Below are 72,089 nucleotides of genomic sequence, written 5' to 3' on the forward strand. Positions count from 1 at the left end.
GTTTAGCAACTGTACTAAAGAGAAACCAGAATTATTCTTGTTCTCTTCTATTAATGATTAGAAATAAGCTGTTCTGGCTAAGTGTCTTTTTATACAACAGTAAACTATCTTTCCAGATTAAGTAGGAATCCTCTAGGTGTGTAGAGCGCCATTTTCTCTCCAATTTTCTAACATTATGCTTTAAAGTACGCAGCTCTGAATTAAACCAGGGAGCCAGACTCCTATGAATAATTACCTTCTTTTTCAAGGGGGCTGGATTGTCTAATGCACCACGCAATGATGAAGTAACACTATCAACAAGAGAATCAATTTGTGAAGGGGAAGAAACAGTATTATTGCCCTCTACTGTGTTTTTCTGTGATAATAAGGAAATTAAAAGTGGAACAGATTCTTTAAAGGTTGTTACAGCATTGTCTGATAATGACCTACTATAATGAAATGTTCTTTCAGGTGTGGAGTACTCGGTTAAATTAAACTCAAAGGTTTTAAAAAAACTGTCAGACAGGACAGGATTATGAGAAAATATTGTTATGTCTTTACACTCAATGCCATATGTCAGCACAAGGTCCAGAGAATGAAGACAAAGGTGGGTAGGTTTGTTAATGTTTTGAGCAAAGCCAATTGAGTCTAAGATAGCATTAAATGCTATATTTAGGCTATCACTTTCAGTGTCAACATGAATGTTAAAATCCCCCACTAATATACCTTGTCTGTATTTAACACTAAATCAATAAAAGGTCGGAAAACTGATCTAAAAATGAGAGTTTAGGGCCTGGTGGACGGTACAAAACAACAAACAGAAGTGGTTTTAGTGCTTTGCCATTTGGATGAGGAAAACTAAGGATTAAATATTCAAGAGTTGTAGCTATTGATTGGTCTGGGACTAATCAATAAATTGGACTGAAAGATAGTTGCTACTCCTTTTCGCCCTGTATTTTGAGGAAGGTAAAAATTTTTATAATTAGTAGGGGTTGACTCATTTATAGTATCATAATCCTCTTGCTGCAGCCAGGTTTCTGTGAGGCAAAATAAATCAATCTGATTGTCACAAATCAGGTCACTAACAAGCAAAGACTTTGAAGAGATAGATCTTATGTTCTGTAAGCACATTAATTGTTTTATTTTTATTTTCAGTCTGAGTTGTGTTAATTTTTATGAGATTTTCCTGATTTCCTCCTTTTTGATTATTTTATTTATTTATTCAATTTTGGCCGTGGGCAAGACACTGTCTTAATAGGGTAATGGGTGGGTAGCAGTACAGAAGCTGCAGAGAGGAGTATTAAACTACGACCCTGCTTCCTGTCTGAACCCTGGGTTGTCAGAGTTTTGGAGAACTAATAAATTCGGCCAGATTCCTAGAAAGAAGAGCTGCTCCATCCAAAGTATCGCTGAGCGGGGAAAATCTGTTGGAAACGCAGATGGGTTGGTGGTGACCTGTGGGCTGGGATCTAGGACTATGCTTTCTACGTACCGTCACCCAGTCGACCCGAGGCCCCGGCTGCGCGGGCTCTGCTGAAGGACTGCTACGGGGAGCTACTCTCAGTGGCCGGTCCTCCAATTCCGACTCCCTCGCCTCCAAAGCTAAAAAAATGCTACATTTATTACACGTACCACTATCACTAAAGGAGGCAGAGGAGTAACTGAACATCTGACACACAGAGCAGGAGAGTTGATGAGACTCAGAGAGAGAAACAGCAGGACGGGTAGTCATGGTGGAGTTAAAGCTAACGCTAAGCTAGCGACCCCTTACCACTACTAGAAAAACCGTGTAAAACACGGAGAGTCCCCAATCGTTAAATGCAGCAACAGAAAGTATGTGTTTTAACGTCCTTATGTATTATAACAAGTAAGTGATATCACAGTAGAGAGAAATCAGATCAAACGAGAGCCTTCACACAACAAACAATCCACCGAGTGCAACAGTAAAAACAGGAAGTGACAAGTACGCCTTACCACGCCTTCACAGTAAAACCATCCAGCTCAGATTGAGGAGATGTGGACAGTACAGTTTGGCTGTTACTCGTTGAAGACAGATGGACAGGTGTTCTGCAGCAGGGATACAGTGCCTGTAGTCGGTGTCCCGGAGGCTGATTCATCCCCCAACATGGGACAGCAGGTCCTCAAACTGGGTCCTAGATAGACGGAAGTATACCTAAAAGTGACTGTCATTCAGATGCAGCTCCTGGAGTAGGTGGTGGTACTCTCCAAACTCGTTCCATCTCTGGAGAATCTGGTGAACCCAGGGACATCGATGCCAGCGTGGATGTTTGGCTTTCTATAAATAAAGCAGCGTCACTCGCACCATGTTGAGTTGAAATTGACAAGCAGTAGATAGAAGCTCCTCCTATTTGATGAAGCAGTGAAGCGGGTGGAGCGTTGTAGCGCACATTGCTGGCGAAATGTCAGGCGAGCGACAACATGTGAATAAGGCGAAAGATTTGCTGGAATCGAGTTCGGTGTGAACGCACCTTTAATCTCAAAAAGGGTCCCAACAATCGAGGGCCCTATAAAAAAAAAAAACATATATGGAAGATTATGGAACTGCACTCCTTTATCCCCAATCATTGGGCGCCCTGTAACCGGTGGGTTGCCGGTTCGAATCCCCGCTCTGTCTGTCTCAGTCGTTGTTGTGTCCTTGGGCAAGACACTTCACCCACCTTGCCTCCTGATGGTGGTCAGAGCCCGTTGGTGCTGATGTATGGCATTCTGACAGCCTCCCCCAGGCTGTAGTGTAAAGAACTTTGGGGTATTTGGGTCATTTACCATCATGGAGATTTTTATTGCTCTACTTAATTTATAGTAAAAGATCGGGCAATGGAAAGAAAGTTTGCTACTGATGGATTCCTGCTCAAAGTGTCACTAGGCATGTTTACCTGGATATAAGTATTCGAAATAAAAATGTGTCATGTAATCGCACCAGTCAGAATGCCAGTCAGAATATTGAAATAGGCTTGATCCGAATGAAATTGTATCCTAAATTAGAGAGGTGTTTTATTCCAATTGTCAATCAGTGTAAACACTTGTTTGTTTGGATTGTACCATTGTAAATAAGACAAACTGACCTGACTTCTATTGCTTCTATTCTGAATATTATGTGGTGCATGTCAACACAAGTCATGATCAGATTATTCACTTTTGCGCACATATAAACAGTATATTTAGATCTATTTATTTGAATCCGATCTTGAAATTTTGTGCATGTAAAAATAGCTACTGAAAATACTGAGCCTATAAACTGGCCAAAAATGGTGACAATAGAGTGAAATTTGTGGCTGTGAGTTAAAAATTAGCTTCACTATAAAAGAACAATGTCCTTTACTCCACTTTAGCTGTTGCTTTTTCCAGCAAGGTTTGTGGCGATTAAATGTTGAACAACCATAGCATGTAGCAAACGTAACAAGAGTCAGGCTATGTCAGGCTGAGTCACGCCACTGAGGGTCTCGGCGATGCCTCAGCTCCTGCTCACGCCACTGAGTGTCTCGGCGACGCCTCAGCTCCTATGCACGCCACTGAGGGTCTCGGCAATGCCTCAGCTCCTGCTCACGCCACTGGGGGTCTCGGCGACGCCTGTTATGGAAATTTTAGTGCCTTGCTTGATTTGCTCCTTGATACTCTACAGGAACTGACAAAAGTATTAGAACCCCTCTGTGTTGTTCTATTTTTCTTTGTTCAGTCTTAGAGTAATGGTTTCTCGGGCTTCTGCTTGCAGCTGTGTGAGATAATATGTATGCCACACTGTTAAGATTATGTCTAGGGCAACAGGTCTCATGAGAGTCACCTTGAAAACTGTTGTAGCTTATAGGAGAACTTTTACTTTGTCTGGTCAGAATGTTTTGGCAGCACTACTGAGCACATCTGCAATGCTGTAAAATCCTTCTCTCTTGCAAGATTAAAATAAAGCTGATCCTGAGTGACAACCATCAGTTTCTGGATGCAAATTTTTCTACAACAATTTGGCATCACGAACAGGATTCCTTGACTAATTTACTCTGGGGACATCGACGAAGAAGTGCCAGGTGCCAGCCTTGGAAGAGATTCCTTGCCTTTACCCCGCTTAGTGTTACAGGGACGGAGGACTTCTGCGTCGAGGTTCCTGGGAGACTCAGCACTGGAATCCAGAAAGAACCTAATTTTTTTTTTTCCCAGAGTGGAGACGTCTGCAGGTTTTAAAGGAATATTCCCCCATTTACCAGTAAGTAAAGAGTGTGGCAAGGCTGTCAGTATGGGACAGCGGTTTAGTTCTAAGGGATTATCTCCTCCTCCCCAGGGAGAAACGTTCGATTTTATGGTAAAAAAATATGGTCCACAAAGGACTGAGTGCATAAATAAATGGGTCAAAGAATTTAACTTTCCTGCAGGGGGTTCATACAATCTTACAGTTTTACAGAGGGTTGAAGAAGCTATAAAAGAAAAGGAGGAAAAATTAGACGGACAAAAGAAAATAGATCAAAAAGATTACCAGGATATGAAAAAATATAAAGCATGCTTAAAATGTTGGAAAATTGAAGCTGATAAGATGTTATCTTACTGTCAAAACCTGTCGACTGTGCTTTCTCAAGTTTCACAGATGGTGATAGCGACACTACCTGAGACAGCCACATCTCCCCTCCATTCTTTGGTGCCAGGCGACTGGGTTCTGGTCAGAGAGTTTAGGAGGAAACACTGGAAGTCCAGGCGCTGGAGAGGACCATTTCAGATCCTGCTGGTCACCCACACTGCTGTGAAGGTGGCAGAGCGAATCCGTGGATACCCGCATCGCATTGCAAAAAGATTCCAGCTCCTCAGGATCCCCAGGATCCAAAGAATCTTTTACCTGGATCATCTCCTGCTTAACATGTGAGGACAAGTTGAAACTGGATTTTCTGATAAAAACATCTGGTTAGAATGGATTACATTTACTGCTAAAACCAATATGTCCACTATTATGTCCACTATAATATACAGCGCTTAGCAAACATTACCAGAGATGTAATAGTTTTACCACTTTGCACAATTTGTTTTTATATGTTGTTTCTTATTAACAGCCTGTGGCTCCTCTCTATGCCCAAGTACTATCTAACCAAACAGCTTACTTTGCAATGAAAAGATTGCTCAAACTCAAAGGGGAAGGAGTGTGAGATTAGAATATAGCAAATATATTTGAAATCTATTGTTTTGGTTATGAGGTGTTGGTGTGTGTGTGTGTGGGGGGGGGGGGGTAACATTAGAATTACTAAAACTGACTAAGTCTACATGTTGAAGGGAGTGATCGCATATTTTAAATCCATAAGTGGGCAGAAACAAAAGTTGTACTTGCTGTATTGTATTCTGACACTATGCACATGTAGGTTGAATAGTGATATTTATAATTGACCAAACAATTCATAATTACTTTTAAAGTATCCTAAATGGTGACACTTTTGTTCTAAGGTTAAAAAAAAAAAAAGCAGTAGTAACATTTCTTAATTTTTAACTTGAATACAACTATTTTCAAACGTTAACATTTGTAACAGTTATGAGTGTGAATGTAGGTTCCTTAAAGTAGCAATGATACCATAAACCTCTTTTTTGAGGTGATAAATAAATTATTTTTGCAAGAAAATATTTGCATTCAGTTTTCTACCAACGTTTCTCATCAAGCACGGTTGAAGAGAACAAAATTATCCCGTTCCAAGAAGTGCCAGGAGGTTATGGGTCCATGCTGAGAGGGATGGGAAACATTTGGAGACACGCCTCTCTTTTGTCATATTATTTAACTATCCCACCCCTCCTCCTCTTTAGAATGCATGCGTGTCTTTTCTACACATAGTGCGTAATGGTAGAACGGAGAATGAACTCCCTTGTAAAATGGGCGCTCATCATTTTTGGACTCATCTCTGTCATTCTGAACATCGTACTGATCGGCATTCACTCAGGCAGGGTGCCCAAATGTTCGGCTCTGCGTGTCCACCCACTGAAGAGTGAACACGATGAACGCAGCCTCGTGTTTGCTGATCTCACTCAAGAGGAGTACTTGCAAGTCCAGCAGTACATGCTCAAACAGAGGGATCTGGATATCTCCACCAGTCAAACCACTAAGCCATCGGATAACTTTTTATTTCTAATTGATCTCTCACTACCAAAGAAATCGGAGGCTGTGGCTTACTTAGATGGGAAAGGTCAAAAGCCAATAAGAGAAGCAACAGTGGTGGTCTTCTATGGCTCGAAGAGCTTCATTAAGGAGTATGTGGTAGGGCCTCTTCCCAACCCGACATACCGCAGAGATGTGACTAAGGAGAGATACAACATGGATTTACCGATCAATAAGCGCCTGGTTACCATTGGGGAGTACAATCTGATGTTTAAATTTTTTGAGACAGAGGTATTTTCTAAGTTAGCGAAACTCCTTAAAGAGAGCTTTGGTGTGGATAATGAAAAACGCTTGACGGCTTTCGAGCAAATGCCCCGGGGCCTTCGGTCAGGGGACAGAAAAACTTGGGTTTCTTTCTTTAGGGACATGAGCGGCATGTACATTCACCCAGTGGGCTTCGAGGTGCTGCTGAACCACGAAAGCGTAAACGCATCTCAGTGGAAAGTGGAGAAGCTGCTTTATAACGGCAAATATTTTAACACGGTGGAAGAACTTAAGATGGAATATAATAATGGAAAAGTGAAAAAAATTGTCTACAAGGAATCTCCTGATTACGGTTCTCTTAAACCTAGAAAAAAGCCGCTGCAGCTCCCACCCCAGCAATTTTATTCAGAAGGGAAGCGTTACAGCATCGGGTACAACCACGTCCTCTACCTGGACTGGAGCTTTGCTTTTGGACTCAGTTCCCTCACAGGTATGAGAGTGTTTGATGTGAGGTTCAATGGTGAAAGAATTGCCTATGAAATAAGCGTGCAGGAGGCAATGTCGGTGTATGGATCAGTGACACCAGGGATGATTCTCACTAAGTTTTTGGATTCAAGTATTGGAATCGGTCGCTTCGCACATGAGCTAGTTCGTGGTGTAGATTGTCCCTATAACGCCGACTATGTTGACACATACCGTTACATCGATGTCTCGGTCCCAGTCAGGTTTAGGAACTCAATATGCATATTTGAGCACAACATGGGTCAGCCCCTAAGAAGACACTTCGCCGATTTTTTCCACAACAGCTATGGAGGGATGGTAAACAGCGCTTTAATCTTCAGAACGATCACAGCTATAGGGAATTATGACTACATGTGGGATTTCATCTTTTATCAAAGTGGATCGGTTGAAGCCAAAGTGCACGCCACTGGCTACATCTCATCTTCTTACCTGGTAGACGGCAATCTGAAGTACGGACACCAAGTGGCAGAAAATGTCCTCGGCAATATTCATACGCACTTCATCAACTTCAAGGTGGACCTAGATGTGGCAGGTAAGAAGCAGCATAGTATTACATTATTTGGTAAATGTCTGTCTGATACTGAGTACATATGGGGTGCTGTTTGTAAAGTTACACCGTCACAAATTGACAGCAATATTGTGAGTTATTTAGCTCCAAACTAAATAAATATTTAGTGTTTAAACTAAATATTTAGCTCCGGGCCTAAACATTTAGCTTCCTAATATAATTTTATTTTAGAGCAAAATATTTATTTTGTTAATTAAATATTTCATTTGTTAATTAAATATTTAGTTTGGAATGGTGGCATTTATAAATGTATAAATGGCATAGTGAAAAAATGACTATGAAAAATGAACTCCCATTTCTTTCTGTTGACCCAAAATATTGCTGTCAGCTTTTGAATGGGTAACTTTACAAACGACACCCCATAAGTAGATATAGGATCATCTAAGTGCCCTCTGGTAATGAATGCTCCGTTATCCTTTTTTATGTTTAAATATGCGCAAAACATGACAGCTGAAATATCTCTGCTCATAAATCAAATTGTCTAAGACAATTTATCTCTCAGGTAGGAAAAATACATTTTCTAAACTGTTTTGTCCAGATCCGGCTCGTCTGGCAGCAAATCTAAAAACATTAAACATGTACTCTGGTAGTTATTATTTAGATATTTTTTCTTCTATTTTTAGAAGAAAAATTTTAAATACCTCCTCAAAATTCTCTTAATGAAAAAACTGTATTCTGTCTAGATTCTGTTGATTAGGGTGTATTACAGGTGAACTGGTTTTCCCTGTGTCCAAAAGTCATTTTGACTGGTTTTGGAGATAATATATTATTAATGTCACATTTTAGGATTCAATGACCACAGAGGGTAAAATTAAGAATTTTCCAGGTTTATAAATATAGTTGTCTATAAATGACGAATTATCTGTTTTAGGCACTACAACAGATAAAAGTCAGCAAATTCACATAAAAAACACTCCTGGACAATACAGAACAAAGAAAGTAAGCACTAAGCACTCAGAAAAAAGAAACTTTCCCCCGACATGTCTGTGCGCTTCACTGAACACTGGAGAAAACTAAAGTTCCTTTTAACCCATGAGAAAAGAATTGGGAAATTAATTTAAATAATTGTTTTTCTACATTTCTAATAAAATACAAAACTGTTTTACATGTATGAAGCAATACCCAAAAAGATAAACACTTATATTGGTCTATTATACTGACAGGGTTACATCCAGGTTTAGCTACACACGCACAACTATGGGCACACTAAAGTTTGTTACATGGAATGTGCATGGAGCCAGCACCAGAGAGAAAAACTTAAAGATTTTTAACCAACTTAAAAGACCACAGGCAGTCGTCCTATTACAAGAGATTCATAAATTTGCCACAGCTGCAAATTATCCTAATTTCCTAATTTGTTTTCTGGGGGAGTAGCAATTTTAATTCACCAAAATGTTAACTTTACATCATTAGACAATTACAGATCCAGAGGGTAGATTTATCATAATAAAAACATCTATACATAACCAAAAGTTATGTATTGTCAGTGTATATGCCCCAAATGTTGATAACCCCCATTTTCCCATACTTTTATTTCTGCACTGTCTGAAAACTTGGATTGCTCACTTCTTCTTGGAGGCAACCTCAGCTATAGTCTAAATGAAGAAATAGACTGGTTGAATACAAGAAGATAAATATAGTTAAACAACACATGAGTGATTACGGACTTTGTGATGCATCTTTGAGATCTCTTCACCCTAACCGTCAACAATATACTTTCTTCTCACATGTCCATCACTTTTACTCTCATCTGGAATATTTCTTAGTCAGCAGTATGTATGGGGAGTGGGAGTGTGTGTACCATTGTTGACTGACATTTTAGACAATGAGATACACCCTATAGCTGTCAGAGATCTTGCTCCTGCCTCTTTAACTGCCTCTTTAAGTAAATAAAAAGCAAAAGCTAAAGGTTTAATACATCTTTGCGTAAGGATAAAGATTTTATCAAATATTTTAAAGAACAGTGGACTTCATATTTGGAGTATGATGGCCTGCCCATTCGTTCTCTGGGAGGCCAGGAAAGCAGTGATCAGAAGTAAAATAATCTAATTCTCATTACATAGGAAGACAAATAAAAAAAAAACACACATTAGATGACAAAATAAGATGGCACCATTAAATTGTTAGAAGCTTCTCAAGAAAAGAAAAGGCTGGGGAAAACGTGTAAAGTAAAACTAATTAAGTTAAATAATTGACAAAAAAAAAAAAAAATTCTTAGTACGAAGACTTCAAATAGAAAACTTTGAACATGGCAATAAATCAGGTAACTTTTTAGCTAACCAGCTAACAGCTAGTGCTGTTAAAGACTCGATACAGACAGATACTGACACTGATTTCTGGATAAAGTAACACTTGCTAAATTATCAGATAGTCAAGCGATGACCCTGGATTCTCCAATGACATCAGCTGAAATCTAGGAAGCCCTCAAAAGCTTAACAAATAAAAAGGCTCGAGCCCCAGATGGATTTCCAGCAGAGTTCTACAAAGAATTCTGGAATATTATGGCATCAACAGTCCACAGAATGTTGCAGGAAACCTAAGAAAATGGCTGACTTCCACCAAATATAAATTCTGCCAACATTACTCTTCTGTTAAAACCAGGCAAAAACACTATACTTCCTACCAGCTATCATCCCATATCCCTTTTTAACGATCTTAAAATATTCTGTAAAGCCTGGAAATAAAGACTAGAAAAGGTAACTCCTCTCATAATACATCCTGACCAAACTGATTTATAAAAGGGAGGTAATCATCCACAAATTCAAGCAGATTAGTTCATTTAATAGATAATAACTGCATGAATATCAAACATAAAATCAGTCTCTATGCCGATGATGTATTACTTTTTCTCCAGCACTCACAAACCTTACCTCTTCTAGGTAATTGGACTAATTAATTCTTAAGAGTTTCAGATTATACAATAAATAAATTGGTTAAAATCTACAGTTCTTCCAATTAATTGTTCTTTCCACAATTACATTAATACACAACTATAGTCAGGGAAAATTACATATTTGGGTATCAATGTTTCTCCTGTATTGGATAATTTAACAAAACTAAACCTCATCCTGCTTTTACAAAAAGTGGAAATTGAACTTTACACACTGGAGTTGTAAAGGAATTAAATACCTGGAACATATACTTGAAAGAATTCGTTTCATCCCGTTTAACAGATTAGAATCAGAATCAGAATCAGAAAAGCTTTATTGCCAAGTACGTTTTTGGACATACAAGGAATTTGTTTTGGCATAGTCGGTGCAATACAGTACAAATTAAACAGTACAAACATATCTACAATATAATATAAATATAAGTGCACAGTTTTAAGTGAGTGAGAGTAAATATAGAGCAGTATAAGATGCAAGAGCAATACAACAGTGCAGATGATCATTGTGCAAGTAAAGCAGTGCAAGTAAGCAGGAGTCCAAGCTGAGCGTTAATGTAACGCATAGAGTTACAGGTTACAGGTGTCCTGTCAGCAAAAAAGGGGGGTGTGGGTGAAAGGGAGAGTGTCAGTGTGGTTTCCGGGCTTTGTTAACCAGGCTGGTGGCAGATGGGAAAAAACTGTTCTTGTGGCGTGAGGTTTTGGTCCGGATGGACCGCAGCCTCCTGCCAGAGGGGAGAGTCTCAAAGAGTCTGTGACCGGGGTGGGAGGGATCAGCCAGAATCTTCCCTGCCCGCTTCAGGGTCCTGGAGGTGTACAGTTCCTGGAGCGACAGTAGACTGCAGCCAATCACCTTCTCAGCAGACCGAATGACACGCTGCAGCCTGCCCTTATCCTTGGCTGTAGCAGCGGCGTACCAGATGGTGATGGAGGAGGTGAGGATGGACTCAATGATGGCTGTGTAGAAGTGCACCATCATAGTCTTTGGCAGGTTGAATTTCTTCAGCTGCCGCAGGAAGAACATCCTCTGCTGGGCTTTCTTGATGAGGGAGCTGATGTTTGGCTCCCACTTGAGATCCTGGGAGATGATGGTTCCCAGGAAGCGGAAAGATTCCACAGTGTCAATTGTGGAGTCACAGAGGGTGATGGGGGCAGGTGGGGCTGGGTTCTGCCTGAAGTTCACAACCATCTCCACTGTCTTTAGAGCGTTGAGCTCAAGGCTGTTCTGGCTGCACCAGTCCAACAGATGGTCCACCTCCCATCTGTATGCGGACTCGTCACCATCAGAGATGAGTCCGATCAGGGTGGTGTCGTCCGCAAACTTCAGAAGCTTGACAGACTGGTGACTGGAGGTGCAGCTGTTGGTGTAAAGGGAGAAGAGCAGAGGAGAGAGAACACAGCCTTGGGGGGAACCGGTGCTGATGGTCAGGGAGTCAGAGACGTGCTTCCCCAGCCTCCCGCGCTGCTTCCTGTCAGACAGGAAGTCAGTGATCCACCTGCAGGTGGAGTCGGGCACACTCAGCTGGGAGAGCTTCTCCTGTAGCAGAACTGGGACGATGGTGTTGAAGGCAGAGCTGAAATCCACAAACAGGATCCTGGCATAGGTTCCTGTGGAGTCCAGGTGCCGGAGGATGAAGTGAAGGGCTAGGTTGACTGCATCATCTACAGACCTGTTGGCTCTGTAGGCAAACTGCAGGGGGTCCAGGAGGGGGTCGGTGATGTCTTTTAGGTGTGAGAGCACAAGGCGCTCAAAGGACTTCATCACCACAGAGGTCAGGGCAACGGGTCTGAAGTCATTAAGCCCTGTGGTCCTTGGCTTCTTGGGAACAGGGACGATGGTGGAGGATTAACCAATATTATACTATATGTGATGGAACAGAATAAATTTTTAAAATATCAGCAAATTAAATCAAAATGAATAAACATGTCACGGTTCTGTCACGGTTTACTTGGAATTGGACCCCACAATGCAGACGAGCAGGCAGCGTGATGGTAAGTGAAGAAAAGGTTTAATTACAAAAACTCACACTCAGCAGGAGGCAGGAACAAAACAAACGGGCAGGAAAGACAGGCATGGCATGATCAAAAAAAAAGACAAGACTTGGTTAGAGAGCTAGACATGAGAATGAGAGTGAAAGATGTTTCCGCAAAGACTAACAGAACAGGTGTGAATATATGGTGTGAAAACCAGGTGGAGTAAGGAGACAGATTAACTTGAAGCAGGTGAACTGAACAAACTTAATTAACAGAACAAAACATGACTGGAGCTAAACAGAGACTCTTGAACACAAACTAGAAAAACATGAAGCAAAAGCATAACCAGATCCGTAAATCAAACTTGACAAAACATGAACAAGACGACAAAACAAAAGCATGACCAGGAAAATAAACAGAAACATGATTCAAAACTTGAACAGTGAAAAACATAAGGAAAAACCCTGAAACCAAAAATCAAACAACCCTACATCATGACAGAACCCCCTCCTTAAGGGCGGATACCAGACGCCCACAACAGTCCAAACAAAAAGAGTTCAGGCGGGCGACCAGGAGGTTGTCCCGAGCACGCACAGAGTTCAGGCGGGCGACCAGGAGGTTGTCCCGAGCGGGCACAGAGTTCAGGCGGGCGACCAGGAGGTCGTCCCGAGCAGGCACAGAGCCCGGCGAACCCTCAGAGGCTGAAGCAGAGCCTGGCGAACCCTCAGCTTTGGGTTCAAAAGCCAGAACGAGGACAAAACGTTCCTTAAACTCCTGCAGACTAGGAACAGGAGCTGAGGCGTCGACAGGACCCTCCGTGACGTGAGCAGGAGCTGAGGCGTCGACCGGACCCTCCATGACGTGAGCAGGAGCTGAGGTGTCGACCGGACCCTCAGTGACGTGAGCAGGAGCTGAGGCGTCGGCGAGACCCTCAGTGACGTGAGCAGGAGCTGAGGTGTCGACCGGACCCTCAGTGACGTGAGCAGGAGCTGAGGCGTCGGCCGGACCCTCAGTGACGTGAGCAGGAGCTGAGGCGTCGGTGAGACCCTCAGTGACGTGAGCAGGAGCTGAGGCATCGGCCGGACCCTCAGTGACGTGAGCAGGAGCTGAGGCGTCGACCGGACCCTCAGTGACGTGAGCAGGAGCTGAGGCGTCGACCGGATTCTCAGTGACGTGGGCAGGAGCTGAGGCATCACCCTCAGTGGCGTGAGCAGGGGCTGAGGCGTCACCGAGACCCTCAGTGGCGTGAGCAGAGGCGTCGCCGGGGCCCCCGTTGACTTGAGCCGGGGCGTCCCTCTTACGACGTCTTCTGCGCCGTGTGGAGGGGGTTGAGGCTGACTTAGGGTCAGGCTGTGGTGTGTCTGGCCTGGAGTCAGGCTGAGGCTGTGGTGTGTCTGGCCTGGAGTCAGGCTGAGGCTGTGGTGTGTCTGGCCTGGAGTCAGGCTGAGGCTGTGGTGTGTCTGGCCTGGAGTCAGGCTGAGGCTGTGGTGTGTCTGGCCTGGAGTCAGGCTGAGGCTGTGGTGTGTCTGGCCTGGAGTCAGGCTGTGGTGTGTCTGGCCTGGAGTCAGGCTGTGGTGTGTCTGGCCTGGAGTCAGGCTGTGGTGTGTCTGGCCTGGAGTCAGGCTGTGGTGTGTCAGGCTGTGGACCTGACGTGGGCTGCTCTGCAGCAGCAGCAGCTCCCTGGAGTCCCGACGTGGGCTGCTATGCAGCAGCAGCAGCTCCCTGGAGTCCTGACGTGGGCTGCTCTGCAGCAGCAGCAGCAGCTCCCTGGAGTCCTGACGTGGGCTGCTCTGCAGCAGCAGCAGCTCCCTGGAGTCTTGACGTGGGCTGCTCTGCAGCAGCAGCAGCTCCCTGGAGTCTTGACGTGGGCTGCTCTGCAGCAGCGCCCTGGAGACTTGACGTGGGTTGCTCTGCAGCAGCGCCTTGGAGACTTGACGTGGGCTGCTCTGCAGCAGCGCCCTGGAGACTTGACGTGGGCTGCTCTGCAGCAGCGCCCTGGAGACTTGACGTGGGTGATGGAGGATGGCAGTAAAACAGCCTTACTGCCGCTTCATACTCCATCTCGATCTGCTTTATCCTCTCAATCAGCTCAGTAGAAGAATACAGAAGACCTGTCGTCCTCAGGATCTTGATTTGGCGTGCAGAGTCCAAAACAAAAATAACTCCCAATAAGCAAAACAACAAAACCAAAGTCCATAATCTCCAGGGGCGCATAACAAAATCCAGGAGGCCGATGATCCGGAGACCTGCGACGAAGTAGCCAGAGAAGTGGTTGATGATCCGGAGGCCGGCAGTGACGAAGTAGCCATCGAAGTGGTTGATGATCCGGAGGCCGGCAGTGACGAAGTAGCCATCGAAGTGGTTGTTGATCCGGAGGCCGGCAGTGACGAAGTAGCCAGCGATGAAGGAGCAGATGTCTCGGAGGTCTGCGGCGAGGATGCAGGCGCCTCGGAGGTCTGCGGCGAGGATGCAGGCGCCTCGGAGGTCTGCGGCGAGGATGCAGGCGCCTCGGAGGTCTGCGGCGAGGATGCAGGCGCCTCGGAGGTCTGCGGCGAGGATGCAGGCGCCTTGGAGGTCTGCGGCGAGGATGCAGGCTTCCTGGAGTCCGACAGCGGCGATGCCAGGCAAACCCACGAAGCGAAGAGTCAAGCAGTGTATGAAGTGGCGAGATCCTCAGAGACTTGGCCCTGGCGTCCAACTTGGACCCAGGCAGAAACCCTGAAGACTTGGCCCTGGCGTCCGGTTCGGTGTCAGGCAAAGAGTCAGGCAAAGAGTCAGGTAAAGAGTCAATCAAAGTCAAAAAGTCAGTCCGTATCTCCAGTAACACCCCCCAGAGGAAACTGAGCAGGTGCTCAGGACCAGGTCTTGGAGACAGCCCATCCATGGGCTCCACCGAAGCATGGTGTGGGAATGGAGGCAGCCCGCCCACGGGCTCCTCCGTGTCATGACGAGGCTCTGTAGACCCGGCGACGGCCGGCTGAGGCTCCGTAGATCCGGCGACGGCCGGCTGAGTCTCTGTAGATCCGGCGGCGGCCGGCTGAGGCTCTGTAGATCCGGTGACGGCCGGCTGAGGCTCTGTAGATCCGGCGGCGGCCGGCTGAGGCTCTGTAGGCTTAGCTGCATGCTGTGAGTCCAGAGGCATGGCTGCCTTAACGGCCACGAGAAGAGGATTGAAGGGACCTCGAGCGGAGAGTGGAGCTGGAGCGTCTAGCCATCCCTCTGCAAGAAAGTCATCTAGTAAGATAGTGTGCACGTCAACCAGATCCTGAGGATTGCTAATCAAGTGAGGAACACACTCTAGGCAACGTGACTTCATAAGTTCCTTCTTGATCTCCTGCAACCCGGCCTGAACCCAGGCGGTCGCACCGACGACCGGAGACCAGCAGAGGGCATGACGAGCTCAGGTGCTGCTACTGCTGCTGCTACTGCTGCGGACGTGGCAAGCTCAGGCGCTGCTGTTGCTGCAGCTGTGGACGTGACGAGCTCAGGCGTTGCTGCTGCTGCGGACGTGACGAGCTCAGGCGTTGCTGCTGCTGCAGCTGCTACTGCGGACGTGAATAGCTCAGGCGCTACTGTTGCTGCAGCAGTGGACGTGACGAGCTCAGGCGTTGCTGCTGCTGCGGACTGCTTGCGGCGCCGGCGACATCTCCGACGAGATGGGGCGGGCTCCGAACTGGGAGAGTGCGCTGCAGGCAACTCTGGCTCCAAAAACGAGGAGGAAAAGTAGACTGGATCTAGTGACTTACTCCGGGGATGAGGAGAGGGTCTGTGACGCAGCGGACCAGTACCCAGAAGAGGCCTAGCCAGTCTTGTGCCCCAAAACGGTGACCGCTGCTCTCTCTCCTCCTGATCCTGACGTGCGCTCTTCTCCGCGGCACGTCGGAAATACTCAAACAAGGTAATCATCTCTGGTTCTGCTTGGTCCTTCTTTTGGCTGGTTCCTAAATGTCGGGGAAGGACTGTGGGTCGGACCAAAACGCAGAACAGAGCTCGGTAGCCGCATCATAATTTATTCCACACTCCAGGTAGTATGGCAAAACGAAGCATGAACAAAACATAGTCATGGTACACGTAGCATAAACGAAGCATAGACAAAGCATAGACATAGAAACGTAGCGTAGCATAAACGAAGCATAGACATCACCGACATAGAAACAAGGAACCAGCGAGGAACTAAACAAACAGAACAACTAATATACACAGAGCACAGAGAGGGGAACAAAAGGCAGGTAATCAAAGAAACAGGGAACATGTGTGACAAGGAACAGGTGAAACAAATACAAAGGCTGAGGATGGGTGAAAGGACTAAAACAGAAAACACAAACTAAGCAAGAGAATAAATCAGAGGAGGAAATAAAGAACTAGAATAACTATGAACTAAAGTAAACAGAGAAACTAGAGGGGAACATAGAAACAATAACTTAAGAAATAAACAAAGAGCCATAAGGAGAATCAAAATTACAAAATAAACCAACAAGTCCAAAATGTCACTCCATGACAGCCACCCTGGATCCTTCATAAGCCGACTGCGGCACTGACAGCCCCGCAGAACGGCGCAACGACTTCTCCGCCTCCCGAGACAGGAAGGCAAAGAGGCCAATGGAGCCAGACCGATGCTCATCCGCGAGGTCCGTGTTTGGCGGAAACATACTGTCACGGTTTATTTGGAATTGGACCCCACAATGCAGACGAGCAGGCATGATGGTGATGGTAAGTGAAGAAAAGTTTTAATTACAAAAACTCACACTCAGCAGGAGGCAGGAACAAAACAAATGGGCAGGCAAGACAGGCATGGCATGATCAAAAAAAAAAGACAAGACTTGGTTAGAGAGCTAGACATGAGCATATGAGAGTGAAAGATGTTTCCGCGAAGACTAACAGAACAGGTGTGAATATATGGCGTGAAAACCAGGTGGAGTAAGGAGACAGATTAACTTGAAGCAGGTGAACTGAATAAACTTAATTAACAGAACAAAACGTGACTGGAGCAAAACAGAGACTCTTGAACACAAACTAGAAAAACATGAAGCAAAAGCATAACCAGATCCGAAAACCAAACTTGACAAAACATGATCAAGACGACAAAACAAAAGCATGACCAGGAAAATAAACAGAAACATGATTCAAAACTTGAACAGTGAAAAACATAAGGAAAAACCCCGAAACCAAAAACCAAACAACCCTACATCATGACAAAACAAAATAAATTTAGGCTCAATAATGTTGGGTTACAAACTTCATCAAGTGTATTAGTTTCTTCATCTCAACCCCCCAAATTACTGTCTAAAATACACAGGACACTGTCTGAAATAGATTATTCAATATCCCTTCCTATTATGAAATGGGAGGTGGATATATCAGTCAACTATGACCAAATATTCTGGTCTCAGATATATTTAAGAAGTTTTAAAATGACTAGTAACCCCAGTTTACACTTATTACAATACAAAACCCTTTATTCACTGCCTTATGTATCACTAAGAAAACTATCCTCATGAATTGGAAAAATATTATTAGTATTAATCAGTATAGAGACCCTTTGGTGGATTACATAAGTCTGGAGACAGCCTCTGCCTCCACATCAGATCAATCTTTATGGGCTCCTTTGATCAGCGTCATCACATAGTGGGGGCCCTGGCTGGGCCTGGGTGACTTGGGTCCTGGCAGGCATGTTGCCGGAATTTTGGGCTAGTGCTGGTGGGGTGGAGAGTCTGGGGTGGGGGTAGATGATGGACATTTTTTGGGTCTGGGTGGCTCACGTTTGGATTCTGGTTCTTCGTTTTGGTTCCGGTTCCTTATGCTTCTCGGTATCAATTCTGTTTGGAGGAGGGGTCTGCATGGTTTCGGCACATGTGCTGACGAGTTGTTTTCCGGGTGGAGTGGTCTTAGCTTCTCGGTGGGTATGGTTATGGATGTGTGCTTGGGTATAGATGTTGTGGGTCTTCTTTTCGCGGGGGTTACCTTTGCAGGGGACTTTATGTTTGGGAGGCTGGTGGGGACACATTTGTGCGAAGAGGGCTTTGTGCACGGCTTTTGTTTTAGGGGCTTTTTGCTGTGTTTTGTCCTCTGCTGTATGGTGTGTAGGCGGGTTTAATGGTTTTCACCGTGTCCCTAAGGATGTATGGAAGAATGTGTGGTGTGTGGTTTTTTCTTGGCTAGCCTGGATGTCGGTGGTTCTGTCTCGGAGGGGGTGTGGCCTCTTTGCGGTGCGGGCCGTGGCCTTTCTGTGGTACTCTTGGGTTTGCTGGACCGGCATCTTTGGCACTGTAGTGGGCAGGGTTGTGCGTCACGGGGTCTGATTGGCTGCCTGGCTGGCACTGGAATTTTTGGTTTGTTTGTCTATGGAGGGGTGCACAGCCTATGTTATCCTGGCTAGGGTTTGTAATTGGGTGTCCTGCCATTTTGGCTTGGGTGTGGTTATTTGCTGCCTCGGTGTTGGTGTGGGGCTTGTTTTGCTGCTCTGCTGGCCTGGTTGTGGTTGCAATCCGGTGCCAGGCCAGGGGGCATCAGGGACTGGGTGCTCTGTTTGTTCTGCGCCGTGGGTCCAGATGTGTTTGGGCATGTTGGTCATATGGGTGGGAGTGGATGGAACCATGTCTTCCTCCTTTGGTGGAACTCGGGAAACGGGAATGCCTACTGGGGACAGCCAGGGAGCTGGCATTTTGTCCTCCAGTCCTTCCCTCATACACGTACACCTCCCTCTGCCCGTTCCATCACACTACCAATAGGGCCTTGGGGTTTGGGTGTGTCATTGGAGTGTGAGGAAGGTTTTCTATCTCCTCTGTCCCATGGTGGCCTGGGCCCCAATTTTATTGTACAATTTGGACAATCTTACCTATAATATTTTCATGATATGCACCACTTGGGGGTGGGTACACTTTATGGCATCCAACGGGGGGTCTATTGAAAAAAACCTCATCTCTGGTGCATGCACCCACCTCTAAATTTTAAGTTGCATGAAGACATTGAGGGTTCTGGGTGGGGTAGTGGGTACGTGTTGGTGCCGGCTGATGTCTGGAGAGAGGCCGGTTTGATGTACAATATCTGTGTCCGCATTGGACATTTATGTTAGGGTTCAAAGCGGGTTGAGACTGTTTTGTTCTGGGATGGCTCTGGTTGGACTCGTTTGGACCAAGTGGACCGCTCCTTAGATGGGGACACGGGTGGTTAGAGGCTAGGGTCAGGGTCTGGGCTGGGATCATTTAGGTTTGGGCAGTGCCGCCACTAGTCTGGACTAGTGGCTCGTGCTGCCGGCCTGTCTCCACCCCAGAATGAAGTGGACCACCTCTGGGATCGGGGGGCTGGTTGCCTCCTTTGGGGTATGGGTGACTGGACTTAGGAGTGTAGAGTATGTATGAGGAGTGCGAGTGAGTGTACCATTGTTGTGTGTCTTTACGTTGGGTGTGTGGTTATGAGTGTTTGTATGTGTACGCATGAGGGTGGTAACGTGTGACTGTGTGCACCTGTTTTTGTGTTAGGTCGGGTCTTGGGCTTCTCTCTTTCCTGGATCATCTTAGGTGCGGTAATTACGGAGGAGGTCCTCCCAGCATCCCCATGCTCTGGGGTCCTTTGGATGTCTGTGGCTCAGATCTACTCCGTGTCTGTCTTGGGTCCCAGGGGGCAGGTCTGTTGCTCCTTGTACCCACTATTGCATATTGTTATGGTGAAACCTTATATACACAAGCGTGCTCACACATACACCCACCGATGTTTGGATACAGGTGCTAACAGATACACAGATATACTCAATATTGAGCCCCTGTTGCAACTAAATAAATCCACTAAATTCATTAGTACCCTGTACTTTTGAGTAACGTTGTTGTTTGTATATGCGTTGTTGCATGTGGAGAAGCAGTCTTCTAGGGTATTTTGTATTCTCTATATCCTTCTTTCTCTCCTCTATTTGTATCTCCTTTTCTCCCTTTTATCTTTTTGCCCCACCCCTCTCTTTCTTGCTACTTTTTTCCTTTCATATCGGTTTCTGCGTGCATTGCATTTGAAATAATCCCAAAGCAATTTCTAATTAGGTTTATATATATATATTTCAAGTGGAGCATTGTAGCCAAAGCCATAATGCTACACTTGTGAAAGTAAATCTTGTTGCCGGACTGGACAAGTTAAAAGAAAAGAAAAATAGTAGCTACAGGAACACATTTGCTGTCCAGCTGATGTATGAAAGAACATTTAAAACCTGTAAAAAAGTTGAGGAGGGAAAAAAATATTGCTGCAATATTTCTTTTTCTTTTTGCAGGTGTGGAGAATGTATTCCAGATCAAAGACATGGAATTTGTCAATGTATCTTTGCCTTGGATGCCTGATCGTCATGCAATGGTACCTCGGCTGGTGGAAAAGCAGCTCCAAACAGAACAGGTCTATCTTGATATATGTATGATTTGCTTCTTTTTTGTTTCAATATTTACAAGAACTACTGGTTTTTGTGCTTAGCAAGTCTTGTTAGCTGCCAAAGTAGCGAATCCTCTATTGATTGTTTATTTCCTCACTAGACATGGCAATGCTTTTAGCCTTTTTACAATGTTTGTTATAGTGCTACCTTTAAAAATGAATTATAATGAATGCCATGATTACCTGTTATTTTTCCAGGAAAAAAAATTCTAACAGCCATTTTAAAGTCGGTCACCAGTGCACAGCTGATCGACAGGTTGCTGTTGCAGGTGCAGGAATGGGACATTAATCTATCCAAAGGTTTTTTCTGATATTTTGAGGCAAAAAACATTTGAATTACGTAATTGTACTATTACAATCACACCTCCTTCTCCATGCTTCACGGTGGGAACCAGGCATGTAGAGTCCATCCGTTCACCTCTTCTGCGCCGCACAAAGACACGGTGGTTGGAACCCAAGATCTCAAACTTGGACTCATCAGACCAAAGCACAGATTTCCACTGGTCTAATGTCCATTCCTTGTGTTCTTTAGCCCAAACAAGTCTCTTCTGCTTGTTGCCTGTCCTCAGCAGTGGTTTCCTAGCGGCTATTTTACCATGAAGGCCTGATTCACACAGTCTCCTCTTAACAGTTGTTCTAGAGATGTGTCAGCTGCTAGAACTCTGTGTGGCATTGACCTGTTCTCTAATCTGAGCTGCTGTTAACCTGCGATTTCTGAGGCTGGTGACTCGGATGAACTTATCGTCCGCAGCAGAGGTGACTCTTGGTCTTCCTTTCCTGGGGCGGTCCTCATGTGAGACAGTTTCTTTGTAGCGCTTGATGGTTTTTGCGACTGCACTTGGGGACACTTGGGGACAATGTTTTCCCAATTGTTCGGACTGACTGACTTTCATTTCTTAAAGTAATGATGGCCACTCGTTTCTCTGTACTTAGCTGCTTTTTTCTTGCCTTAATGCAAATTCTAACAGTCTATTCAGTAGGACTATCAGCTCTGTACTGTATCCACCTCCTGCACAACACAACTGATGGTCCCAACCCCATTTATAAGGCTTGAAATCCCACTTATTAAACCCGACAGGGCACACCTGTGAAGTGAAAACCATTTCAGGTGACTACCTCTTGAAGCTCATCAACAGAATGCCAAGAGTGTGCGGAGCAGTAATCAAAGCAAAAGGTGGTTACTTTGAAGAACCTAGAATATAAGACATATTGTCAATTGTTTCACACTGTTTTGTTCAGTATATAATTCCACATGTGTTAATTCATAGTTTTGATGCCTTCAGTGTGAAGCTACAATATTCATAGTCATAAAAATAAAGAAAACTCTTTGAATGAGAGAGTGTGTCCAAACGTTTGGTCTGTACTGTATAGTTTTGCAGGGGTAATTGATAATATGATTTGTATGTTCTCCATGCCCTGCAATCTTCCACAAAAACTCAGAATCAAATAAAATGGACAAAAGAGAGGACTAAACATTTACTGAAATTTTTTGTGATGTAATGACGTGGTACTGAGCTTGCTTTCAGGTTGTGGAAAACCAATCCAGTTCTTTTACTGAACATGTTAAGAAATGGCCTCAGCACCACCTCTACTTCAGAACTAGAACTGCTTTGGTGGAAATACCATTGGTCTGAATTTAGAACCATTTGGCAGATAAGTAAGTTGAATGAGTTAAATGATTAACACAATCGTCCTAGGATGCCTATCTCATCTTTCTGCTTCTCTTTCGCCATAACTCCCAAATTTGCACATGCCATTTCTTACTTCTCAGATCTTAACTGTTAACTTTTGCAACCCCTCCACAGGAGGCAGCCCAACGTTTTGACACCAAGACACCTCGCTATCTTCACATCGCTAGCAAAAAAACCAACCGTTGGGGCCATCAGCGTACCTACAAACTGCAGGTGTTTAGCTTTGCAGGAGACCATCTACCAGAGAACCAGGTTGAAGAGAGATCCATGTCCTGGGCCAGGTAGGAATAAAAAAAGAACAATTTATATGCCAATGTGCAGTTGCAATAATGATAATAAAAATAACAATAATAATAATTATTATTATCATTTTGTGCAACATGCAATGTGCAACATTTCTAGGAACATGAACAATGCTTCTAACAGCACTGCTTCTGCCTCTCTGCCTGCTAAGACGATTTTCTCCTAAGCTCCCTGCTTGCTTGCATTCTTTTACTCCTAACTTTTTATCTCTTAGACAAAATTACGGAAATATTGGACTAAAACAACTTCTTACCAGCGACTCCCAAGGATTATTATTATTATTAGGACTTTGATGTTTTTATAATTGAACTTGAAAGCAGGACAAGTTGACGCCAGCTAATCAACACAAAATGCCTCCCTTCACCACAGAGGACTTCGACAAACTTTTACAGAAATTGGCTGTTTTGGAGATGAAAATCCACAGACTAGAAGTGAATGTGGAGGTGAATATGGGGTACACCCATGATTCAACTCTGCCTGTGATCCCAAACAGTGACAGCCTGCTCAACGACTAAGGCGGCAATCAGAACACTGAGAATAAACCTACCGGCAGACCCACCTGGGCTTATTTTAGGCGCATGCCCAAAAAATCAAGGTGGACGACTCACTGGAAGATCTCAGCAATTAAATAAATTAGAATGGCCAGTATTTCAGAGAAATGCCCCCGTTTCCCCTGGGAAAAGGAGACTTCGACAGCGAGCTGCTGTCACAACAACTGATAGGAGTGAGACAGCTGGAAATAATGGAATTCCCCTCCAGAACAGATCTGCTCCACTACGGAATGAAAACCCGGAACATGATCCATCTTCTGAGAACAATAAAATGTTTGAGAACAACCTCCATTCTAAACAGTCTTCTCCTAAATTGCCAGAGAAAAAGCACCCCACCGGACCTAGAACCCTAATAGTGGGCAACCCAGCTGTGGAGGGGATTAAAAACTTCTGCAACAAGAAAAACACAGAAGTTCTGATTGGTACCAGTAACATGGTGTCCAATATCTCAGAGAATATTCTTGCAATCACAGAAAAGCGCCCGTCTCTAGAAAACCTTATTATACACTGTGGAGCCATAGATGACGTGGCTAAGAAAAAATCAGAAAGACTGAAGGAGGATTTCACTTGTCTTCTGAATATTGTTGGAGGTCTCAATATCAAGGTGTTTCTCAGCGGACCCTTTGCACCGATTTTCTGTGGAGATGAGGTTTTTTCCAGACTTCTGATGATTAATAAGTGGCTGAAAAAAACATGTACTACCACACCTGTGAACTTCATCGACAACTTTAATATTGTTTGGGAAAAAAGACAACTCTTTAAGCAAGATGGTTTCTGTTTGAACGAGCCAGGAGCCAGACGTCTCACATATAATCTCTTCTATTCAGTAAATAATCCGCCAGCAGCTTCGACCTTCAGCAGAGAACATGGAGTATCCAACAGCCTCCAACAGCTCCAGCAGAAACAATCAGCCAGTTGGCTGAGAAAGAGAGGTCATCACAAAATGTCTCCCTGTCCAAATCCACAGGAGAAGCGGACCCCCCCATTATACCCCCATCCCACCCCCCCATTATACCCCCATCCCCCTAAACCCAGACCCAGACCGACACCCCCGGTAAACCCCCTTTACCCTAGACCCCAACCCAGACCGCACAGAACTCTCCCATCTCCCCACTGAGCCCGCTTTTTGCTTTACTGGATTCTGATAACATGAAAGGAGCTCTTAAAATCGGGACCCAAATGGCTCTGACATCTTCTCCATTCAACACCCCCCGTGGCCGAGGCCCTGCTACTGGACCAACATCTTCCAAATGCTGCAGACCTCCACCACCTCCTAATCTATCTCTTCCTAATCAGGACCTTCAAATCACTTCTCTGTGATACAGTCTGGGCCCCAGTGGTAACTCTATCAGAAATGAAAAACTTGGGCCCCTAATAGGAGATAGTTGTAAAATCTCTGTGCTTATACGTGACAGAAAGAACAAAGCCAAAAGGATAAGAGACAGCAATAAACAATCAACAAAAGCCATAAACTGTCAGGTACAACGAGACACAGAGTTAATATCAACAACTAAGTCATATAAACTGGCTTTACTGAACATTAGATCTCTGTCAGGAAAATCATCTTTAATCAATGACTTCATTACTGACCACGATCTTGATGTTCTGTTTTTAACAGAAACATGGTGACATGAATTTAATGAAGCTCCCATTCTGATAGAGGCGATGCCTCCGAACTACAATTTTCTTTGTGAGAGCAGACAGCAAAGAAAAGGTGGAGGGGTGGCCACTTTGTTTAAAGATTTATTAGAGTGTAAAAAAGTATTTCTGGGCAAATTTGACTCTTTTGAATATTTGGCTCTCCGGGTAAAGAGCCCGGTCCGAACCATGTTCTTGAATATTTACAGGCCTCCTAAGTCCAAAACAAACTTTATCAGTGATTTTAATGAGTTTTTATCTGTGATATGTATTGATTATGACTGTATAATTATTGTGGGAGACTTCAACATTCACATGGACAATCCTGAAGACAGAAGTCCAATACATCTATGTGACACTCTTAGAAATGTTGGTTTGACTCAACATGTTAAACAGCAAACACACAAACAGGGACATATTTTGGACTTGATCTTCACTAAGGGTGTAAACATTTTCAAGGTGTCTGTAACTGATGTTGCTCTATCTGACCACTTTTCTGTTATTTTTAAAAGCATCATCTGCAATTACTCAGTTTGCCAAAGAGACATGATAAGAAAACGCATCTTTAAGGACGGTGCTGCTGAAACCTTTAACCAGATTTACTCTTCTACCTCCACTTTGCCCTGTAACACTGTAGATGAGCTGGTAGATAACATTCATTCTAAAATCTCGGACATCATTGATTCAATTGCTCCAATTAAAGTGAAAGTTGTTTCTGGGAAGAAAATGTCTCCATGGAGAACTGCTCCACCAGTCAGAAGAGAAAGAAAGGATTGTCGAAAAGCTGAACGCAGGTGGAGAAAGACTGGACTCCAGGTTCACTATATTATCTATAAAGAGAGACTATACAGATATAACCTACAACTGAAAAATGCAAGGGAATCTTTCTTTTCTGAGATTATCAGCAAAAACATTAATAATGCTCGTGCATTATTTGCCACGGTCGACAGGTTAACAAACCCTCCTGTAACTGTAGCATCTGAACTCCACTCTACCAGGGCTTGCAATGAATTTGCTAAAGTCTTTACTGAAAAATCCCAAAAGATCAGAGGGGCAGTCAGCACATCCACATCAACTCCAGTACCAATGTTGTCTCCAACTAGAACTGATTTTGACTAAATTGCCCAATTTCACCAAATAAACTGCAAAAACCTAGAGGAAATCGTACACCAACTAAGCTCTTCTTCCTGCTGTCTCGATCTTTTACCCACAGCTTTCCTTAAGAAAGCTTTGCCTGTAATGACATCTGATTTAACACAAATAATAAACACGTCCCTTTTGTCAGGTGTTTTCCCCCAGGCCCTAAAAACAGCAATTATCAAACCTCTATTGAAAAAGAGCAGCTTGGACAAGCTGCTACTACAGAACTACAGGCCTACATCAAACCTCCCCTTCATCAGTAAGATAATTGAAAAAGCTTTGTTTCAGCAGTTAAACAACTTCCTAACAACGACCAACCGCTTCGATGTCTTCTAGTCAGGCTTCCTGCTCACCACAGCACAGAGACTGCTCTTGTCAAGGTGTTCAATGACATCCGAATAAATGCAGACTGTGGAAGAACCACAGTGCTGGTATTATTGGACCTGTTGGGTTTATGATTATTGATTGAATAATCTTGATCAATAATTATAATTACAAATCATAATCTGACAAAATCAATTTCTTAACCATAAATCCTCATTTACGAATCGAGACCAGAGATGTTTCTGGTGTTGTAATTGTGGCTCAACGCCTCTGACAATTACAACCGTTAAATACTCCGTAATAATTAATAACTATTGCCGGAGATGTCACTGTTTAATCGACCGTTTCTGCCGAAACGTGTGGAACTTGAACCTTATTTTGACTGACACATCACTTTTTGCACACAATGAAACACCAAACGCTCTCTCTTTATCTATGTGAATATTTATTAATTTTCACCTACTCAACATGCAAAATTCTACAAACACAGGGGTAACACATCTAAATAAGCAAAATCAACAAACGGTAGTGGGTATGTATTGAGTCAACCAGCAGTTTATGGCACTACAGACGAAGGGAGAGGGGGATATGAGTGGTGGCGAGTGGTGGGGGTTGGAGCGCAGCTCCGACTGTCCTTATGGTCTTCTGATCATAAAACTTCCCCCTAACTCCTGACCACAAAGGATTGATAACTTTTGGCGGCAAGCTAGCACAGTGAGATTGAAGACAAAGGTAAAATGGAGAATTTTAACATGAGGTCGTTTTAACAGTCCAGTCTTGCAACGCACCCGCGTTCAGATAGTAAACACAAACAGCTCTGGGGGACACGGCGGATCCCGATATTACATAACACATCAAAGTTTCAACAAGCAAGGTTACATGCACATATTATTCAGAACACATGAGATCCTAACCAGCGATTCTGATCGCTTCTACAACCTCTGACCCTGCCCAGGCCTTCTAATAAAGAAATAAAAGATGGGTTTTACTTGTGTCGTCTTCTTCCAAGTGAGGGAATTCGAGCGAGGAAAAGTGGGGTTAAGTTAATGTACGTCCACAATTAACTTCAGGGGAACGGTCAGTCTTTGTCCTTTGGTCTTCTTGACAAAAAGGAAAAATATGATCTGACCATCAAAGTCGACTTGAAAATGAAACACGGTAGCGGTTCGTCTCTCCGAAACTCCGTGTCTCCAGTTACGTGTTAACTCACGTCTTCGATCGGCAAAGTGAAATCTCTGGCCTTCTTAGTCCAAAACCTTCAATTATGAATGGTTCGTTGTCCAACGAGAGAGAATGAATGAAACTCTGCACAGAGCTCTTCTCTTAAAGTGACGCGCTTCAATCGCCAGACCGGTTTCTAGCAGAAGGCAAGTTTTCAAACATGAGCGCCTCCTATATAGCACCCAACCCAACTGGTTTAAATCCTACTTGAAGGACAGGGACTTTTTTGTGTCTGTAGGTAACTTTACATCAGAGACCATAAAAATCACATGTGGCGTTCCCCAAGGGTCCATGTTAGGGCCCCTCCTATTCAATATCTACATGCTTCCCCTAACTCAGATTTTAATGAACAACATCGTAAGTTATCATAACTATGCAGACGACACACAGCTATACGCTGCTGCCCGCATCCTCACTAGAACTAAGAAAGTGGAGCACATCACCCCAAGTCCCTACACTGGCTCCCTATAGCTCAGAGAATAGAGTTTAAAATACTTCTGTTAGTCTATAAATCACTGAATGGCTTAGCACCAAAATACATTACAGAATCAGAATCAGCTTTATTGCCAAGTTCGTACATACAAACAAGGAATTTGCCTCCGGTACACTTTGCTCTTTTGTTCTGTTTTTGCATTACAGAATATACAAATTTACAATTTACAATGTACAATATACAATGTACAATGCAATATTCTGCATTACATAATATACAAATTTACAATTTACAATGTACAATATACACATATCTAATAAAAAAGGTGCATTTGCAACATCTGTATGCTGTTGTTCTGTACTCTATTGAATGTTCATCAGAGAAACAGCCTGGGGGAAGAAACTGTCTCTGTGGCGGCTGGTTTTGGTAAACAGTGCTCTGTAGCGGCGGCCTGAAGGTAAAACTCTAAACAGTTTATGTGCAGGGTGTGTGGGGTCGGCAGAGATTTTGGCAGCTCTTTTCTTGACCCTAGACCTGTATAAGTCCTTGATGGAGGGAAGGTCATCTCTGATTATTCTCTCTGCAGTCCTGATTGTTCGTTGCAGTCTGGACCTGTCCTGTTTTGTGGATGAGCCAAACCACACTGAGATGGATAAAGACAGGACAGACTGAATGATGGCAGTGTAGAAGAAGACCAACAGCTCCTGTGGAAGGTTGAACTTATTGAGTTGCCTCAGGAAGTACAGTCTCTGCTGGGCCTTCTTTCTAACAGTGTCTATGTGTGAAGACCATCTCAGGTCCTCAGAGATGGTGGTTCCTAAGAACCTGAAGTGGTCCACGGCCGATACAGTGTTGTTGAGGATGGTGAGGGGGGTGTATGGGGGTGGTGTTCTCCGAAGGTCCACCACCATTTCCACAGTCTTACAGACTTGTTGTCAGTGTATCAACCAGCCAGACCTCTCAGGTCATCTCGCTCAAATCTACTCTGCATACCCAAAACCAGAACCAAACATGGAGAAGCAGCTTTTAGTTCTTATGCTCCATTAATCTGGAATAAACTTCCAGAAAACTGTAAAAGCGCTGAAACCCTAAGTTGCTTTAAGTCAAGATTAAAAACTAATTTGTTTAGAGTGGCCTTTGACTGTGCCATCTAGGCATGATTAGTTGCGTTTTCAGTCCAATTTTCCTTCATTTTCTTGTCCATCATTCTATTCTCTTTATTTTATTTTACTTTTTTAAATGACCTCTGTTGTTTGATTTTATCATTTGATTTGTTTTTCTGTGTCTGTATCTGTGTTTATTTGCTTTGTGATTGTATTGTAATTGTATGTACAGCGCTTTGAGTGTCTTGTTGCTGAAAAGCGCTATATAAATGAACTTACCTTACCTTACCTTACCTTACCTAACAGTTTAGCTGTCTAGATAAGCTTAAGTGTCAACAAACATGTGACTATTATAGTGCAGGAAAGTCAAAATATCTACATGCTCATAACCTAGATTTGCCCTATGGTTTGGAACTATGTTCCCATCTGCTGAAAACAGTTGTTCTGATGGATTTGAGGTGGCTGGAATACACAGAAAAGAGTTTACCAGTTTGGAAAGAGTTGTATAGCGTCCTTCATTTGTTTTCATCCAAATGAGTGGAATCTGTTTTTTGAAAGAGGAGGCTCTCCAAAGTACATTAATACTTTACAGTAATACTGTCTGTAACATCTGATTAACCTGCTGCTCTGGATCCTCATCATCACTTGCACTAAAGTTAGAGGATGATACCTGTACCTTGTCCGGCAATGTTGTTTCCTTCTTGTCTGCTTGTACAGTGGATTCTGGATCACTACTTGTTTGCATTGATTTCTTCACAAAAGTAAGTGTTAATGGATGTAGCTCCTTTAGTGGTTTCATCTAGGAAGAAAAAACAGATAAACTCTGAGCCAGTTTTCAAGTTTAGAGTATGAAAGAGAGCACAGCAATTCCACAGTGATAAGAAAACTATAGGGGGTCCTGATAGTTTATTTTTGCTTACTTAGGTGGGTCAATATGAGTCTCTCTTCATGATGTGGGATGTCAGGACAACAGGTCAGTAGTCATTGAGGACTGATGGATGAGTTGTCTTTGATACCAGAACAAGACAGGAGGTCTTCCACAACACTGGAACCTTCTTCTGGTCCAGGCTAAGGTTAAGGAGAGGCTGCAGAATCCCACAGGCCTTCAGGACTTTAGGAATGACACGATCTGGACCTGCAGCCTTATTCCGGCTCAGTCTCTCCAGTTGCCTTTTCACCTGTCTTCTTGAGACACACATGTGGAAGGGGGCCAAAGAGAGAAACAGCATCTTCTGATTTGGTTGAAGACAAACATGTAGAAGCAAAAGGGTCCATGGCTGAGGTGGAAGATAAAACATTTGATGTGTGACAGGAAAGCTGTGGCTCAAAGGAGGGTGGGATGTCTGTCTGCCTGTGGGCAAGAGAGAAGGATGCTGAGCTTGTTTCGGAAGTGAACCTGTTGAAGTTTAGTTCATTGGCTCTGTCCAGCCATCTATTGGTCCAATCGTCCTTCTGCTTGAAGCATTTAATCTTCTTCCATCCCTGACCACACATCTCTGATATTGTACAGCTTCTTCCTGTACACCTCCTTGCTGTCTCTTATCTTTACTCTAAGTTGCTTCTGTATACTCCTCAATAATGCCCCGTCTCCCGCTGTAAAGCTCTTTTTTCTTGTGAAGCAGGTCCTTCAGGTCACTGGTGATCCAGGGTTTGTCATTGGGGAAGCATCTCAGTTTTCTGTTGGGGATGGTGTTATCCACACAGAAGTTTATATTCAGTTACACACTCAGTCATAGCATTGATGTCCTCTCCATGTGGCTGGCACAGTGTGTCCCAGTCTTTAGTCATAAAATAAAAAATAAACAACAAATAGAAACAATGTAAAATAAATAACGAATATAAGCCAAAGTAAATTGTATTGCTTTTATTTACCGTCTTATTAAGTTTTATGTCACAAAACAAGCACTCCAATTTTGACATTTTATTTGCAAAAATATCACTTTAAACATTTTCACTTCTAAATATTCAGATTCATAATTCAAATCACATTCTCTCCTGGTAGTTTCTCTTGCCATGAAACTGAATCCATCGAGCTAAATTGGGGCCATAAAGTTTGTTCAACCAAAAACAATTTGAACCTGAAAAATAAAAGTTTGTTCAAAAGGCAAAAATTTGAACCTAAAAAATAAAAGTTTGTTCAAAAGAAAAACATTTGAACCTGAAAAATTATTTTAAACCTCCCCCAAAAAAATTTTAAAACAGGAAAAAAACAGATGTGAAACTGGAAAAAAACAAGTTCAAAACTACTTTTCAGATTCAAGTTTTTTTTCTTCGAACTTGCAGATTTTTTTTTCGGCTTCAAACTTTTTGCCCTGTTTTGGCGTGGGGGGCGGGGCCTCAGATCACGGTGGTGCGGAATCATGACTGACAGCTCAACACAGCGGCTGAACAGCTGTTGCATTCTGGGACTGTGGGAACTGGAATTATCTGTAATTGTTAGGACTTGCGAGATAGAGGACCCCAGAATGCAGACTAGAAGGCAGCATGTCGGTAAGTGCAAAAAAGATTTTATTAACAAAAATTCACTCTCAGTAAGAGGCAGGAACAAAATAACAAACGGGCAGGCAAGATAGGCAAGGCATGATCTGAACAAACAAGGCGTGATTAAGAAATGACTCCGTGATGACTAACTGAACAGGTATGGAGAGAAAACCAGGTGGAGCAGGGAGACAGATTAGCTTAGAGCAGGTGAACCGAATAACGATAATTGACAGACAGAACAGAACGTGGCTGGAGCAAGAACAGAGACTCATGAATACAAACAAAAACTAAAGCATGACCAGAACCAAAAACCAAACTTGACAAAACATGAACAAGACTAAAACATGACCAGAAAAATAATAAACAGAAGCATGATTCAAAAACTGAGAGAAATACAAGAAAACCCCAGAAACCAAAAACCAAACAACCCCAAATCATAACAGTAATACATCATCAATATTCTATATATATGTGATTGGTTTTGAAAGATAACATGCTTCACCGATAGAAGCAGCTTACGTGAATACACGACGCGCATCTCAGAAAAGAAAATATGATCTTGACAGATTTGTACAGCATTTTAAGTCCGTGTTGGAGATTTCCCATGCTCTCAACATAAAGCAAAAGAACCGCCAGACTAAGCGGCGGTGTGAAAACAATTGCAAAACGAGCCGGTATTTTCCGAATATCCTTGCATAATTAAGCCTGGACTTGTTTTCACATGGACTGGACTTGGGTTACGGTTTCTGGTGCAATTTTGATGTAAACGTGTTTGGTCTTCATTTAGTGAAGTGACTCACAGCCAGGGGCAAACTGGCATACGGGGCAACCGAGGAAATCCCCGGTGGACCGCTGGCTTAGTGGGACAGTGGTGTATACAGGTCCTTCTCAAAATATTAGCATATTGTGATAAAGTTAATTATTTTCCAAAATGTCATGATGAAAATTTAACATTCATATATTTTAGATTCATTGCACACTAACTGAAATATTTCAGGTCTTTTATTGTCTTAATACGGATGATTTTGGCATACAGCTCATGAAAACCCAAAATTCCTATCTCACAAAATTAGCATATTTCATCCGACCAATAAAAGAAAAGTATTTTTAATACAAAAAAAATCAACCTTCAAATAATTATGCACTCAATACTTGGTCGGGAATCCTTTGGCAGAAATGACTGCTTCAATGCGGCGTGGCATGGAGGCAATCAGCCTGTGGCACTGCAGAGGTCTTATGGAGGCCCAGGATGCTTCGATAGCGGCCTTTAGCTCATCCCGAGTGTTGGGTCTTGAGTCTCTCAACGTTCTCTTCACAATATCCCACAGATTCTCTATGGGGTTCAGGTCAGGAGAGTTGGCAGGCCAATTGAGCACAGTGATACCATGGTCAGTAAACCATTTGCCAGTGGTTTTGGCACTGTGAGCAGGTGCCAGGTCGTGCTGAAAAATGAAATCTTCATCTCCATAAAGCTTTTCAGCAGATGGAAGCATGAAGTGCTCCAAAATCTCCTGATAGCTAGCTGCATAGAGAAAATATGATTTGCACAGCACTTTAAGTCCATGTTGGAGATTTCCCATGCTCTCAACGTAAAGCAAAAGAACCGGTAGACTAGAATGAAACCAGATGCAAAACGAGCCGGTATTTTCCGAATATCCTTGAATAATTAAGCCTGGACTTGTTTTCACATGGACTGGTTTCGGTTTCTGGTGCATTTTTGATTAAAGCGTTTTTGGTCTTCATTTAGTGAAGTGACTCACAGCCAGGGTCAAACTAGCATACGGTGAAATCCCGGTGGACCGTAGGCTTAGGCATTTCTTATTTTCTGAATGTTTCGTTTTTAATAACCGCCTTTCACAGACGCAGGGCGGTGGGCCGGTGGTTCACTTCAGCCCGTGAACCACCGGCCCACGAGCTGAATCACTGGCCCACTGTCCTGCACAGACGCAGGGCGAGCGCGATATCAAGTACGCAAGAGGCGACAGTTTCTGGGATGCTGATATTTTTCTGGATCATTGTGCCCTAAACTATGCCATATCAACCTGTTAAGGATAACCTTTATTTATATGACCCATTTACAGGGGTTGGACAATGAAACTGAAACACCTGTCATTTTAGTGTGGGAGCTTTCATGGATAAATTGGACAAGCCTGGTAGCCAGTCTTCATTGATTGCGCATTGCACCAGTAAGAGCAGAGTGTGAAGGTTCAATTAGCAGGGTTAGAGCACAGTTTTGCTCAAAATATTGAAATGCACACAACATTATGGGTGACATACCAGAGTTCAAAAGAGGACACATTGTTGGTGCACGTCTTGCTGGCGCATCTGTGACCAAGACAGCAAGTCTTTGTGATGTATCAAGAGCCACGGTATCCAGGGTAATGTCACTATACCACCAAGAAGGACGAACCACATCCAACAGGATTAACTGTGGACGCAAGAGGAAGCTGTCTGAAAGGGATGTTCGCGTGCTAACCCAGATTGTATCCAAAAAACATAAAACCACGGCTGCCCAAATCACGGCAGAATTAAATGTGCACCTCAACTCTCCTGTTTCCACCAGAACTGTCTGTTGGGAGCTCCACAGGGTCAATATACACGGCCGGGCTGCTATAGCCAAACCTTTGGTCACTCATGCCAAGGCCAAATGTCGGTTTCAATGGTGCAAAGAGCGCAAATATTGGGCTGTGGACAATGTGAAACATGTATTGTTCTCTGATGAGCATTCCTTCACAACCGTCCCATGATTAAATGTTTTTTTTATGTTGCCCCATGATTCACAATATCTTGAATCACCCAGACTGTTGCATGCCCAGAGTGATGATTTGGGCTGCCATATCATGGCATTCCCTTGGCCCAATACTTGTGCTAGTCACTGCCAAGGACTACCGAAACATTCTTGAGGACCATGTGCATCCAATGGTTCAAACATTGTATCCTGAAGGCGGTGCCGTGTATCAGGATGACAATGCACCAATACACACAGCAAGACTGGTGAAAGATTGGTTTGATGAACAGGAAAGTGAAGTTGAACATCTCCCATGGCCTGCACAGTCACCAGATCTAAATATTATTGAGCCACTTTGGGGTGTTTTGGAGGAGCGAGTCAGGAAACGTTTTCCTCAACCAGTATCACGTATTGACCTGGCCACTATCCTGCAAGAAGAATGGCTTAAAATCCCTCTGACCACTGTGCAGGACTTGTATATGTCATTCCCAAGACGAATTCACGCTGTATTGGCCGCAAAAGGAGGCCCTACACCATACTAATAAATTATTGTGGTCTAAAACCAGGTGTTTCAGTTTCATTGTCCAACCCCTGTATACCATAATGATATGAGGCATAAGTTCTAATGTTTCATTTTTGTTAGAATAGGACAAGAATGCTCATCGACACACATTACAAGGATAAATGGCCCAAGGTTTTTCATGAATGACCTGTGGCCGGGGGACTGGGTTTGATGGTGGAGCAGGCTGTAACTGGTTTGATTAGAATGCAGCAGCACACTTAGATTAAGGATGGACACCCGCTACTACACAATGTACCAGATAGACACCACAATGGTGACACATAGTCTACTGATAAACACTGAGGGAGGGCACATCCATTGGATCGGAGTGCCAGATATAAAACTACATGTGACCTTCTTTCGGGGCTCTTCGTCATCCTTTCACAGACGCAACGGTCCGAGACGAGCCTCGTCGCTGATCTCTGTAATAATTCCTCTGCCAAATTTAGATTAAAGGAGCTGAAAGTTAGAAACTGTTTGAGAGTCGTTCCTTTAAGAGTCAGTGTTAGATAGAGTCTGATCGCTTCTGGGGACCAAGGACCGGAGAAACTCCGAGAGGTCTGACTGCCAACAGGGTGCGCTAGCTTGGACAAACCTTTCCTCTGCTCCAGTCAGGCAGATCAGCTCTGCTGCGTGCTGGCGAACAGCTGATCTGTAACACATGAACATGTGCTGCAGGGCAGTCAGCTGAGCTCACAATCAAGAGCGGAGATCCGAAAAAAAAGCCTAAAACAAACAGTGGCAATTATTAAAAACTATTTATATATATATATATAGTCAGTCAGTCAGTCATTTTCTACCGCTTATTCCATAGTGGGTCGCGGGGAAGCTGGTGCCTATCTCCAGCAGTCTATGGGCGAGAGGCAGGGTACACCCTGGACAGGTCGCCAGTCCATCACAGGGCAAGTATATATATATATATATATATATATATATATATACAGGTCCTTCTCAAAATATTAGCATATTGTGATAAAGTTCTTTATTTTCCATAATGTAATGATGCAAATTTAACATTCATATATTTTAGATTCATTGCACACTAACTGAAATATTTCAGGTCTTTTATTGTCTTAATACGGATGATTTTGGCATACAGCTCATGAAAACCCAAAATTCCTGTCTCACAAAATTAGCATATCATTAAAAGGGTCTCTAAACGAGCTATGAACCTAATCATCTGAATCAACGAGTTAACTCTAAACACCTGCAAAAGATTCCTGAGGCCTTTAAAACTCCCAGCCTGGTTCATCACTCAAAACCCCAATCATGGGTAAGACTGCCGACCTGACTGCTGTCCAGAAGGCCACTATTGACACCCTCAAGCAAGAGAGTAAGACACAGAAAGAGGTTTCTGAACGAATAGGCTGTTCCCAGAGTGCTGTATCAAGGCACCTCAGTGGGAAGTCTGTGGGAAGAAAAAGTGTGGCAGAAAACGCTGCATAACGAGAAGAGGTGACCGGACCCTGAGGAAGATTGTGGAGAAGGGCCGATTCCAGACCTTGGGGGACCTGCGGAAGCAGTGGACTGAGTCTGGAGTAGAAACATCCAGAGCCACCGTGCACAGGCGTGTGCAGGAAATGGGCTACAGGTGCCGCATTCCCCAGGTCAAGCCACTTTTGAACCAGAAACAGCGGCAGAAGCGCCTGACCTGGGCTACAGAGAAGCAGCACTGGACTGTTGCTCAGTGGTCCAAAGTACTTTTTTCGGATGAAAGCAAATTCTGCATGTCATTCGGAAATCAAGGTGCCAGAGTCTGGAGGAAGACTGGGGAGAAGGAAATGCCAAAATGCCAGAAGTCCAGTGTCAAGTACCCACAGTCAGTGATAGTCTGGGGTGCCGTGTCAGCTACTGGTGTTGGTCCACTGTGTTTTATCAAGGGCAGGGTCAATGCAGCTAGCTATCAGGAGATTTTGGAGCACTTCATGCTTCCATCTGCTGAAAAGCTTTATGGAGATGAAGATTTCATTTTTCAGCACGACCTGGCACCTGCTCACAGTGCCAAAACCACTGGTAAATGGTTTACTGACCATGGTATCACTGTGCTCAATTGGCCTGCCAACTCTCCTGACCTGAACCCCATAGAGAATCTGTGGGATATTGTGAAGAGAACATTGAGAGACTCAAGACCCAACACTGGATGAGCTAAAGGCCGCTATCGAAGCATCCTGGGCCTCCATAAGACCTCAGGCTGATTGCCTCCATGCCACGCCGCATTGAAGCAGTCATTTCTGCCAAAGGATTCCCGACCAAGTATTGAGTGCATAATTATTTGAAGGTTGATTTTCTTTGTATTAAAAATACTTTTCTTTTATTGGTCGGATGAAATATGCTAATTTTGTGAGATAGGAATTTTGGGTTTTCATGAGCTGTATGCCAAAATCATCCGTATTAAGACAATAAAAGACCTGAAATATTTCAGTTAGTGTGCAATGAATCTAAAATATATGAATGTTAAATTTTCATCATGACATTTTGGAAAATAATGAACTTTATCACAATATGCTAATATTTTGAGAAGGACCTGTATACACCACTGTCCCACTAAGCCAGCGGTCCACCGGGGATTTCCTCGGTTGCCCCGTATGCCAGTTTGCCCCTGGCTGTGAGTCACTTCACTAAATGAAGACCAAACACGTTTAAATCAAAAATGCACCAGAAACCGTAACCCAAGTCCAGTCCATGTGAAAACAAGTCCAGGCTTAATTATGCAAGGATATTCGGAAAATACCGGCTCGTTTTGCAATTGTTTTCACACCGCCGCTTAGTCTGGCGGTTCTTTTGCTTTATGTTGAGAGCATGGGAAATCTCCAACACAGACTTAAAATGCTGTACAAATCTGTCAAGATCATATTTTCTCTTCACGTAAGCTGCTTCTATCGGTGAAGCATGTTATCTTTCAAAACCAATCACATATATATAGAATATTGATGATGTATTACAGATCATTCCAGTTCCCACGGTCCCTTAATGCAGCAGCTGTTGTTCAGCCGCTGTGTTGAGCTGTCAGTCATGATTCCACAACCCTGTGATCTGAGGCCCCGCCCCCCACGCCAAAACAGGGCCAGAAGTCTGAAGTCGAAAAAAAAAAATCTGCAAGTTTGAAAAAAAACTTGAATCTGAAAAGTAGTTTTGAACTTGTTTTTTTCCAGTTTCACATCTGTTGTTTTTTTCAGTTGCAAAACTTTTTTTTTCAGTTTTCACATTTTTTGGGGGGGACGTTCAGGTTTTCAGGTTCCAATATATATTTTTTTGAACAAACAGTTTTTTTTTAGGTTTGAATTTTTTTTCTTTTGAACAAAGTTTTATTTTTCAGGTTTAAATCTTTTTCTTTCCATATGAACCTGCTTCTCTAAACCTGCTTCCGTTAGATATTTCTTCATTACTTTGCCCATGTCATTATCTCTGTTGGGTGCCTGGCCCTGGGATACTTCCTCCACCTGTTGTTTTGCCCTCCAGTCACCAAGAATAATGTTGTGGTCCCCATCCTCCCGGTCCACCTCAGCATTTCAAATGGCTAGGAGACCGGATCCTCAGTTAACTTGTGGAAAATGACTCCTGTCTCCCCCAGTACAGTCCTACACATCAGGTCCTTGTTCCAGGGTGCCCAGCAAGCATCTTCATCGTATTAGTATTCTGAAAACCATTCACTACCAAATGTCGACAACCCCCCCCCTCATTTCTCAAAGATATCCATAAAAAGTCTTGTTTAAAGTTTGCCACAAGCCACCTGGGAGACACACCAAACATGTGGAAGAAGGTGCTCTGGTCAGATGAAACCAAAATCGAACTGTTTGGCCACAATGCAAAACAATATGTTTGCCGTAAAAGCAACACAGCTCATCACCCTGAACACATCATCCCCACTGTCAAACATGGTGGTGGCAGCATCATGGTTTGGGCCTGCTTTTTGTCAGCAGGGACAGGGAAGATGGTCAAAATTGATGGAAAGATGGATGGGGCCAAATACAGGACCATTCTGGAAGAAAACCTGTTGGAGTCTGCAAGAGACCTGAGACTGGGACGGAGATTTATCTTCCAACAAGACAATGATCCAAAACATAAAGCCAAATTTACAATGGAATGGTTCACAAATAAATGTATCCAGGTGTTGGAATGGCCAAGTCAAAGTCCAGACCTGAATCCAATCGAGAATGTGTGGAAAGAGCTGAAGACTGCTGTTCACGAACGCTCTCCATCCAACCTCACTGAGCTCCAGCTGTTTTGCAAGGAAGAATGGGCAAGAATTTCAGTCTCTTGATGTGCAAAACTGATAGAGACAAACCCCAAGCGACTTGCAGCTGTAATTGCAGCAAAGGGTGGCGCTATAAAATATTAACGCAAGGGGGCCGAATAATATTGACACATCCAATAAATTTCATTCCACTTCACGATTGTGTCCCACTTGTTGTTGATCCTTCACAAAACATTAGAATTTTATATCTTTATGTTTGAAGCCTGAAGTGTGGCAAGAGGTTGACCTGTTCAAGGGGGCCGAGTACTTTCGCAAGGCACTGTATGTGCTTGCCATCCAAGGCTGAGACTTTCACTGGGAAAAGCATTATAAACATAACAGACCTGAGCAGGGTTACAGTAATTTGTTTTTCCAAGCTATGAGTAGAATGCAAAAAAACTCTCTGGACTCAGTTTACTCATTATGCTTTATGTTGTGTTGTTTTTCTGTTTTGAATATTCTTTCTTTTTTTGTCATTTTCACACAAGTGTGTGTATACAAATGTTTGTATTTTATTTATACCTTATTTACATGTGCGAACACAATCACTGTACTTTTGTGCAGCATCTGGTCTCATTCCTTGACCTGTTTACATTATGTTGCTTCTCTGAGCAAAAAGGTTTCGGATTCTTTACCCGTTTTTAACATCTTGACATATTTTAGTAATTTTGTAAACAGCATTTTTATTCATGCACAAAAGGTACATTCTAATTTAGTACCTTATGTAACGTTAGATTTTGCCTGGTTTATGATTTAACTATGTTAGAAGTGGGGGCACCGCGTGTTGAGTATTGTTGAGCGCTCAACCAATATACAGAGGCTTCAGTCCTTGAATAATAAAGTAGTTTCACACTTTCAATTGTACACCTTCCCATAAGGGATTGTGTCTCTCTACACCATGGGACTCTGCATTGTGGTAATGTTGTTATCGTTGTCAGGCTGCAATGCGAGGGACGAGGCAAATGCAAAGGTGGTCGAACGCTGGCTGCTCCTCCTTACAAGCCATAAACATCTTTTATATACAAATAAAAAATGTACAGCATTCAAAATAAAGCACTGTGTCTACACAGCTATTAAACCCCTCAAAACAATGTTTTTACCTTAAAATAGAGCAAAAGAGAAACATACATCTAAACCATATTCACAGCCAGTAAACTCCAATAAAACCGAGTTACATACCCCTACAACTTTATCAGATGGTAAATAAACATCTAAATAAACACATTGTTTGTCCTGATTTTGGTATTAGACTGCAGTAGGTAGTCCAATCAATAGTTGGGAGGTGAGAGGCTTGGAATACTAGAAAATTGAGAAATTCACTCATGGAGTGGCCCCATGTGGAGAAGCTATGACTTCTTGATGGTGAAATCTCACTGATTCTCCTGCTATTTCTATCCTGCCTACTGGTAAAAATTTCACAAGACAGCACATAAAACAAACTATCCCATGGAAGTCACTTTTAAACCGAAGGCAAACCAGTCTTTTGGGAAAATATGACATTATGTGATCTTTAACATGCTAAGAAGCAGAGTTGTTTGGCTGTTCCTTATTCAGTCATACTCTTAAAACTGATGTGTTAAAAACAACACGTGATATGTTAAATTTTAACATATGTGCTGAATCAGATCAGGGACAACACATACTGTCTTTTATGATACAAATAATGTTCTTGTCATTTTAAAACCACTATTCTGCCTCAGAAAGCAACACAAAGATGTGTTAAAATGTGTTATTTTTGACACAGATATAAAATCTTTTTTTTTATGTACCCATTTTTGGAAACGGTAAACAAATGTATTATAGTCCATTGCATTCTACATATAACCGAATCAGCTCCATCTCAGTTACGTAGCTCAAGTATTTTAGAAAAGCACAATACATTCTAATAACCTGCAGTCAATACAACACTCTGATGTTGTGATTATTGGGCTCACAGCACTTAACCTGTGAAACCCTGAGGGGTTTTAGAGGCATTTCCATCTGAAATTACATAACTTAAATAAATTATGTATAGCTCCACAGTTATAAGGTCTACATGCAAACTCTTGCTACCTGTGTAAAAGTAAGACATTAAAGAATATTTTTCAAGTGGAACAACTATTGTAACTTTTACTAATTTATGTCTAATTTATTTGTGATTAAATAAAGAAAAAATTAAAAGAACATTGCAAAACAATGAAAATCTTTTGGAAATCCTAGTAGAAGCACCAGGTTGTATTCATCAATATCTTAACTATAACTGCAGCAAAAATCTGGTCAAATAAACGTGCCGATTTGCATTGTTGGACTCTTTCTGCATATAACATAGCCTTTGGTCATGAGATTTACCCTGTATATCATCAATATGTACAATTGTGCACATCATAAAATCAATATAATGAAATGAAATTGAACTAAATTGTATCATTTTATCTCCAACTGGAGGAATTTTATCGTGACCGACGACAGTTGACACTGGAATAGTGTCAACTTTGGCTTCCACTGCTATTTATCACTGGCGTTGCCGTCAGAGCTGCATTGCATGCTGGGAGGCGTAGTAGTATTTTGTTTCCTGTCAAATGAACGATGGTCTAACAAGTTATTCAACAACGTTTTAACCCATAATCTATGTATAATAACAGGTTGTTTTTTTTACATTCGGGGAGCAATGTACAAAAAACAGCTAAAAAAAGTCATTAAACAACAGAATGTAATTAATATAAACACTTTTGGAAATTCATTTAATTCATAATATCTTCTTAACGAGCTGTCTTTGCTACATTTTTATATTATATAAAAAGTGCAACTCAATAAATGAGAATGTGTGTATTTCTGAGATTTTGATGATTCTGCCATACATATGTATAAGAAATGTTTGAATATTACATCAGACCAATAAAAAATATTTTTAATACAGATATAATAATAATATTATATTTTAGCCAATACCATCATCAGGAGGGTTACTGATTTTACACTTCACCAGGAGACAGTCAGTGACTCCTTTCACAAGCTGGGGTCATTCATAAAAGGTCATTGGAGAAGAAGCTGGCAGTTCAAGAGGGCCGTATCCAAGTATTTGACATTTGACAACATTTGACATACTTAGCTTTTTTCCCTGTTTTCAATGACTGACATTAAAGTGCCTGTGACATCGAATTTTTCAATGATAAATCCAATTACATTTATGGAAAGGAAACATTGATACAATATTTTAAAAAGTAAATTCATGCCACTAGAATGAACAGTTGTTGAGATATATGGTCATCAATTTCACTAAAAAGGCATTTCCAGACTACTCCTTTGCGATTTTGTTGCGCTCTTTTATGATGTCAGAGGGGAACCCCCGCAAGTAAACTGACTGCTGCTACAATGGCAGCAACACAGACAGCATCGAAGAATCTGATATTTCTTTAGATATATTTCAGTCACTATCACAGAGAGAAGCAAGCAGAGTCAGGAGAAGAAAGTCAGTTGTCATCAGATGGCAGAGCACAAGTCCTGTGGCGTTCGAATGGCCGTCTTATTCGAGCAAAGTCTATTTTTCACCAGAAAACAGAACGAGCACAAGGATTTTAGAAATAACTCACTAAGGAATGACTACATCTTGCTATATTAATAAATACACAGATATATCTATAAATACATGTGTATATATTAGCAGTTGTTTACATTAGTTCAATAAGATCAGTTACTGGGTTATAAACATTAACTGAGGTATTATAAACTGAGCAGTTAAACATGAAATGCTCCAAATTAAGCAACAAACAGCTTCTCTGCACCCAGTGAACTCACCCATTGTTGAACACATGAAGATATCTGGATGTATAAAATGAAAATTTAAGCAGTTTTAACTGGTTTGACTTCCACAGAATGAGTTGTCCTGGACTTGCTACCGCATTTATCAGTAGCTTTTATTGCACGATCTGCGTATGGTACTTGGAGGTCTTCCGGGTTTCGCAGTGGACCAGACTGGACCACTGGTAAATCCAGGGTTACAGTAAATATGTAAATTTATCTTGAGCATGTGTGTGTGTGCATGTGAGTGTGTGCAAGTAAGTCCATGAAGCACTGTCTCAGAGGCCATTGTCCTTGATGGTACGTTGGAATGTTCATCAACCGGCCACAAAGTTCTGAGCAGGTCCACAGATGTCCTCAGGGAAGCGAGGGGGCAGAGGGAGCAGAGCGTCATGTTTACATAACTTCCAGGAGAAGTCAAAGATAGCCAGCCATCAAGGCCGTGCAGGGGAGCCAGATTCAGAAAAAAAACTATTATTTGGGTCAGGCTGACTCTTAATTTTCCGTCAGCCTTGAGAGTCTCACTGGTGCTTCTCAAAGGCGAATCCAAACACCCAAATTCCTGGTCTTTTGCCAGATCCGAGCATGCAACTTCTCCAAGATTTATCCCATTTCACCTCTGAGTCCAGGAACCGCAGCCAGCTTGCGATCTTGTAGGATCACATCCAGTTTGCGTTTCTGCTCCCTTGACATTTCAGTCTGAGTGTTGATAGCTCTGCAGATCCCTTCACATAAGCTAGGCAGCCTTGCAATGGCCAGAACTGCTGCTGACGTTTCCAAATTTCACGATATCCCAGGTAACCTCAAACTCCGAAAAGCAGAAATCCAATTATGTCTGACATCATTCTCAGACACACAATCCTCCTTATCTGCCAGGAGTCCATTGTGTATATAGAGAAGAATGTCCCATCTGGACAAGAGGGCTCTCCCTTACCCTGTCTTCCCATCGTACAAATTTGATCAATTGTGTTGAGAGACCAGCTGACCAGATCCATAATTCACAATTCGGGTAATATGCAAAGAGAGGCTCCGAAAGAAGACAAGACACAGATCAGAAGCAGGGCAGACGGGGAGTGCGGGAGACAGGAGAAAAGAGTCCTCCTCCACCGAGAGCAGTAACAGAAAAATAAGTAATCTAAATAAATACAAAATCAACTAAAATAATATACTTGCTTTTGTTATAACAGAAATAAACTACAATAAACAGACATTTAAACCTAAAAAATCATTAACATAACACTATAATAATGTTCAGGCTCACTATATCAGTTTGACTTTGTTTTCATCATTTGACTGAGCTTTAATGAGACACCTGAAATTGTTCGTCCTTGATAAGCTTTGATAGATCGGCAGAGTGGAAACAGCTGTGACTTTTCTCCCTCTCTCTCTTTCTCTCTTCCCTGGTAACGAAACGTCGTGCAGGTGAACAGCAATGACACCCCTGCTCTAGTCTTTCCCACCTATAGTTGTTTTATTGTGCCTTTTTTGCTCTTTTGGTTGATAAAATCCTGTTGTATTTTGCACCTGGGTGCTAATAAAGCATCAGCACCAGCTCTGTCCTGGGCTGCCCACTTGACTCTATGGAGGTGGTGGGTGAGAGGAGGATATTAGTCAAGCTTACATCCATTATGGACATAACCTCTCACCCACTGCACCATACTGTAGAGAGGCTGAGCAGCTCCTTTAGTGGCTCACCGAAACACCCTCAGGTCAAGAAGGAGTGCTACCATAGGTCCTTTATCCCCACCGCTGTCAGACTGTTCAATTCTATAGTATAATGACTCGTAGAACACCCTCTGCATTTGTAAATACCCGCAATCATTGTCACTTTAGCACAATAACCTCCACTACGTATTGTACATAAGTTATTTAATTCTATTCTATTACTACTATTTGTTTTTGCACATTTACCTCGTTCTTCTTTGATTGCACATTTACTTGACTATCTGCACCCTACTTGTGTGTTACTAAGAGCTTCTGTAACAAGTTAATTTCTCCATTTTGACAAAAAGGCTACCTTATCTTACAAAATAGTATGAAATTACATCAACTGAAATTTCCACACCAGTGACAACACTAAAGTTGTAGAACAAAACCTTTGGGGGTGACCTGGAATATTACATTTACTACAAAGTTATGTTTGGCTTCTGTAGTATTATGTATTGAGCCCACCTTTTCCAGCATGAGTCAAAAATCCAATTTGTAATGTACTACAGCTATTACCTTCTCCATTTTATAAAATGTCCATGGTAACTTCAGTCCAACTGCTCAGAGTTGTCGTCTCCTGTCATTTCCATGTTATTGTCGGCTTGCTTACAACCAAATACATATTTAACAAGTGTTTGTCCTTCTTTGTTCAATCCTGTGGTATACAGCCAAAGAATATAGTCTTTATTCCAAAGGGGAAGGTAGATTAAAAAATGTCCCGTAAAGCTACATGAATGTCTGTCCAATATTGTTTTAAGAAAGGGCAGTACCACAATGTGAAAGAAGCTAGCATTCTGATTTCTGCAGTTTCTCCAACAGGTAGGGGACGCCCCATCATAGCGTGTTTTCTTGCTTTGAGTAATAAAGTACCTCATTATTGTTTTCCACCCAAATTGTTTCGACATTATTGTTTTCCACCCAAATTTTTGGCTCCTTTCCATTGGGCTTTCCAGATTGATGTCCATTCTTCCTCACATCCCTCTTTTTTTTTATCATAGTGTCTTAATTGTAAGTACTGTAAAACCATGATTCTCTTAGGAATATTTCCTTTTGAGTGTCTAAAAGCTGAGCAATATATCGTTTTTAAACAATATAACCGTTAAACCTCTTGTCTTAAAACGGGAATCATATTTGTTTGGTAGAAAATCTGAGTCAAAAGCATATCATTTGAATATTATAATGTCTTTGTCTAATCTGAATTCTTTCACCACATTTTTCCATACCTTAAGAGTGCATTCTACCCATGGATTCCTAGCTTCATCTATATGTCTCTGAATACAAGTGTCAGCCAGAGCCACTTGTGTTGGAAAGGAAAATGTTTTTTCCTCATTATTTTTCCATTGCACCAGTTTATCACTGCCCTGAGCTGTGTTGCATAATAATAATCTTTCACAGATGGCAAACCCCATCCCCCCTTTTCTTTGGCCAAGTGTAAGGTTTTAAAACTCACTCTGGGTTTCTTTTCTTGTCATATACAGGGATTGGACAATGAAACTGAAACGCCTATCATTTTAGTGTGGGAGGTTTCAAGGCTAAATTGGACCAGCCAGTCTTCATTGATTGCACATTGCACCAGTAAGAGCAGAGTGTGAAGGTTCAATTAGCAGGGTAAGAGCACAGTTTTGCTCAAAATATTGAAATGCACACAACATTATGGGTGACATACCAGAGTTCAAAAGAGGACAAATTGTTGGTGCACGTCTTGCTGGCGCATCTGTGACCAAGACAGCAAGTCTTTGTGATGTATCAAGAGCCACGGTATCCAGGGTAATGTCAGCATACCACCAAGACGGACGAACCACATCCAACAGGATTAACTGTGGACGCAAGAGGAAGCTGTCTGAAAGGGATGTTCTGGTGCTAACCCGGATATTTTCCAAAAAACATAAAATCCCGGCTGCCCAAATCACAGCAGAATTAAATGTGCACCTCAACTCTCCTGTTTCCACCAGAACTGTCCGTTGGGAGCTCCACAGGGTCAACATACACAGCCTGGCTGCTTTAGCCAAACCTTTGGTCACTCATGCCAATGCCAAACGTCGGTTTCAATGGTGCAAGGAGCGCAAATCTTGGGATGTGGACAGTGTGAAACATGTATTGTTCTCTGATGAGTCCACCTTTACTGTTTTCGCCACATCCGAGAGAATTACGGTGTGGAGAAGCCCCACCCAGACTGTTGCATGCCCAGAGTGAGGCATGGGGGTGGCTCAGTGATGGTTTGGGCTGCCATATCATGGCATTCCCTTGGCCCAATACTTGTGCTAGATGGGCGTGTCACTGCCAAGGACTACTGAACCATTCTTGAGGACCATTTGCATCCAATGGTTCAAACATTGTATCCTGAAGGCGGTACCGTGTATCAGGATGACAATGCACCAATACACACAGCAAGACTGGTGAAAGATTGGTTTGATGAACATGAAAGTGACGTTGAACATCTCCCATGGCCTGCACAGTCACCAGATCTAAATATTATTGAGCCACTTTGGGGTGTTTTGGAGGAGCGAGTCAGGAAACGTTTTGCTCCTGTCACGGTTCTGTCACGGTTTACTTGGAATTGGACCCCAGAATGCAGACGAGCAGGCAGCGTGATGGTAAGTGAAAAAAAAAAGGTTTAATAACAAACACTCCCACTCAGCAGGAGGCAGGAACAAAACAAACGGGCAGGCAAGTCAGGCATGGCATGATAAAAAAAAAACAAGACTTGGTTAGAGAACTAGACATGAGAGCTAGACATGAGCATGAGAGTGAAAGATGTTTCCGCGAAGACAAACGGAGCAGGTGTGAATATATCGAGTGAAAACCAGGTGGAGCAAGGGGACAGATTAACTTGGACGGGTGAGCCGAATAAACTTAATTGACAGACAGAACAAAACATGGCTGCGGCAAAAACAGAGACTCTAATAAACAAACTAGAAAAACATGAAGCTAAAGCATACCCAGATCCGAAAACCAAACTTAACAAAACATGAACAAGACGACAAAACTAAAGCATGACCAGGAAAATAACAGAAGCATGATTCAAAATCTAAGAAGAATAATAACAAAAGAACGAGTCAAAACCTTAACTCTGAAAAACATAAGAAGAAACCCGAAACCAAAAATCAAACAACCATACATCATGACAGAACACCCCCTTAAGGGCGGATACCAGACACCCACAACAGTCCAAACAAAAAGAAAACAACTCGACCAGGGCGGGCGGTGGGGGTCTCGGTTGGAGGGCCAGAAACAAAAACAACCCAACCAGGGCGGGCGGTGGGGGCCTTGGTAGGAGGGCCAAAAACAGAGTTCAGGTGGGCGACCAGGAGATCGTCCCGAGCAGGCACAGAGTTCAGGCGGGCGACCAGGAGGTCGTCCCGAGCAGGCAAAGAGTTCAGGCGGGCGACCAGGAGGTCGTCCCGAGCAGGCACAGAGTTCAGGCGAGCGACCAGGAGGCCGTCCCGAGCAGGCACAGAGTTCAGGCGGGCGACCAGGAGGTCGTCCCGAGCAGGCACAGAGTTCAGGCAGGCGACCAGGCCTGCACCAAAGACGTGGAGGCCGACTGAGCAGAGTAGAGGACTTCCCAGACACTCTGTTGAACTCCAGAGGCGTGGAGCCTGGCGAACCCTCAGAGGCTGAAGCAGAGCCTGGCGAACCCTCAGAGGCTGAAGCAGAGCCTGGCAAACCCTCAGATCTGGGTTCAAAAGCCAGAACGAGGACAAAACGTTCCTTAAACTCCTGCAGACTAGGAACAGGAGCTGAGGCGTCGACGGGATTCTCCGTGATGTGAGCAGGAGCTGAGGCGTCGACCAGACCCTCCGTGACGTGAGCAGGAGCTGAGGCGTCGACCGGACCCTCCGTGACGTGTGCAAGAGCTGAGGCGTTGGCGAGACCCTCAGTGACGTGAGCAGGAGCTGAGGCGTCGACCGGACCCTCAGTGACGTGAGCAGGAGCTGAGGCGTCAACCGGACCCTCAGTGACGTGAGCAGGAGCTGAGGCGTCGGCGGGACCCTCAGTGACGTGAGCAGGAGCTGAGGCGTCGGCCGGACCCTCAGTGACGTGAGCAGGGGCTGAGGTGTCACCGAGACCCTCAGTGGCGTGAGCAGAGGCGTTGCCGGGGCACCTGATGACTTGGGCCGGGGCGTCCCTCTTACGACGTCTTCTGCGCCGTGTGGAGGGGGTTGAGGCTGACTTAGGGTCAGGCTGTGGTGTGTCTGGCCTGGAGTCAGGCTGAGGCTGTGGTGTGTCTGGCCTGGAGTCAGGCTGAGGCTGTGGTGTGTCTGGCCTGGAGTCAGGCTGTGGTGTGTCTGGTCTGGAGTCAGGCTGTGGTGTGTCTGGCCTAGAGTCAGGCTGTGGTGTGTCTGGCCTGGAGTCAGGCTGTGGTGTGTCTGGCCTGGAGTCAGGCTGTGGTGTGTCAGGCTGTGGACCTGATGTGGGCTGCTCTGCAGCATCAGCAGCTCCCTTGAGTCCTGGCGTGGGCTGCTCTGCAGCAGCAGCAGCAGCTCCCTGGAGTCCTGGCGTGGGCTGCTCTGCAGCAGCAGCAGCTCCCTGGAGTCCTGGCGTAGGCTGCTCTGCAGCAGCAGCAGCAGCAGCTCCCTGGAGACTTGACGTGGGCTGCTCTGCAGCAGCTTCCTGGAGACTTGACGTGGGCTGCTCTGCGGCAGCTTCCTGGAGACTTGACGTGGGCTGCTCTGCAGCAGCTTCCTGGAGACTTGACGTGGGCTGCTCTGCAGCAGCTTCCTGGAGACTTGACGTGCGCCACTCTGCAGCAGCTTCCTGGAGACTTGACGTGGGCCGCTCTGCAGCAGCTTTCATGTGGCTTGGTGTGGATGAAGGAGGATGGCAGTAAAACAACCTTACTGCCGTTTCATACTCCATCTCTATCTGCCTTATCCTCTCCATCAGCTCAGGAAAGGAATACAGGAGACCAGTCGTCCTGAGGATCTTTATTTGGCTTGCAGTGAACCTCAAGCGCTGCTCCAGCTCGGCAGGTGTGGGTGGAGGTGCAGCAAGCCTGACAGACAGTGCTGTGGCAGACGAAGATGCGGGCTCACTTGCTGCAGCGAGCCTGGCTGACATTGCTGTGGCAGACAAAGATGCGGGCTTACTTGCTGCAGCCCTCACATCAGCTGGCAGGGAAACCACCTCCACGCCAGGCGACCGGCTGGGAATCCCTGCATGACGGTGATTCTTGCGACGGGAGGAAGATGGCGGTTTTGTTGCCGGTACGGAAGCAGGTGGGGAACGTCGGAGCTGAGGCGGAGGGACAGAACAGCCCTCCCGAACTCTCTGGCTCTTGGCCGCCTCACGCTCCATCTGTTCCAGCAGCAGAGGAGACGGCAGAACCTCCAAATCAGTCGGCAGAAGTCTCATTGCCTCCTTCATGTGCTGCTTAACCCAGCGATCCCTGGCGCTCTCCTGCCTACTGTCCGCGAGGTCCATGTTTGGTGGAAACATACTGTCACGGTTTACTTGGAATTGGACCCCAGAATGCAGACGAGCAGGCAGCGTGATGGTAAGTGAAAAAAAAAAGGTTTAATACCACACTCAGCAGGAGGCAGGAACAAAACAAACGGGTAGGCAAGACAGGCATGGCATGATAAAAAAAAAACAAGACTTGGTTAGACAACTAGACATGAGAGCTAGACATGAGCATGAGAGTGAAAGATGTTTCCGCGAAGACAAACAGAGCAGGTGTGAATATATCGAGTGAAAACCAGGTGGAGCAAGGGGACAGATTAACTTGGACAGGTGTTGGAGTTGTTCCCCAGAACTCCTGCGTGCTCGTTTGTTTTGGTAAAGCTATGTCCTGCTATACTTTATAGTAAAAATAAAAACACAAGACTGCACAGTTAAGTTTCTTTGCCTCGCCAGGGAGAAGTGTACCGCTCCAGCTGCATCACCACGAACACTTCTGATCTCCTCCCCAGCTTCAGCAGTTTTTATTCAAAAGCAAGGCGTGTACATGCAAAGAAAAAACATACACTTTATCAGATGTCAGTTCAACTGTCTGTTTCCATATCTTCACTGTTGCCGGGCAAATTATATCTAAGTCAAACACACATAGAGGCCTGTTTAGGCAGGCCACTAAGTTACACAATACATTTTATTTCACACATTATTAAACATAACTTGAGCATAGCAATTCAGACCCTATTAAGTATTTTAAATGTTTCCAACATTACCCCCTTTTGAAGTCTCAATAAGACTTCACCCTAAAATGCCCGCAGATTATATTTTAAGCAACTTTAAATCTTGAGCATGCCTTCCTGCTCCTCATCATCACCGTCTACCTCTAGCAGTGTCATCATGGTGGGATGCTGAGAAGCCTTCCCTTCAATAGTGGAGGTGATACATCTTACCACCAGCGAACGGATACATGGCACACAGCAACACCCACACGTCACCATAATAGCTACAAACACAGCAATAGAAATCAACAAAGACATTATCAAACCCTTCCAGTGTCCAACCATGCCCGTCATCCACTCCTCAAGGGGATTATCGATTCCAGAATGTTCATGCCTGGTTGCGGAGAGGGTCTTAAGTCCCTCTAAAGCCTTTGACACTGAACCATCCGGTGCAGTGTTGTTGGGAATAAAAGTGCAACACATATCTCCAAACGTCGCGCAGACGCCCCCTTTTTCTGCTAACAACATATCTAATGCCATTCGGTTTTGCACAGACATGAGGGAGGTTGGTGCCAATTGTTCAGACAGGCCTTCTATTGCATCCCTTGTTAGGTTAGCTAGACGTAAAACATTGTAATGGATGTCGTTGATGCGGTCAACATTCTTATTTGGGATCACCGGGAAAAAGGCTGCAATTATTGGGATATTTTCAAAACCTGCTGAGACTTGATCTGCGATTTTATATTCATTTGGCACTCCCCGAGGTACTCCTATGGCATCAATGTAAGTGCCATAGGGTAGAAATGTAGTGCGCTCCTTTTCATGACGCGCCTTCTTCTTCTACGTGTTAACACCCTGGTCTTATCATGAGTGGTCGTGGCAGATGTTATATTAGGTCCTATCAGGACCAGTGGTGCCTGTAGCCTAACCATGGCACACAATCCTATGGTCTTTTGTGGGATATTAGTGAGCAGTCTATGGTCTCTGCAATAATAGTAGAGTCCTGACCTTGCCCAACGTCCAATGCCCCCACCTGAAGCGGTCCTATTACACCAATCTAAGGGGATCTGTCCCACATTGATTTTAGGGTTTTGAGCAGTAAAATTAAAACAAGTGTAAGTGCCATTCCCTTTTTGAGGGGTAAATGGTCCTGTTTTGGTGCTATTGGGGATGGGAGGAAAAATGCTGGCTAGTGTGGTACAGTTAGCTGGTGTGTCCTCCTTAGTTAGTTGTATCATACAATTGTAACCCCACGTGTCCCCTCGATATAGAAGGGTGGGATAAGATGTGGTCGGGCCGAGGCACAGGCCACACAATCAGCTTTGCTTTGTTCTTTTGCTGTTTGTGCTATCCACTGAAGCCAAAGGTTATCTTCAGTATATCCTTTTGCCATTTGGATTACCTTTATAGGTTTCAATGTGGAATAATCAAGTTCCATCACCTGGGGTTTATTTTTTGGCCTAACTGTCGGCGGGACGGTAATTGTGTTGTCCTGGTGCACAGACGGTGTTTGAAAATTAATTTTTATTGGTTCCCATGTGTCTGTTCCTGACTGCCATACTGCAAGAGTAAAATACTCTACAGAGGGTTGAGTGCAGTTAACGTGCATGGAGAGCATAAGGGGGTTACGTCCGTTGCCAATGGTTCTACCTAGCGTGCCGCGCTGGATGCTGATATTCGTCAAATTACCGGGTACTCTGCCTTTTTATCAGGAGTCCATCCAGAGCCCGTCCAACTAGTCACCCCGCTCCAAGAGCCACATGGTAGGGGCCTGGGCAAGGAGTACCTCCGTTGTTTACAGTACTTAGACCATCTTTCGTCCATGCATAAATAAATGGCATAACCTTCCCACCCGGTTCCGCCATTACCGCAATTCACTACCAGACAGAGGTCAAAAGAAAAGGTGGTGGTGGCCCCACAAACATACTTGAGCTCTATCCCCTCGTTTTTAGCCATACACCAGTCCGCTTTTCCCTTATTGGTTGCGCATTTGAACATTTGCTCAGTTTGGTGGCTGTCAGAGCATGTCTGGAATGGAAGTTCACAAAACAAACCCAAAATCACTGTAATAATGCAAAAAGATATGACACACAAACATCCCATGACCAACCCTTAGAAGGTTTTGGTCCTACCTTTTGGCTCCCCATGATTATTCCTGGTAATACTTGTGAGTAATATAATCTTTGACACCTGTAAAAAAGAAATTAATAGAGATACAAATGTTTTAGTTCAGTTTTTTTTTAAAAGTATTTTACAAGTGGGAGGGAAAACTCTACCACTTTCAGTGAGAGGGACACTCAATCACTACCGCCTCTTCTCCTGATGTTCTTTCTTCTCTTCAGCTCTCAGGTTAGACTGACCTAGAGCTTTGCGTTCTCACACCTGGGGATTATTCTGCCCCTTCTGTTGTGTGGGAAATTTGATCTTCCTTCCCGGTGTTTTCTCTTAGGTTTTCCTGGACCTCAGCGAGGGATCTCTGTGGAGCTTCTGTTGTCGCACACTGACTCCAGTGGTACCAGGTGTCACCATTACCCTTGAGTCTCACCGCGTGTGAGGTTCATGACATGATCTTGCTAGCCCTGCTCTGTGATATATGAAACTGGCACAACAAAATTGAGGGTGCTTGTGCTGGGCTACCATACACCACAGTAGGATAAACAAAAAAATAACAAGGCATTTAAGATGGTTTTCTCTTAAAAAAGAGATGTGATATAGAAGGTGTAATATACACTGCAGAAAGCATGATATGTACAATAGAAAATATATACTATATAATATGCTGTTAATAGTGCGAGAGGGTATATGTATATAAATATGTACATATGTTACATGGCTATCAGAGGATGTAATAATAAATAACAGTTTCAAAGTGAATAAATTTCAGTTGAAGAAGGAATAAAATTTGAATGTTAGTTACATGTTATAGTTTGAACCAGTTGTAAACATTAATTAAGGCAAATTGAAGTTTGGGTTGGTTATGGTCGGGGGTGCTTAAATAAATAATACAATAAATAAAAAACTATTAGCATGTTCTTTATGAACACAAACCACAGACTTTTACAGCCCTGGGGCTAATTTTGCCCTATCTTTCAATCCTATTGACTTTGGAGCACACAAAAAATGTTTTGCTGGCATTTTGGAAGAGGATTGTTGAATTTTACCAGCTTACAGAATAAAAACCTTTTCTGGGACCATTAAATGAAGCTAGTATATACACCAGCATGCAGCTGGTATTAATTACTAACCATAGGCTGAATCTTTCTTTAAAATTGAGATGTAGCTGCTAATAAGGTACTAACATCCAGACTAACACTGCATAACACATTTAACAGCAACCAGCTACGCTGATGCTAACACCATTCACCATAAGCCATAATTCAGTGAAGTATTCAGTATTGCATGATTAAAATGTGAAACAGGGACAAAACACATTTACTATTTCACTCACCAGCCACAGATTCTGTGTTTCTGTTGAAGCTATCTGGCTCACAGTGGTCCAGATTAGCCGCCTTCTTTTCTTTGGTGGTGGCTGGTCACTGCCCAGAAACAGCTCTGAGTCGGGGTGTAATTCTGTGGACTTTTTATTGATAAAATGAAAGGAGCAAACATAAATTCTCGTTGAAGGGTTTTTGGGTCTTAAAGCCACCAGCCATGCTAGTTTCCAATTCTTCTTCTTCGGCATAGAATTGGGTGGGTAAAGCGCTGGGCATGGACAAGCCTTTCAAATTTGTCGATGCTCAAGGCAAAATGTTTCTAACTCGTTTTTCAGTTTTCTTGAATTGTTGTGGCAGCCAACAACAGCACAAATTAAACCAGAGTATGAATCAGAGTATCTCTTTTCTACTCAGAGCTAGTTAACCCCACTTTCTGAAACGTGGCCCAGGTGGTCGTGTACTGTCCCTCCAATGTGATCAGCTGCTCTGCCGCGGGTAAAGGCAAAGAGGTGTAGCTGGGAGAAGTGTTTTGTTAGTGGTTCCATGACATCACAGGGTTTCCTGCTGTTACTCCTCCTTCCTGGGCTGTACTAAAAGTAGGCTAATTAGGTACATTTAGGGATTCAGAGTTTTTACCATTCTCTTTGTTGGTGTACAGTTCAATTCATGTTTTAATCACATGGCTGGGGCACAACCCTAGAAAAAAACTAAAGGTCACTGAACAGCGTTGAAAGTCTTAGTAAAGTTTATAATGGATTTCAAAACAGATTACTACAGCACGCTTTCTGTCTTTTCCCAGGTATAAGGTTGCCATCACCAAACAGAAGGACTCAGAACAAACCAGCAGCAGTCTTTACAATCAAAATGACATTTGGACTCCAGCTGTTGACTTCAGCAAATATATTGAGGACAACGAAAGCATTGAAGACCAAGTATGTTGTAATATTATTTGATAATAGAATGCAACTACATAAAGAATCTAAATTTTTAAATGTATAACCTGCCTAAAAGACGTTTTATTGTGTATGCAGGACCTTGTTGCCTGGGTGACCACAGGGTTCCTTCATATTCCTCATGCTGAAGACATTCCCAACACTGTAACGGTGGGTAATGGTGGTGGAGTCATACTACGACCACATAACTACTTTGATGAGGACCCATCGATCCATTCTACAGATTCGGTGTATCTCAGCCCTGGTGCTGAAGACAGCTGTGAGAACAACAGGATGGCATGCCTGGCTCATGAGACTTGTAGCGCCACCCTGGAGACCTTTACCTACCATGGCTTCGATGGAGTCATGAAGTTTGAGGACTGAAGGTGATTTAATATATGCTGCTAAGTAATAGCTTCACAGCCATGATAACCTAGGAGATGTCATTGTGCTACGTATTTATAGAGACAATTTGGTGTTCCAAATTGAATTATTTTGGTTCTACAAATCCCTCTGCAATATGTTGTTTTATTTACTTATTTACATGCATATATAACACTTTTTGCTGCAAATATTTTTTTAAATGCTCTAGCGTCCGATTGTTAAAAAACTTTGCAACGGGGACCTATTATGCAAAATTCACTTTTTGATTGTTTTTTTACTTCCATTTGGGTCTCTAAAGCTTCTAGTCCAAACGCAAAAAAAAAAAAACATTCAGCCGTTTTTGGGCTATAAATGAATGTTTCATTTTTTCTAGCAAACATGCACTTTCTAAAGCTGTGTAATTGCAATGTCACAATTACACTGGCACCTAGAAATGATACCTGAGTCATGCCCTGACTAGCAACTGAAGCGAAGCTCCTCCCACTTAATTTTCAGTAGAGGATCACATCTCGCCAGCTGGTTTTACCTTTAAAATAGCTACTCTCAAAGGCAGATGTTCTGTTGTTGGCTGCAAAGACCCACGTGTGTCCATGCACATTCTCCCACTGTTGGATAACAGAGATTCGTGGCTTCATTTTATTTTTAAGGGCAATGTTCCAGCCACATTGCCGAAGTACTAGTACTAGTTTGCGCAAATCACTTCACCACAGACTGCTTTGAGGACTTACATCAGAACACGTCAGGATTTGCAGAAAGACTTAGACTGAAGAAAAATTCTGTCCCTACTGTTCGTGGCAAATCTGCAGATGACAGATGTATGGCTGTACTGTTGTCCATCTGCTGGCAGCCATTTTAAAGTGTACAAAGTGCTGTTGGGGGAACTGAGGAGGTGAAATTTCATTATCTGAGAATGATTTTGTGTGAAAAATGTAATTAACATGTTTTTTTATAGCCCATAGACCTATCCCAAATGTTTAAAAGGAAGTATTTGAGGTAACCTTTAAGATGACACAGCTTTTTATTCCAAGCACTGTTTGTATTCTCTGTATTTCTTTTGTAAAAAATGCTTGCATGTTACCATTAAAGACTAAGTTTGGCCATTGCCCATAATTTTTGGAAAGTCAGAAAGAAAAAAAATATTTGTTTTGATGATGCATCAAACCATTTTTAGCATTTTTTCTTCTTCTAGGTATTGGTTCTCCACCCACCCCATAATAACAATTATTCAGTTGTGATTTTAAACAGCCAATGGCATTTTTTTATTTTATGATTAGTGAAGGTATTATATAGAGATAATTCTGGTGCAAAAAGAATCATGCACTTGTATCTGTGGACTGGAACTCAGACACAAATGCTACAGAAGTTTGTGTAATTCTAGATTTTTTCACAAATACAAAACAACAGTTACACCATTTCAGACTCTTAAGAACATATGCAGAAATATAACATATGCAGAAATAATTTTCTTTAAGTCACATCAAAAAATTCTTACAGTCATATTTGTGTTCATTCTGATTAAAAACAAATGGTGCAAAATACATCCAGATACAGTACCTGAGTACGAAAAAAGAACTTGTGTATATTTCTTTGTCACTCAGTACAAACCTGCTATTACACCTTCACAAATTCTTTAGTGCAGGCACAGAGATTCTGCTCTACAACTCATATAACTTTGGCAATTATGCTATGAAGCTAACAAAATGCTCCTTTACAAGCCTGTCTGATTTTGCAACATTGATCTCACAGATATGTGTAGAGAACTGAAGGTACCGTATTTTCCGCACTATAAGGCGCACTTAAAAACCTTTAATTTTTTCAAAAAATGACAGTGCGTCTTGTAATCCGGAGCGCCTTATATATGGTTAATTCAACCAATTAACCATATATAACCAATTATCCATACTGGTTGTACACGGCGCTCTGTCAAAATGTTTCAGTACGACTGGTAAACTACAAAGCCGCACCGCTTGCAGCATTACGGCTACCGTAGTCAGGGGCGTCGCCGAAGTAATAGCGGTAAACACCTGTACTGTGCTTACTCCTAGTCCAACACCACTTGTGTGTGTATAACGTTTGAATGTACTGTTGCAGGAATTGCCTGAACTATATGTGATTAGAAGCTCAGTGTGTGGGGTGTATGTTTCGTGTGTGTGTATGGAAGATGTTGACATTACTCCTCTGGACAGAGGTGGCGCTGTGTGCTGCCGTAGCTGAGAATCAAGAGTGAAGGAGTGACGTCGGTATTATTGTGTGTGTGGGGTGGGTAGAGACGGCGACTGGAGCAGCGGTGTATGAGTCTGTAAGCCCTGTGTTTTTACGTGCTGCAAAGTCATTAAAAAGAACCCCGAATCTCGTCAACAACTCAGTGTTTTGATGCTGTTTCTTCATGCTCAACTCAGCAACGTATGAGTGAGGGAGTTAACCCCGAGGAAACTAGTAACTTCGGCCCTGGAGAAAGCGTCTCCCCTGTGTCATCAGACTACGGTCAGGGGACAGAAACAGGAAAGGTTAACAATACTAACGTTTGATTTAGTGCATCAAACTGTTTCTTTTACGTGTTTACTGAATCAGGGAAAAGTTCCCTTTCACGTTTTAACTAACGTTTGATTTCAACTTCATAGACTCCAATGCATTCCTAACGTGCAGTTGGCTCTATTCAATAGAATTCTATGTAGAGGAGACCTTACCATGAGAGTGAATGGAGTTATCAGAACGCTGGTTTGTAGTGTATTAATAAAGTTTGACTGACTGACTTATCTGACTGTTTTGTTGACATTCTCTTTAGCACAGCTCCATCTAGTGGAGGCATAACGCAACCCCAGTCAAACGTTTTACTGCAGTAGCTTCTATTCTATGCGCCTTATAATCCGGTGCGCCCTATATATGAAAGAAGTTCTAAAATAGGCCATTCATTGAAGGTGCGCCTTATAATCCGGTGCGCCTTATAGTGCGGAAAATACGGTAACTCGTGTGTCCATACAGCAGAGAGCACAGCCTTCTCTGGAGTCAGTATGCATCCACTGAATATATGTATGAAGAGAATTTTGTTTCAAAAGTATTACAAGTGTTGAAGAAACTCTTTAAAGAGGCCTTCTGCGCGTTCGTTTATTCACCATAACCTGGAGGAATTACACACATTTAGAATAAATCACACGGAGACAGCTGTATGTAATTAAAATACCTGGACAAGGGGAAGCTTTCATGTGATCAGGCCACACACCGAGACGACTTCAGAGCTTCTCACTGGGCACATTGCTTTTATTAAAACACACATGAAAATGGGCAGCGCCCTTGATTACAATATTTTCTCACATATAGTCACGTACACATTTTTTCCCGCTTACCATATTTAGACAGTCATTGTTCCAGCACCTGCACTCGTATCTACTGATATAAGCAGGGAGTAAGTCAGTCTCTACTTTTCACATACTCCTTCAGCTCTCAGTATTTTTCTGCTTCATCACACTCAAGGCCAAGTTTGTGCAATAACAATTCTGCAGGCCACAATGTCTTATACTAACACAGGTTATACATTTTATTTCCCACACTGGTTATGAACATAATAATAATGATGCACACACATAATTTATCTCCACACAAGCAAAGAAAGCGTTTCACAAATCGAACTTGATAAAAATACGTGTTTCAAAAATGGAACTTTGAAAAAGCTCTCAATCAAGAAAAGTTTTGAGAATGTGAATGCAAAATTTTTCCCTCCATGTTTGCCATTTTTTTAATTGCATTCTTTTCAAATCCCTTTTTACAGATTACCTTCTCTAAATATCTTCTTTCCACACTTCCAGGGGTGGGATTCCTCTGAAGGGTGGAGTGAGGATGCATTTCTATTTCTAACCACAGCCTGAACTCGGCAAGTCACTCTGTCATTTATCCCTACCTGTTATGAATTTGTAGTGGCTGAAAGTGCTATAAAAAGCGTTTTAGTATATGTGGTGGATAATTCCAAGTACAGAATATAAAATATATTATTTTCCTCTGGAGATTCTTAATATTTTAAGGCAGCCATCACCAAATGGCGGACCTCGGTACAAATCCGGAGCAAGTGATGGTTCTGTCCGGATCCCTGCCCAATCTAATAACTTGACGAAATGGATAATTGTCGTGAAGCATTTTTTCCGATGTTTGCAGTGTTATACAGCTTAAATGCATAGCCAAGCAGAGATGCCGGCAGCGTGTTTTGGGCGTTACTTCTACCCCAGGTATTACGGCAAAAGCGTCACTTAGTTGAACCAATCAAATCTTTTGTTTTTCCTGCCCCAGCAGCGCTGGGAGCGCAGTGAGCGCGCTGGAGCAGAGTGAAAGAGGAAGGGGTAAATTAACCAATGAATAGAATTTACTCAGGTTCAGATAACAGTTTACTATCAACCAGTTCAGCTTATTACAAAAGCTCTGGACTGAAACACACCCTACTCCATACCTTTAACATAAATTTTGTCTGATAACAAAAAAATGTAAAAATTCACTCTAGAATACAGGCAATGAACTTATTTCACTTCAACACACTTATTATCTGTGCGGGACAAATAATATTTCTTTCACTTTTTTTATACCAAGTCCTCCTCTCAGTCCTTGAAATAAAGTACTAAAATTATCAAATGGTCTCTTTGTTGTCTTTAGTAAGAAAAATAAAGTAAGTGCTGGCCAGCAAGAGAAAATATTGCTTATATAGAGCTCTATGTGTTTATGCTGCATAAAAAATTAGATGAACGAGCTCTCCTCACTGGAAATGGCCAGCAGGAATGTTGATGGCAGCTGCACTTCTCCACTGATGCAGGAAACGTTTAGCAGGCTCGATCCTCCTTCACATGGACAGGTACATCTCTGCAGTCTCCTTCTCATCTGGTTTGTCAACTATAACGCTCACATTGATGTTCACCTCGCAGGAAAACATATTAGCAGGCATGAAAGGTCAGGTGCCGTGCAGAATGTGGACAGAGACACACATGTCTTGAAGTTATAACAGAAAATAGAAAAACATCAGTTAAATTCTCAGCAGCAAAACAGTGTAGTTCAGTCTCTCACCTTGGTCTTCCTGGAACATTCTATAGTCTCTTAGATTGGTTCTTTTCAACTTTATTGTTCTGCCATCGCATTATCCTGGTTCAGGGTCCCACGAAGTCTTCATGTGTCCATAAGTCTCTGAGTCCAATGCCCCAAAAAGGTTACCTGTACGGCCAGTCTCTGGATTGGTGTCTCTGAGAGGACAGAAAATACTGACCAGTATTGTGCTAACCTATGACATTGAAGTACTACATTTTTAATTAAACATCCTTTGTTCGTATATGATTATATTCTTGATGTTTCCAGTCCGATTCCTGTTTGTGTCTACTTTCATGTCCGATTAACTGTTCCACATATTCCCTTCTAAACCGTACAAAACTCTAAAAAATTTAAGAATACGAAACCAACTAATTTATCTAGTACGGGCCACAAATTATATGGGAGAAGAAAGACAACTGCAAATGAATGTTCACTCAAGATATCGTGAATCATGGGGCAACATAAAAAAAAACATTTAATGATGGGACGGTTGTGAAGGAATGCTCATCAGAGAACAATACATGTTTCACATTGTCCACAGCCCAAGATTTGTGCTCCTTGCACCAGTGAAACCGACGTTTGGCCTTGGCATGAGTAACCAAAAGTTTGGCTATAGCAGCCCGGCCGTGTATATTGACCCTGTGGAGCTCCCGACGGACAGTTCTGGTGGAAACAGGAGAGTTGATATGCACATTTGATTTTGCCGTGATTTGGGCAGCCGTGGTTTTATGTTTTTTGGATACAAACCGGGTTAACACCTAAACATCCCTTTCAGACAGCTTCCTCTTGCGTCCACAGTTAATCCTGTTGGATGTGGTTTGTCCTTCTTGGTGGTATGCTGACGTTACCCTGGATACCGTGGCTCTTGATACATTACAAAGACTTGCTGTCTTGGTCACAGCAAGACGTGCACCAACAATTTGTCCTCTTTTGAACTCTGGTATGTCACCCATAATGTTGTGTGCATTTCAATATTTTGAGCAAAACTGTGCTCTTACCCTGCTAATTGAACCTTCACACTCTGCTCTTACTGGTGCAATGTGCAATCAATGAAGACTGGCTACCAGGCTGGTCCAATTTAGCCATGAAACCTCCCACATTAAATGACAGGTGTTTCAGTTTCATTGTCCAACCCCTGTATTCTGCCTTCCCCTGGCTTACCTTCATTCCTCTCCTTTTCATCTCTCTAGATTTTCCTCCACTTGTTCCCTGCTCTCACCACAGATCGCAATGTCATCTGCAAACATCATCGTCCATGGAGATTCCTGTCTAACCTCAACTCTCAACCTGTCAATCATCACAGCGAACAAGGAGCTCAGATCTGAGCCTTGATGCAATCTCACTTGCACATTGAATTCCTCTGTCACACCTACAGCACACCTCACCACTGTTTTATACTGGAAAAGGTAGTGGCCTAATAGTTTTTAATAAAGAAATGAAGAGGACAAATTGTTCTCCAGGCAGGCTCCTCCTGTGGGTTTCTATTGTATAATGTTGAGTTTCTGTCGGACCAATGTGCAGAACAATACTTAGGAGCAGCATGGTGAGTTGTAGAGCTCAATTTTATTATAATAATAATAATAATAATAACAACAAGGAGGAAAACTTAAAGACTGGGTAACATACATGGAATGTGTAGAAGCCAGGGTAGTTTACAGGAGGAACCAGTGGGGAACAATGACAATCAGGTATAAATACGGAGGGAGAGTGGAGAATGGACCAATGAACCATGGGAGCTAATCAAAGGGGAATTAAGAGCAGCTGATGGAAGAGAGACTGAAGGAGGGAGAGTGAAGCCCCAAAGGTTTTAGTGGCAATGTCCGCCTGAAATTACATACCTCAAATAAATCAAGTATAACTCTACAGTTATAAAGTCTAAATGCAAACTTTTAGTAAGGTAAGACATAAAAGAATATTTTCCAGTGAAACCACTTTTGTAACTGTTACTATGTCTGATTTTTTTGTTAACAGAGAAAAAATTAACTTTTTTTTAGCCTTGCCAAAATCTTTCACTAAATGAACATTGCAAAACATCATGAAAATCTTTTTGAAATCCTAGGCCATAACTACAGTAAATTTGGACTGAACCAGTTGAAACATTATGTTCCACAAAAGGTTTAGTGTGCAATGTGTCAGGCGGAGCTGGAAATGTGTTTTTCATTTCATAAAAGGGAATCTGGTCAAATAAAAAAGTGCTGATTTCCATTGTAGGACTCTTTCTGCATATGAAATAGCCTTTGGTCATGACATTTACCCTTTGTATAATGATAATGTGATGTGATTTGATTGTTGTTTATAGATTTTTTACACAACACATGTCCTACACAACAGTTATTACAACATAGAATAACGAAAACATTGTTGAAATAGTAAACATGTAAAGTAAATCAGTTGGAAACAAGAAGAAACAACTTACTCATGAAACAACCCCCTCAAGCCAGCAGATAGCCAAGGCCCTTTAGCCAGTGCGGAGCCACCGAGGGTAGCTCCCCGTAGCAGTCCTTCAGCAGAGCCCGTGCAGCCGGGGCCTCAGGCCGCCTGGGTGATTGTACGTAGAAAGCATAGTCCTAGATCCCAGCCCACAGGTCACCACCAACCTGTCTGCGTTTCTAACAAATTTTCCCCGCTCAGCGACACACCCGCTGAGAAGCCAACTGGTAATTGGCAGCTCCATAGTCAGAAACGTGGCACTAGAGACACCAGTGACCATAGTCAGATGTCTGCCAGGGGCTAGAACGGGTGACATCAAATCCTACCTGAAACTGCTGGCTAAGGATCAGCGTAAATACATTCACCAAAGTTAGTGTTGCTTCGGTGTGTAAGTTTGCCAAAACAATGTCGGACTCCGTAATTTTCTCTGGTCCCCTCCCTGAGCTGACCAGTGACGACATGTTTAGCCGCATGCTGTCACTCAACCGCTGGCTGTCTAGGTGGTGTCCAGAAAACAATGTGGGTTACATTGATAACTGGCAAACATTTTGTTGAAAACCTGGACTGATCCGGAGAGACGGCATCTATTCCGCTTTGGATGGAGCAGCTCTTCTTTCTAGGAATCTGGCCGAATTTCTTAATTCTCCAAAACTCTGACAAACCAGGGTGCAGACCAGGAAGCAGGGTCGTAGTTTAATACTCCTCTCTGCAGCTTCTGTACTGCTACCCACCCATTACCCTATTAAGACAGTGTCTCGCCCACGGCCAAAATTTAATAGATAAAAAAAAAATCTAATACAAGAAAATCAGGAAAATCTAATAAAAATAAACACAACTCAGACTAAAAAGAAAAATAAAACAATTAAATGTGGCTTACTGAACATAAGATCTATCTCTTCAAAGACTTTGCTAGTTAGTGACTTGATTTGTAACAATCAGATTGATTTATTTTGCCTCACAGAAACCATACAAAGCATACAAAGCATAAAAACCATAAAAACATACAAATAACACAAACCGGCACGTGTACTGCAGATAGCCTGCTAGCACTAAGGTAGCCGAGTTTCACACAAACAAAACTTCATAAAATGAAAAACGTTTAGATCACTTCATTCTAAATCTGTCTCTGCCCAAAACACTTAACCTCATGAACCGTGGTGAGGAAACGTTGTCCAAGGGCGAAGTTTGAAGAAGGTCTCCATAGTCAACAATTGGTTAGCTCGGTAGCTTCGCGGGGGGTTGAAGGTGCGTTCGCTCTGAACAAAAGGGTTTGCTCCGGAGCTGTAGCTGGGCGGTCCGTCCTGTCCGCTGCGGTCTCTGCTATCTTCCTTCCAGACTGGGAGACTGCGTCTTTGCAGGGGGTTTCTCTCGAACACCGTTTGCTCCTACAGGGCTCGGAGAGACAGTCAAGCAATGCTTGTACTTTAATTACCCCCGTTCATGAATGAAAATACCGGATACACAGACAGTATTTCATTCGTGCTTAACTTTGCATATGATCGATGATCGTATGACATCCTTGGATCCAGTTGAAGAGTTTATGTCTGTTTGCCAGCAAAGAGACATCAGCGCGCTGGGCCTCCCCTGACCGGTCCCACTAGAAGTCGTGTTGCAAGAGGGCGGATGTAGCAACAGCTGTGTTTTTATTCGGGTAGTGGCGTCACAGGAAGTCCGCAGTTATCCCGTTTCCTGGCTTTGCCGGAAGAAGGTTAATGTACTTTATTTTGAAAGTTCCAGAAAGGTCCGTACCAGAGTTTAATGTTGAAATCCATGGTAGTGGGTCCCAACATAAAACCTTTGCTTAAGAAACCTTCGCTTGATTGAGATGACTTAATGAATTACAGACCTATATTCAATCTTCTGTTATTTTCTAAAATTTTTGAGAAAATTGTTTCTAATCAAATGTGTGAGCATTTACAAAGCAATGACCTGTTCGAGAAGTTTCACTCAGGCTTCAGAGTTCATCATTGCACTGAAACAGCTCTGCTGAAAGTCACTAATGATATTCTTATGGCCTCAGATAATGGACTTGTGTCTGTTCTGGTTCTGTTAGATCTCAGTGTTGCATTTGATACAGACGATCACAATATTCTCTTAGAAAGGTTGGAATATGCTGTAGGGATCAGGGGAACAGCACTAGGCTGGTTTAAGTCTTATTTGTCTGACAGATTCCAGTTTGTTCATGTAAATGATAAATCATCTTTAAACTCCAGGGTTAATTGTGGAGTACCACAGGGTTCAGTACTTGGTCCAATTCTCTTTACTATATATATGCTTCCAATAGGTAAAATTATCAGACAGCATAGAGTAAATTTTCACTGTTACGCTGATGATACTCAGGTTTACTTATCCATATATCCTGATGAACCCAACCAGTTAGATAGACTACAAGCATGTCTTGAAGATATAAAAACTTGGATGACTTTAAATTTTCTGCTTCTAAATTCAGACAAGACAGAAGTTGTCATCTTTGGACCGGAGTCTTTAAAAAAGAAACTGCTTTGTCAATCACTTAACCTGGATGGCATTAAATTGACCTCCCAGAATAATGTAAAAAACCTTGGTGTTATTTTTGACCAGGACATGTCATTTAAATCCCATATTAAACAGGTTTCCAGGATTTCCTTCTTTCACCTCCGGAACATTGCCAAAATTAGAAATATCCTGTCCAGGAGTGACGCTGAAAAAATAGTCCATGCATTTGTTACTTCAAGGCTGGACTATTGTAATTCTTTACTATCAGTATGTCCACAAAATGCAGTTAAAAGCCTTCAGCTCATCCAAATGCTGCAGCAAGAGTTCTGATGAAAATTAAAAAGAGAAATCATATTTCCCCTACTTTAGCTTCCCTTCATTGGCTCCCTGTTAAATCCAGAATAGAATTTAAAATTCTCCTCCTCACATATAAAGCCCTTAATGATCTAGCTCCATCATACATCAGAGATCTGATTGTTCCATATGTTCCTAACAGAGCACTTCGTTCTCAGACTGCAGGTTTACTGGTGGTTCCTAGAGTCTCTAGAAGTAGAATGGGAGGCAGATCCTTTAGTTATCAGGCTCCTCTCGTGTGGAGCCAACCAGCTCCCAGTTTTAGTCCGTGAGGCAGACACCCTGTCAACTTTTAAGGCTTAAAACTTTATTTTTTGATAAAGCTTATAGTTAGAGTGGCTTAGGATATCCTGAGCTATCTCTGTAGTTATGCTGCTATAGGCTTAGGCTGCTGGAGGACATAATGACCACTTTCACCCTTCATTTTCACACTACTCTCAAATTTTGCATTATTTGCTGTTATTTCAGCTTTCAACTTTGTTCTCTACCTCTCTCTCTCTACCTGTGACACCGTTCTGGAGAGGGGCATCGTCCAAGCTTCTGCTGGCAACAACTTAATGCTCAGCCTCTATCCACATAGCCCTGTCTTTTAGTGTTTAACCCTTTCTCTCTCCTAGACATTGGCGATTGACTGAGCTTTTACTGTGACTAACTCTATGTGCTCTCTTTCAGACTCTAACCTTGAAAACTGGCTCAGAGTTTATCTGTTCTTTCTTTCTAGGTGAAACGACTAAAGGAGCTACATCCATTAACATTTAGTTTTCCTTCCCATAGAAAGTACTCCTGGATCAGTGCTTCTGTATTCTTTGTGTCTCTGCTCTGTTCTCTCAAACCCCCAGTCGGTCGTGGCAGATGGCCACTCACACTGAGCCTGGTTCTGCTGGAGGTTTCTTTCTGTTAAAAGGGAGTTTTTCTTCTCCACTGTCGCTACATGCATGCTCAGTATGAGGGATTGCTGCCAAGTCAACATCAGTGACTGTCCACTATCTCTACATGCTCATCCAGGAGGAGTGAATGCTGCAAGTCACTGACTGGATGCAATCTGCTGGGTTTCCTTAGATAGAAAAACTTTTTATCCAATTTGAATAAATAACTGAATCTGACTGCACTGTTCAATGATTAGAAGTAATTGGAATGTATGTAGCTTGACTTTTGTGAAGTGCCTTGAGACGACATGTGTTGTGAAGTGGTGCTTTATAAATAAACTGAATTGAATTGAACTGAACTGAATTGTAACAGTTTAAAAAACTGGCTATATTTAGGTTATAGGGCATTCACATAAGATTCTGAAGTATTGCTGAATTTTAAATGTTTTACACAACAGAATGAAACGTAGTAACCATATACCCATGAAATATATAAATATATATAAATATATATATATATATATATATATAAATATATATATATATATATATAAATATATATAAATATATATTTATATAAATATATATAAATATATATAAATTGTTTAGAGTTTTGTTTTTGCTTTCTTTAAAAACAAAATATCAACAAGGGTAAGACATGACCTGGCTATTATGGCCTTATAAATATTCCCCAAAATGGAACCCTAAAGAAGTGACAAGATTAAATGCAGACATAACTTTACATTTAGTTAAATAAAATGATGCACTCCATTAAAAAAAATTAAACACAAAGCAGAATGAAAAAGGAATTGGCTTGAAATCAGCCATCAGACCTTGACTTACTGACGTGATAATGTGCCAAAAACAGGGTCATATAGAAGTTACAAAAAACAGGTAACACCTGGGGCAAAAATGCACTCTAAAGAATAAGGAATTGTGAAGACATTTATTTTCAAAAGGAAAGCAAAAATGTGAAGTGCCTTTATTTAATTTTCCTACAAAAATATACAGAATGAAGTGATTAAACAGGAGTGAAAGCTAAAAGGAAAATGTTTTTCTTAATAAGTACCTAGGAAACATACATATCACAATATAGGCCTGCTTATTGCTTAGACAGAACACAGACAACATGGACAACAGATTATAAAGTGTCCATTAAATATATTAGGACTCCAGAACAGGCAATCTAGTATGAAAAATACAAACCAAATTATAACAAAATATCTGTCTAAAATTGAAAAACCAAATGGTACTGAATAGAAGTCATTCTTGTCAAAGTTGGTGCTAACTTTCAGTCTGAGTAAAATTGTGGCTTACATGTACAAGTGAGGGAATATATGTGTAGATGAAAATATGTCAAAAGAATGGCTGAATATCTGGACCCAATTCTTTTTTATTTTAATAATACAAACCTTGGGAGTTAGAAGATTATATTTCAGAGACCCATTTTTACCACAACGATATAGCACAGGGAATGCTTAATTTTAACATGAAAGACTTCTGCAAATACCTTTACATTATCTTTTCATATGTTAAGTATTTTGACAAGTTTTTTTGTTTCATTCTCTTAATATTGTGTTTGCACTTTGAGAGAAATGTTTGAGTAATGATAAAGAACCCCTGGATTATATTATTAATTATTTAGGGCTGTGACATGCAGATGGAACAACAGCTGTATACCTTTTTGAGCAGACTTGCTTTGATTGAAAATATGTAACATGATAATTCCGGTAATGATTTGGGGGATTTTTTCATTATTTTAGGGACATTTTACTATTTTAGGGATCTTATTCAGTCCTTAATGCATGCCAACTCATAGATTACGAATCTTTCTAGTAATTGTTCATAGAAAAATAACAGCAAATACTGCATACAAGATTTATTTTCCTGTTTTTGATAACATTACAACCACCAAATGTCCACAGATAGCATTTCTGTGGACTAGCTCCCGTGCGAATGCCATCTGGTGGAGGAGAAAAGTATTACAGCTACAACTCGGATTTTAAAATTGCATGTCGGTCTTCACTTGTTTCAGACAATTATTGTGTTTTTTTTTTCTTTGCTTTTGACTTTAAAGGCATTAAAATTAATATTGAGATGATTACAGAGTGCTGCAGAATGCATGAAATTCATCAGAAAAAAAACTATCAGATCTCTTTTCAGCACAGTCGGACTGTTATGAATAAGTGGAGTCTGCAGTTCTTCTTTTCTTATTGGGTTGCTGGAGTTTAAATTAATTGGTTAAAAAAAGAGTGTTGGCAGGGCCCTGCTTCGGCGTAAAAAATGTAACAAAGCGGCAAAAAAACGGTGTTTTGTTCGGATTTTGAAAACCTTTTAGGCGTAAAAAGCGGCATTCAATGCCTAGAAAAACGTCATTTTTTCGGCGTTCAGTGCTCTTAAAACGTCACAGTAAACGGCGCCTTAATGGGATTTTCGCCGTATTTTATGGCGTCCTGACTTATAAAACAGCATTTTTGTGATATTTTACCCAGATGGGTGGTAAAAGTGGCGTTTTGTGGCACTGTTGGCTTGCCATTGTTAGGAATAACCTTGCTTACTATTACTTAGAATTTTACACATGAGCTTTTACACACACACCATAATGATAAAGTATAAATGCTAATGTTTTCACTTTTGTTAGGATAGGATAAGAAGCCAGTACCAGACATAAAAACCACGTGTGTCCTTCTTTTGGGGCTTTTTTCGTCACTTCAATCAGCACTGATCTCTGTAACCATTCCTCTGCCTTATTTAGAATAAAATTGTTGAGAGTATAGAACAGTTTGAGAGTCATTCCTTTAAGAGACAGTGTTGGAAACAGAGGTGACATTTCTGGGGAAAAAGGACTCAGGGGAGATCCGAGACATCTGACCGACATTAGGGTAGCTCGGACACCATAGATGTCTGCAGAGCTAAATTTTTATGACGACGTACGCTATGTCACACAAAAAAAGGGCCGGAGACGGTGGTATTTCAGTGCGACGCCTGCTGAAAAATGCTTGCATTTTCTTTCAATCAGCATCCATGCATGGCTGCATAATGCATTGCCTATCGTTTTGTACTCATAAAGCCAGTGATTTCAAAGCCTTGTCCAGCATTTGACTGATGTTTGTCAGGTTTAATGAAGAGAAAAAGAGAGGGAGATACACAAACAGACTAATTAGACCATTTCACTAATTTCATAAACTTATTTTGATGTTAAAGTCTAAGAAAAAGCATGTTAAAGTAAAAGCATGGCCACAACCATTGTTCTGACTGTCTAGTTGTCAGGGTTTGGAAGTTTTTGGACTCTCGCTTCGTAGGTTAACCTGGCCACGCTGCAGACCTCCTGGATGCCTGCATCTTCGTTGCTGGCCTCCTAACCGCCTGCATCTTCGTCGCCGGCCTCCTAACCGCCTGCATCTTCGTCGCTGGCCTCCTGACCACCTGCCTCTTCGTTGCTGGCCTCCTGACCGCCTGCATCTTCGTCACTGGCCTCCTAACCGCCTGCATCTTCGCCGCTTGCTCCATTGCTGCAGGCTACCAGAACATTAGCTTCCTGGACTTTGTTTTGCTTTGGATTATGGACTCTAGTTTTCCCCTATTGGATTTATTTTTTGGAATCTTACTTCTTGTTTACATCTTGGTATGTATTTAAGTCCTCACATCCTCTGCTTCATTTCCCTGTTTGGTTCAGTCAGTGTTTGTTTAGGTTTGTTTACTTTTGTACTCAGGGTTTCCTTATGTCAGGTTCAATCAACCTAAAATACTTATAACATCACAAAAAGAAGACAAAGACAAAGAATTAGTTATTTTACTCGCTGCGAGGAGAACGAACAGAGATGTGTTTTCAGTTACAAACCTACCGCTGTGGAAACCATCTGTCCGCACCTCTCTTTTTATTATCTTTGGGGTGGTCCCTAGTTACAATAAACATTGCTGCTTCTTAAGGGTGGGGGAAAACAGCAGCAACGTGACATAGGTCATGCACACCATTATCTTGTACAAACACACTTGCACAGTCTCCATAATCTTAAGATATGTGCCTCATTTGTTCAGCACAATCAGCCATTATCTTTGTGATGTCCTCAACTGTGACAGCATCATCCCGGCTCCACCTTTCCTCCTTGCCTGCAAACAACTCATCACATGTTTACTTACACATACAACATGAAAGGTTATAAAGGTCAAATTGCAGAGTTAACAGCAATGGAGGAAATATAAGATAAATCTATATACAATTATTCCAACACCTTATGGTTTCTATTTTGTTAAGTCCTTAGATCTTAGGTTGTTGTTGTTGTTTTTGTTGTTTTTCTGTTTCCTCCAGTTTCTCTGTTTCCTTTAGTTCATGGTTATTCTAGGGTATATTCACACCAAGAAAGTCCTTTGGTCCACTTGTTTGGTTCGGACCAAAAGCGAACTTTATTTTTTTCATTTGCTGCGGTTTGTTTTCACATTGTACTTTTTGTAAGGGAACTATTACTTGTGAACAAAGCCACGCGGGTGACGATCATTGTTCCCATTGGAAAGAAATGACGGGGGCGGGACAGAGCACAAACCCGGAAATTTAGGAAAACATCTGTAGACGTGCTGCTTGTAATTTGGATATTTTTTTTTGAAATACATAGGCAATAGATCTTTCCACGTAGTATAGGATGTAGATCTGAAGGTAAGTTTGATCAGAGCTCTTAACTGCTGGCACAGAATAGTTATAGCATTCCCATGCTAGCATGTGCTAGCATGCGGAGGAGATCAGAAAGAGCATTTATAATAGGTATTGTTACTTCTGTCAGGCTTTTCAAATTATGATTTGGTAGCCAGTAATCAGTTCATTATTATTTAATTACCAAAAGTCACAGGAAAGAGTGAAAAAAGTCGCTTTTTGCGTTATGTCGCGCCTGAAGCCATTCAACCTGACTGACACCGCTGAGATGTTTGGAACTATTGAGAGCTACATGAACCACGTGACCGCCTATCGGCAAGTTCAAAGAGTGTCGTAACTCTCTCTTTCTTTGGCGCTGGTTTACCCCATTCACATGAAGAAAACACTAATCAACAACAACATTAAACATGCCGGAGCATAATGTGTACGCATGATGATGCCCCCTTCACATTTCTGGCTGCCCCCTCATATAAGCATGCCTAGGGTGAAACCAGCCATAGCTGCACAACACACTAAATAATACAAATCTTGTTGGGTCTGGACCCAATATGCTGCTCACTTACTGGTGTGTTTGTTAAAACACACATTTCAAGGATATTCCCTCATCAGCAAAGTAATATAACCTTTCAAAGTACTTTAATGTATATTCAAATATAAATCCATGATCCCTGGTATGTGAAAGGTAGGCCTGGCACCATACTATGAGAAACAACCTGATCTAACGGTTCCATTACTCACTAACTGTTGATTTTCTCAGATCTTCCTGGAGCTGATTATTGGTGCCATTTTTGCCATCTAGCTGAATCAAAGTTTTCAGTTTTCTTTCACATCTTTCTGGTTT

The 72,089-nt window shown here is 42.6% G+C and overlaps 1 protein-coding gene across 1 annotated transcript; it reads left to right on the top strand.

Moving 5' to 3' along the window:
• Positions 1-5,760: 5,760 nt before the first annotated feature.
• On the top strand, positions 5,761-56,518 carry LOC124863404 (primary amine oxidase, liver isozyme-like). The gene is made up of 5 exons (XM_047357765.1): positions 5,761-7,367; positions 20,513-20,631; positions 22,470-22,636; positions 54,904-55,036; positions 55,136-56,518. Exons 1-5 carry the CDS (start codon positions 5,795-5,797, stop codon positions 55,418-55,420), a joined length of 2,277 nt encoding a protein of 758 aa, XP_047213721.1. The 5' UTR covers positions 5,761-5,794; the 3' UTR covers positions 55,421-56,518.
• Positions 56,519-72,089: the final 15,571 nt, after the last annotated feature.

This window comes from Girardinichthys multiradiatus, chromosome X (assembly GCF_021462225.1).
Source record: "Girardinichthys multiradiatus isolate DD_20200921_A chromosome X, DD_fGirMul_XY1, whole genome shotgun sequence".
Lineage (NCBI taxonomy): Eukaryota > Metazoa > Chordata > Actinopteri > Cyprinodontiformes > Goodeidae > Girardinichthys > Girardinichthys multiradiatus.

Bases quoted from the DNA above. Each gene is read 5' to 3' on its own strand.
- LOC124863404 (XM_047357765.1), top strand. From the start codon at position 5,795: ATGGTAGAACGGAGAATGAACTCCCTTGTAAAATGGGCGCTCATCATT. The intron at 20,632-22,469 runs GTCTATCTTGAT...ACCCCTCCACAG, and splicing joins AGCAGCTCCAAACAGAACAG to GAGGCAGCCCAACGTTTTGA. The intron at 22,637-54,903 runs GTAGGAATAAAA...GTCTTTTCCCAG, and splicing joins AGATCCATGTCCTGGGCCAG to GTATAAGGTTGCCATCACCA.